Source organism: Erythrolamprus reginae, chromosome 1 (assembly GCF_031021105.1).
Source record: "Erythrolamprus reginae isolate rEryReg1 chromosome 1, rEryReg1.hap1, whole genome shotgun sequence".
Classification (NCBI taxonomy): domain Eukaryota; kingdom Metazoa; phylum Chordata; class Lepidosauria; order Squamata; family Dipsadidae; genus Erythrolamprus; species Erythrolamprus reginae.
In genome coordinates, this window is record NC_091950.1 from 229,471,439 (window position 1) to 229,543,293 (window position 71,855).

Below are 71,855 nucleotides of genomic sequence, written 5' to 3' on the forward strand. Positions count from 1 at the left end.
AGTGCGGCAGGAGAATGGGACCTGGCAGCTCCCATTGCTCATGCCGGTGCAGGGGGTGGCATGGCAGTAGCTGGCAGTGTGGTGGGAAAATGGGGGGTGGCCAGCTGGGAGGGCTGTGCGTCAGGGCAGTTCTTACCTTATTGTGCCAGTCATGAGCAAAGTTTCCTCTAAGCTGCGTAGCGCGCCGGAATGCAGGCAAATCTAAGGACAGCCCAGAGTTTTCCAAGCTGGCACGGAGCTGGCGCGGTTTCTCCCCAACCGACAGCTGATCCGCCCCTCCCAAGCTGTCAGCGGGTGAGAAAGCCCTGGCTTCTTCGGCTCTGCCGTTGGCTGCGCCCACCTCCCCTGCTACCTCCCATTTGAAGGCAGAAGATTGGGGGGGTTGATAGAGGCCAGCCCCCTCGCACCAATCAAGGCCGCCCCGCAGGTTTTCTTGAGTGCCCTTCCGCTTCCCCTTAACTGCCGCCACCCTTACCTGCCCTGGCTCTGATACACACCCGCGTGGTGTTGGAGGAGGCGTTGGCCTCCTCCCCTGCTGCCGCGCTGGGGGCTGTCCCCTGGAGCCAGGGGCGACGGGCCTGGGCTTGGCCTACTCTGCCCTGAACTCCACCTCCTCCCCCGCCGCCATGCTGGCCAGCAAAGCATCAAGGCTTCTGAGGTGAGCTGTGCAGCAGCGGCAGGAGGCAGAGCCAAGGGGAGGGTGTGGAGCCAAGGGGAGGGCACGCCGACCAGCAAAGCCGGCTATCCGGGAAAGTGCCATGCTTTTCAAACATGCTGCTTTCCTGTACCTCTTTCCTGGGCAGGGGGGGGAGCTGGCCACTTTCCCCCCCCCCCCACGGCACCAGGCTCAAGCCCTGTGCCAGCCAGCAAAGCCGGCTGCCCGGGAAAGCCCTGCGCCGGTCAGCAAAGCCGGCTGCCCACCGGAGAAGTGGAGATAAAGAAAGAAAAGAGAAGTGGAGAGGAAGGAAGGAGGGGGGAGGGAGGGAAGGAAGGAAGAGAGAGAAAAGTGAGAAAGAGGGAGAGGGAGAGAGAGGGAGGGAGAGAGGAAGGAAGGAAGAGAGAAATATAAAGGGAGGGAGGGAGGGAGAAAGAGAAGGAGAGGGAGGGGAAGAGGGGAAGGAAGAGAGAGAGAGAAAAAGAGAAAAAAGTGGAAGGAAGAGAGAAGGAAAGAAAGGAAGGGAGTGAGAGAGAGAAAGAAAATCAAAATCTCTTTGAAACTAACTCAACTATTTAAGTGGCATTTTGATACTTAGCAGAGTTGCCCCATTTTGAGGTCACTGTTACAGACACACAGTATTTTATTTTGAAATTCTCTGAGGCAAAATATGGTGGGCTTTTAAAAAACCAAAATATATTTACTGCAGATTAAGATCAGCAAAACAATATCAATCATCCAATTTCTTAATATGCTTTAATTTTCATGTCTCTCAGCTGCGTAAAAACCTTTGGTAACATATAATTAAAAAGAAAAATAACAAATATCAAAAGAAAAACGCAGGCTACTGAAAAACAACATGGTTCCTTCCCTTTGGCAAGAGTGGTAGAAATTTGAGGAGGGATGATTGATTATTAAATATGGATTGACTATGGAATGAGGGTAAAAGATATATTTAGATGTTGTTTAATATTAGGATGTATTAATTTGTAAAATTGGATTAGAATTTTAGAACTATATAGAATTACATAGGTAAAATTAATGAAAGATACATAGGATAAATAACGGGTTTATGATAGGTACTGTATGATTTTATGAGTTTGCGTTATGAATTTAACATATACTTTGAAATGTAGAAGATTGATGAAAGTTAATAATAGTAAATGCTAAGTGCCTGAAAATTAATTGAGCTTGGAAATATTGAATTAAATTATAGAAAAGTAAATATGGAAATATATTAATTGATGCATTGCTGTTCAGATAGATTTTCATAGTATTATTAGATTACTATAATACTATGATAAATATTTAAGAAATGAAGATTTTAAAGCATGGATTTATTAATAGTTGTGTTTTTGGTTTTGCTGGTTGTCTTAGTTTTAATAGTAATAGATTTTGGTTTTGTTTTATTATTAATTTATTTTAATAAAAAAGAAGGAATTTTTTTTATCTATCTATCTATCTATCTATCTATCTATCTATCTATCTATCTATCTATCTATCTATCTATCTATTTAACTTCTATGCCGCCCAGTCGCAAAGGGACTACTGCTCAGACACTATACTTTTCCGCCCACACTGAAAAAAAATTAGAGAGAACACTGGTCTCGAGCGACCGGCAGCTCTTGTCTCCAATTTTCAGGGGGGTTTTGCTTCTGCATATGCACAGAAGTAAAAAAACCTGGAAATCGCACATGCGCATGTCTTTGCACAAGCTTCAGCTTCTGTGCATGCACAGAAGCTGAATCACGTGCTGAGCACAGGTGCACACCATGGGTGTGCTGGCCACATGCACTGGGGCATGCTCCTGGCGCATTCCAGTAGGGCTAAAATTGGTAACCCACCCCTGCAGAGAGGTGAACACCTAGTTGAAGCTGGGTGTGGCAAGAGGTGGCTGGGGGTGAGGGGTGAGGTGGGGGCAGATGGGACAAATAGGGCAAATCTATACCCTAATGACTGCTGGATAGGTGTGGCTTGGGGACATGTGACTGGGTGGGATTGAGTGATGTCAAGTTGGCTATGCCCACCCAGTCATACCAATTGTTAAATTATTGGTTTCCATTATTTTCTCTTCTGTGGGAAATGGGTCCAAGTGTCTTTTTGAGTGTTGAAAGTTGCAGATCCCTGCTGTAAAGTATTCCTCCCAGGCATGAGTTGGTTAACTCATGCCTGGGAGGAAAAATTATCCTCTGAAGTCTGTGTCAGTCTTGGTGGGTTGCAGAACCAAATAAGACAGTTATAGAGGTGCAGATGACAGACTCAGTGATTCCTCTGTAGAAAAGTATCAGCAGCTCCTTGGACAGTTTGAGCTTCCTGAGTCGGTGCAGAAAGAACATTCTTTGTTGTGCTTTTTTGATGACATTTTTTATGTTAGGTGACCATTTCATGTCTTGAGATATGATAGAACCTAGAAATGTAAAGGTCTCTACTGTTGATACTATGTTGTCTAGTATTGTGAGAGGTGGTAGAATGGGAGGGTTTATCATAAAGTCTACCACCATTTCTACGGTTTTGAGTGTGTTCAGTTCCAGATTGTTCTGGTTGCACCACAAGGCTAGTTGTTCAACCTCCCATCTGTATGTGGTTTCATCATTGTCTTGAATGAGACCAATTAACTGTTCTATCATCTGCAAACTTCAGTAGTTTAACAGATGGTTTGTTTGAAATGCAGTCATTGGTATATAGAAAGAAGAGAAGTGATGAGAGTATGCAGCCTTGGTGGGGAGTGGGCTGTGCTAATTGTAGAGTTATCTGATGTGATTTTTGCCTAGCTTCACCTGTTGCTTCCTGTCTGTTAGGAATCTTGTGATCCACTTACAGGTGTATTCATGTACCTCTAGCTGATTGAGTTTAGTTAGAAGAATGTCCAGTATGATGGTGTTGAATGTTGAACTAAAGTCTACAAAAAAGACCCTACTGTAGGTCTTTGGAAATTCAAGATGTTGTAGGATGTAGTGCAGAACCATATTAACAGCATCATCTATCAATCTATTTGCTCAGTATGTAAATTGCAGGGGGTCTAGCAGTGGATCCGTGATGGTTTTCAAGTGGGACATCACTAGCCTTTCAAAGATTTTCATAACTACAGATGTTAGAGCAACTGGTCTGTAGTCATTCAGTTCCTGATGGAGGGTTTTTTCGACGTTGGGATGATAGTAGAGCATTTGAAGCAAGAAGGAACACTAATGATTTGTTGAAGATTTGGGTGAAGATGGGGGTCATGGGTGACTTTGGACTAATCACAAGGAGCCTGTGAGTTCTAATCCTACCTTATCCATGAAAACCTGATAGGATTACTTTTGGCCAGTCTCTCTTCTAAGCGCAAACAGGTTTGGAGGGGAAACGGTTGGGATTGTAAAAATAATAAAGACCGGATAATAATAAATCTAGTGAATATGATATAATATGGAGCAGCTCATTATGACTTTTGTTTTTTTTTGCCAGATCTAGATAATACAGCACAGGTCTTGTAAGGCATGGGATGGGTGGTAAATCCAAGAACCGGAGTCAGGTCCAGATCATCTTTTGATGTTCCTGAAGGTGGCTGGAAGGCAAATCTCTGGAGTAGGTTGGTAAAGAAGAGGAAGAGCTCCATTTTGGCAATGGTTTCACCAGCACATACTCTCTGACCTGGAAGAAAGCATACAGGGAAAAAAAGGTGGGTTTATTGGTTTCTTAAACTATATTTTATGGCTTTCCCTAGTCACATTGCCTCAAAGGAATAATTACAATCTTAAAGAAATAAGCTAGGAGATGCTAGGAGACGCTGCTCCGCCGGACTACGGCATTACATCCAGGATTAAATGGATTAAATGGCAGTTGGAGTCAGCCTATTAGCACTGTTGGCTTGCTGAATATCGGCAGTTGGGTTTCTGTTCTCGGGGGCTTCATTTCGGGCATTCTGAGGCAAGCTCTGATGAGAAAACACAGCAAAAAGAAGATCAGCTGTAGGGCAGAAGATGGCGGCCGTTTCTCTGAGCCACCCCCACCTTTTGTCTCTAATGTGTGGCCCCATTGTAGTGAATTGAGAGAAACTGGACTGGGTATCGAAATCCACTGAGTAAGCGTTGACAACAAAGTGCATGGGAGCCTGAGATGTTGGCAGCTGAGCGAGTGGAAATGAGCCGAGAGGAAGCGTGGCGGGTGAAAGTGGAGCCAGCGGAAATAAGGCGAGTGGAAACTGCTGAACAAGATCGGATGTGGCTTGGTTGTCAGAGGGATCTGGAAGCTGGCCGGTGAGAGCGGGGAGACCTGGGGCGCTGGATAAGAGGAGTAGCCAGCTCCGGAAGATCTGCTGGTTGGAGAGGCTTGGACCAGCCATTGACGAGGAGTCGATGAGGATGATGTTGGCCAGTGGTACTGGGGGCCATTTTGAGAGCATGCAGAGCACCAGGAGGTCAAAGATGTCAGCTGGTGAGAGCAGCCGGCACTGGAGAACCTCCTGCGGGAACCAAAACTGAGACTCAACCAGCGACCAAGCCCGTTGTATGGTGTCAGTGGATGGAAGAGGTTGGAGGGACCGATGCCAAGGAGGAGGAGGTGACAACAATAGGGGGAGACTAGAACTATGGGGTAGAATCTATGGACTCCTATTATGGATAGACAGTCTTTTCCCCTACTCCCTTGAAGAACCTACTACCCCCTGTGTGTGTATGAACATGCGGTCCAGCTGCTTTTAAAGACATGTTGTTAGACTGACTCGAACTGACTGATGCATTTGCACTTTTAAATTGGTATTTTTAGCATAACTTATTTAACTCCATCTATATTCTTGTATTATTTTTATCTGTATTCTTGCTTAATTTTAGTTAAATTATTGGCGGGGTGTATTAATTATGTATATGGGTGATTTTTGGAATGAGTGAGATGGTATGTATGGAATGGATGATTATAGAATGAATGGATATGGTTTAGATGGGATGATCAGGGGCAGGAGGGATGGGGGACACTGTCTCGGGGGTGGTAGAAGGCCAGAAGATTCTGGTATTGCTGGGGAGAGGCAGATATGGCGGGAGCCATGGGGCAAGCCGATCTGGATGAAGAAGGGAACGCTGCTTGAAAGCAATCCCTTGTTCCAGCCCCATAAGCCCACCTCAGGGTACTGGTGATGAGTATAATCTGGGCCCTGGGCTCAAGCTGCTGCTACTCAATGCCAGGTCGTGTGGTTAACAGGGCTCTCCTTATATGGGATTTGATCCTAAAGGAGGAGGGCGACCTGGTATGTGTGACTGAAACCTGGCTGACCACAGAGGGAGGAGTTCCTGTCTCTGAAATTTGCCCAGCCAGGTTTCAGGTATGGCATCCATGACCCCAGGGAAGGGGGGGGGGAGGAGTGGCTATTATAGCCAAGGAGACTTTTTCCCTGCGTAGACTCATTGCTCCTGAGATTGCAGGTTGTAGTCCCTCTTTGTGAAGTTGGACTTAGGTGTTCCCTCCTTCCCCAGGAATGGCTAGCTCCGTGGCTCCCGCCATATCTGCCTCTCCTCAGCAACACTGGAATATTCTGACCTTCTGCCACCCCAGAGATAGGTGCCCCCTCCCTCCAGCCTCTCCAGATAGGACATGGGTAGAATCTAACTAATCTTGATGCCACTTCCTCTCATGCTGCATGGCTGCACATACTTCTCACGGGCACAGTGCCAAAAACTCAGCTTCTGTGCATGTACAGAAACAAAAACAAGCCAAAAATCCCCCTCCAAAATTGGAGGTACAAGAAATAAATTGGAATTACTCTATTATATGTAAATAGATATATTGCTCTTCGGTCAAAGTTGATTATATAAGAAACACCCCCGATTGGTGGTGGGGTATGTGTGTGTGTCGGGGTGGTGGGCACATTTCACTATGCATTGTTTTATGTTGTGTGTATATTAAACTTGTTAAAAATTAATAAAAAAATATTTTTTTAAAAAGGAACTACTCCTCCTGGGAATATTTTAAAAAGAATATAATAAAAGTATGAAATATTTGGCATTACATATTACCACCGCAGCCAGGATAATATTTGCCCAGTTTTGGAAAAACTCAGAAATATATGCATAAACTATAATAATTAATAAAGTTTACAAATGTGCTGAAATGGACAGACTTACAATAGAGTTATGGGACCAAAAAGATTCATATTATTTTAATATATGGGAACAATACTATCAGTGGATTGAACTTAGAAAAAAGAAAAGTAATAGCTAAATTTGAAGAGTGTTCGGAGACTGCAGATAGTACAGAACACAGCTGTGCGAGCAATCATGGACCTCCGTGATATACCAATGTCTGTACAGCATTCCGCAAGTTTCACTGGCTGTCGATTAGTCTTCAAACAAAGTTCAAAGTGACCTATAAAGCCCTACATGGCATGGAACAGATTACGTATGTGACCGTCTTCTGCCTCATACATCCTAGCAGCCAGTCAGGTCCCACAGAGTCGGCCTTCTTCAGATCCCATCAGCCAGATAATGTCATCTGGCAGGGCCTACCATGTTTCCCCGATAGTAAGACACCCCCGATTGTAAGACGTATCGGGGGTTTCAGGGGGGTCGGCTAATATAAGCCGTACCCCGAAAGTAAGACATATGTCTTACTTTCGGGGAAACATGTATTGCCGGGGGGGAGCCGTTCCCTGAGGGCTCTTCTTGCCCGGGGTTTTCTTACGCACCTTGCCCGCCGCCGCGCCCCGGCCTTTGCCCGGGGAGCCCCGCTCACCGCCCGGGCCTTGCGCGGGGCTGTGGCGTGGAGCGGCCAGTGAGCGGCAGCGGTCCATTTTCAGGCTGCCCAGGATCTCCGCCTCGGGGAGGTCTTCGGCATCGCTCAGCGAGCCCGTGGACATGGCCTCGGGACGGCGGGGGCAGGGAAAGGGAGTCGTCCTGCCGCCCGGGGACCCCCACTAAGCCTTCTGCGCCTGACTCGGCGAGGCGAGAGGGAAGAAGGAGAAGCTCAAGTGGATGCGGAGGCATTTATCCACCCGGGAGGCATTTATCCGTCCTTCGCTTTGACGGCGCTGGTCCGAAGCGAGCCGAGCGGGCGGCAGCTTGCAGCGAAGGCACTCATCCCAACAACTGAGTCCTGCCGAGGCTCAGCTGCAAGCGGCCAGCGAGGCCGACCGGCTCCGAGGCGAGCGGCCGGAGCTGCGCCCTCCTTCGCCCGCCTCCTTTCCGGCAGGCAGGTGGGGCGAAGGAGGGCGCAGCTCCGGCCGCTCGCCTCGGAGCCAGTTGGCCTCGCTGGCCGCTTGCAGCCGAGCCTCGACAGGACTCGGTTGCTGGGATGAGCGCCTTTGCTGCAAGCCGCTGCCCACTCGGCTCGCTTCGGACCAGCGCCGTCCTTCGCTTGAGTCTCCCTTACGCAGCGCGCCACCGCCAGCTGGCACCAGGCTGCGTAAGGGAGATTCTCCTGGGCGTGCAGCTCCCTCGCCAGTGCCGCGAACTGCTCCGCCGCTTCGGCCAGGGCCGCCACCTCGCCTGCCGGGTGGCCCAAGCTGGCGGTGGCGCGCTGCGCCCAGAGCTTGGGCCACCTGGCGGGCGAGGCGGCAGCCCTGGCCGAAGCGGCGGAGCAGTTTGCGGCACTGGCGAGGGAGCTGCGTGCCCAGGAGAGTCTCCCTTATGCAGCGCGCCACCGCCAGCTGGCACCAGGCTGCGTAAGGGAGATTCTCCTGGGCGCGCAGCTCCCTTGCCAGCGCTGCAAACTGCTCCGCCGCTTCGGCCAGGGCTGCCGCCTCGCCCGCCGGGTGGCCCAAGCTCTGGGCACAGCGCGCCACCGCCAGCTGGCACCAGGCTGCGTAAGGGAGACTCTCCTGGGCGCGCAGCTCCCTCGCCAGCGCCGCAAACTGCTCCGACGCTTCGGCCAGGGCCGCCGCCTCGCCTGCCGGGTGGCCCAAGCTCTGGGCGCAGCCGAGCTTAGACGACACCAGCCGGTAGCGCGTCAGGAAGTCGCCGCCGGCTCCGGCGCCCGAAGAGGCCTCGCCCGGGCCGAAGCCCGAAGACGAGCCGGCCCCGGTGCCTGGGACAATATAAGACATACCCCGAAAGTAAGACATAGTGGGGCTTTTGGGGATAAAAAGAAAGTAAGACACTGTCTTACTTCCGGGGAAACACAGTAGGAGAAGAGACTTATCTGTGCTGGCCTGGCCTTGTGGAATGAGCTCCCCCAAGAGATCCATACTGCCTCCACTCTCCCTGCCATAAAGTTTTAATGACCCACCTCTGCCAGCAGGCTTGGGGCCATTTAAATTTTAATATCTTGCTCTGCCCAATGAATGAAAGTATGATGCATGATGTATGAATCTACTTGTTTAACTTTTACTGTAGGGATTTTTAGTTTGTAATTTTAATCTAGATTTCTAACATGTTTATATTATCTTGTAAGCCTCCCTGAGTCCCAGGAGAAGAGCGGCTTGGAAATCCAAATTAATAAAGAATTAAATAAATAAATAAATAAATAAATAAATAAATAAAAAGTATCATAATAAATAAATATGTAAACACGAGGAACCCACCCACGATACAGAGTGATGTTACCTGCAGAGAAAGGCATGAATGCATCCCTCTTCACAAATTTTCCTTCAGAGTCAAGAAAATGCTCAGGATAGAATTCATGAGATTTCTCCCACTGAGATTCATCATGGAGCACAGAGGTCAGCAAGGGAAGTATGTACACTCCCTAAAAATTAAAATTATATAAAGAAGAGTATTTTCCATTTAACAGATTGTTGTAAAAAATATTATATTGACATTTTATGCCATTATTTAAAAAGTAAATCAGTTGACAAACTGCACCAGTGTAGTCTGAAATAAAAATAACATCCTGTAAAAGACATTCATCTTGATAACTAAAATTCTACCCAATAACAACGATTTGTCCCACTTCATCAAATGCTTTTAAACATCATTCTATGTTTTAGAATAGTTTTTGTAAAACAGCATGCAAATCATATTGGTCTGTGTGACCCCTAAGTATTCAACCTTCTTCTCTATTTTCCCTCTTTTGGTCTTGCTATTTTAGTCCACATCTTTTTGTTCTTTTAATTAATTTTAAAAACAGCTAATATGTCCAAATGCTTCAGTTCCTTCTTTTGATGTTCTATACCATTCTGGGATTCCTGTTGATTCAAAATTAGTAATATGTGCTTTCTAGGATGCATAAATCAACTTAATTTCTATCCCCAAAGGCCATATCTTCCACAATGCTAAACGTAAAATCCCAATTATGGAAGGCTTTCTCAGCATCCAAAAAGATCAGAGCAACTTGTTTCTTATTTGGTATTAGACATACTCCATTATATCTAAAACAGTTCTCATATTGTCCCTTAGTTGTCCTCTAGATAGAAATCCACATTGACCATTATGAATAAAATACTGTAAGATCTTTTTTATTCTATAAATATTATTGTTAATATATTTTATAATCATTATTCAACAATAAAATCAATCTATGACTCTTATTTGAGATTCAATCCAGTGTTCCCTCTAACATGAGTTGTGCGCTATAGCACAGGAGATTTGAGATGTCTGCCCACGAGTTTCCAATTCCAGCACGGAGGTCTGACCTCTGCGCTGGAATTGGCAATTAGAATAAGGTGACCAGACCTTGATCATTTGTCCCGACTCCAAAATGCGGCATGACTTTAAAACTGACTGGATTGGATTTCCATCCTCCAGAGAAAGAGAGAAAAGCCCAGACAGCTAATTTCCCCCCTCCCCCCGACTCCAAAATGCGGCGTGACTTTAAAACTGACTGGATTGGATTTCCACTGTGGGGAAGGAGCGGGGAAGAAAGAAGGAGAGAAAAGTATGGCTTTTTCTAATTGGATATTGTATTTTTTAAATTCTCATTGAAGGCATTTGTAATTGCTTCTAAATGATGTTGGTTTTCTTTTGAAAAAAAAAATCAAAACAACCTCCTTAGGTGCAAGTCAGCTGAAAGTCCTAGAGAGACTGAAGGTAGATAATTCATAAACAATCAAGGCATGTCAAACTGATCTGTGTTTCCTGAACTAGATACTGGATATTGGATACTAGATGTAGAAGTTGTTTATGGTTATTCCCAGTTTCTGGAAGTATTGTCTACAAGGTGGGAAGATGTTCCTCTAAAGAGATGTCTCTTGTGGCTTGTACAGATATTTTAAAATGTGAAACATTTTCTAACAACTAAGATGGAAGGGACCTTGGAGGTCTTCTAGTCCAAACCCCTGCTTAGGCAGAAAACCCTACAGACAAGTGGGTATCCAACATCTTCTTTAAAACTTCCAGTGGTTCCATGGATTAATTGTAAATAAGCTGTCTCAGACCGTTCTCTTAAAACAGAACTCTTATAAAATTGAACATTAAGTAATATCCTAATATACATTTTGAAACTTTGAACTAGAGGAATCAGCAAATGTATGATACTTTAGTGACTGGACAGATATTTAGCAAGATATTTAATAAATTCCACTGCTGGTTGGCATTTATAGCCAAAGAAACATGCAAACAATTGTAGCCTTCTGTTAAAATGAAGCCTTCTGTGAACATAATATACTAGTTGGGAGCAAATATACCTTTGTATTTCCACTCATAAATTAGTTTGATTAACAAAGAAGATAAAAACAAGGTTTTATCATGGTTAACATGGTTTCTTGATGGTAAAAGATATATTTAGGCACATGTTGATTCCGGGATGAAGTTCTTAAGGTGAAAAGTTTGTAAAACGAAACAATGTTTCCCATAGGAATCAATGGAAAAGCGATTAATGCATGCAAGCCCAAAATTCACCCCTTTTGCCATCCAAAGTGCCTGTTTTTGCGCTGCTGGGATTCCCTCCATGGGAAACCCAGCCTCCGGACCTCTGTGTTTTTGCAATGCTGCAGGGGAACCCCAGCAAGGAAAACCCAGCATCGCAAAAATGAGAAGTCCGGAGGTGGGGTTTCCCAGCAAAGGGAGCATCAGTGAAATTGCAGCATCACAAAAACACCAAAGTCCTCGAAACCCCATCTCTGGACCTCTGTGTTTTTGCAATGCTGCGATTTCACTGAGACTCCCTTCACTGGGAAATCCCACCTCCGGACTTCCGTTGCCAGCGAAGCACCCATTTTTGCACTGCTGGGATTCCTCTGCTGGCATTCCCCTGCAGCATCACAAAAACACGGAAGTCCGGAGGTGGGGTTTCCCATGGAGGGGAGCCTCAGGGGAATCCCAGCAGCACAAAAACGGGTGCTTCGCTGGCAACGGAAGTCCAGAGGTGGGGCATTCCAGCAGTGGTGGTGGGTTTGTATGGTGAAAATAGTTTGTAAAACAGGCAAAAAAATCTTAAAACCTGGGTTTGTATCTCAAAAAGTTTGTATGATGAGGTGTTTGTAAGACAAGGTATCACTGTATTTATTTATTTATTTATTTATTTATTTGTTTGTTTCTTTGTTTGTTTATACTTCTATGCCACCCAGTCCCAAAGGGACTGCTGCTCAGACACTATACTTTTCTGCCCATACCAAAAAAAAATTAGAGGGAACATTGCCTATATTGTTTAGTCGACGGGACCTAGAGAGGCCAACTCTGTGAGCTCTTATTGGTCTCTGGGAGGTATGCAGCAGGAGACGGTCCCATAAATAGTCTGGCCCTGAGCCACGTAGGGCTTTATAGGTAATAACCAACACCTTGAATTATGTTGGAGACTAATAGGAAGCTAGTGCAGCTTACGGAGCAAAGTTGTTATATGGGTGTACCGAGGTACACCCATAAAAGCTCTCATGGTTGCATTCTGGACTATTTGCAGTTTCCGAACACTTTTCAGGGGTAGGCCCATGTAGAGCGCATTGCAATGATCAAGACAAGAGGTGATGAGGGCCTGAGTGACTGTGTGGAGAGACTCCTGGTCCAAGTAGGGCTGCAACTAGTGTACCAGGTGAACCTGGGCAAAGGTCCCCCTGACCACAGCTGAAATGTGATGATCAAAACCCAGTCGTGGGTCCAGAAGGACACCCAAGTTGCAGACCCTATCTGAGGGGACAATATCATTCCCTCCAGAGCAATGGATGGATGAATTGAAAAGTCTTTAGGAGGGAAAACCCACAGCCACTTGGTCTTGTCTGGGTTGAGTCTGAACCTGTTGGCCCCCATCCAGATCCTCACAGCTTCCAGGCATCGGCACATCACATCCACCGCTTCACTGAATTGGCATGGGGTGGAGATGTATAACTGGGTATCATCAGCGTACTGATGATACCTCACCCCATGTCCTGAGATGATCTCACCCAGTGGCTTCATGTAGATATTGAATAACAGGGGGGAGAGGACAGACTCCTGCAGCACCCCACAATGTCCCCTATCCTGAACTCTCCAGAGATCATCCATCATCCACATGACCATGAAACCACTCCCACCCAATCACATGATACTCAAGCCACTCCCACCCAGTCGCATGACTGCCAAGCTACTCCTACCTGATCACATGACCATCAAGCCACTCCCACAAAATTAAGCCATGCCCACAAAAATAAATTATGCCCACAGAGTGATAGTAAAACATTTTGGGACCTTCCCCTGCAACAAGCTCACATTTATGGTTGTTTGCTGCCTCCCATGATCATATGTTTGCAATTTATGTTTTTGCTAGAAACTGGCCTTACTTTCAATTTTTGGCCAAAAACATGCTACAGTGAATACTGTGTTCACTTAATGGCTACACTTTATGACCACAATGTTATAAATTCACTTTATGACCACAATGTTTGCCTAATGAGTGCCACAAAAAGGTAATAAAATTGGGCGTGATCACATGGTGATGCACTTTATGTCCATCATGACTGATGATTAAAATTGTGGGCTCAATTATGGTGATAAAGTGTTTATAGAGTAAAAAGAAAGATTGAAACATTAACAATTTCACAGCAATCACCTTGGGAATGAAGAAGCCTTTGAAAGTTATGTCCTTGGTAGTTGCACGGGGCACGTTGGTTGGAACAAACTCCAACCTCTCTTGCAATTTCTTCTTGGACTTTCCCTGGGAGAATAGAGTCACATCAAGATGATTCCATAATTTGAATTTTGTTTTAAATGGGAATTTAAGCAAAAATTCCAAGTAGAGTAGATAAATTCCAATTCATAGTAGAGATTCAAAGATAACTGTTTGTGATCTGTGCTTGTAATCAGTAATGGGCAGGCAAATTTATTACTGCCACACTGTGGGTGTGGCTTATTTTGTGGGTGTGGCCTGATGGTCATTGACTGGGTGGGAGTGGCTTGCTAGCCATGTGTCCAGGTGGGAGTGGCTTGATTGATCATTATCATTCAAGTGAACTGTTAAGCCCTCAACTTACAACCTCACCAGTGTCGCTTCCTGGGGTGACAATTTGCTTCACGTTTCCCACCCTCTACTTCCTGGGTCGCCCTCGCCTCAGGCTGGGTAGCTAGGCTAACAGGTGATGATCAGCTGTTGAGAAAAGATGGGGGAGGAAAAGAACCCCCTGCAACTCCTTCCGGTGCTTGTCTCCCTGCTGCTTTCTGAGGAGGAGGAGGAGAACGGGGGGGGGGGGGTTGTTAAAAATATTGGAAAGCTGAGGGAGAGTCACAAGGTTATTATTGTTGCACGATGCCTTTTCATCTCAGCTGCAGGCGGAGTGAGGGCTTTGCAAGGGGAAAGACTGCAGCCCAGACTGCTTTGGTGCAGCGCGGGTCAACTCTCTTTTTCCCCCTACTGCTGCTGCTGCTGCATGCTCCTCGCTTTTTTACTCTTTCCTCCTTCCTCACCTCAGGAGATGGCCACATGAGGCTGGAGGGGAGCTAGGCAGGAGAGAGGAAAGCTCGTCTGAGACCAGGAAGGAGGAAAGAGGAAAAAAACGAGGTGCATGCAGCAGCAGCAAGAGGGGGAAAAAAAGAGAGACGAGCCAAGACTGGTTATCCAGGAAGTGACTGCCACTGGTCAGCTGGAGCTGACACAGCTTCATTTCCGCTGGTGGAACTGTGTTCCACCCTTTCCTGCCTGCTGCCCACCCCTGCTTGTCATTCTTCTTTCTGTGCTTTCCCTTCTTTCATTCACTATATGACTTATTCTATGAAATGCTTACTGAAGCAGAACAAATCAATTAAGTTAGCATTATGATTGGAATATATAACTCATAGAAAAAAGTTGTCTTCAGTCTTAGTTCCTATTCAGCAGTAATGGGAAGTGATAGGTGCACAATGCCCATTCTGTGGTATTCCTTTCAGCAATCTGTGAAAATATATGTGCGAGCCTTTCTTATAGTGACATCTTATATTCACTCTCACACCACATTAATTCTTTCTAATATAAGTAGGTAAGGCAATTTATTTTTGCTTCTTATTCTCCCACCCTCTTGTTATTTGTCAAGTAATTATATATTTAAATTGAAATCCAGTCAAATGAAAACTGCTTACTTTGAACCTCTGGATACTTCATCATTAGGAGTATGGCCCAACACAAAGTGCTTGAGGTTGTATCCATGCCAGCAACAAATAAATTATCCACAAGAGCTTTAAGGTTATCATTATGGAAATAATTATCTGTTGACTTCTTATTCTCCTGAAGAGTATAAAAAAGAGGCATCAAGGAAATTTGATGCATTTCTATAATCTACATGCATGGAATTTATGTTCCAGTGAATGGTGACAATGGAAGAACTAGCAATGAGTTTGAAGAAAAATGTGATTAACTCAGTGATAAAATCCCTACTGGTTTGGAAGCGTGCACTTCCCACCCCATCAAGCACAACTTTTCATCCTCTGTGCATGTGGAGAAGGCTTTTCTCATGTGTAGAGTGTAAAAAACAAGAAAATGGTGACATCTGGGAGAGTGGGGGGGGGGGCTTGTGCTACTGCTGTCACTGGTTCTCCAAACCACCAGTGGCTGCCACTACTGGTACACCCAAACTGGAGCATACTGGTAGCATTTCAACACTCGATTAACTTCCCTTACATCTCTTTGCCTGTTCTTCTCCATACATGCCAGGTCAATGTTTTCTTTCATGAAGAGTGATTTTATTTTAATTCACATGAATAAGAAAGAGTTCAGGTTTCAGAGCTCACCTTCACTTCTCCATAGATTTCCTTTGACTACAACTTCTTAAAAAAGGGAGAATGGCTTTCTTCTTCTCCTGCACTGACCAGTTTCTGGATCAATAGGAAGAGCATTCGCCACATATTGGTGAATGTTAGTAATTTTTAATTAAGATTATACATGCATGTAGACGCCTCCACAAAGAGTTCTGAAATATGGGGTTGAAAAGTTGGAAAATAACTTCAAAATCCCCCTTGGATTCCTTAAAATACAGTTTGATCTGAAGAGCAATTAAAGCAGATCAAAGGGGTCTGAAGATAAATGTTGAAAAGGGAGGACATTTTCTAGCTTTCCCTATTGGCAAAAGTGAGTACAAAATATTACAACAAAGGGAAGATGGCAGAAGGAGGAGCTCTAAGCCCCAGGGGAGCACCGAAGCAACATTGGATAAACTGCTTCAGATATTTGGATCTCTCCCAGGAAACCTTGAAACAGAGGGCTGCTTTACGCCCAATTACAAGCCACCTCTTTCAAAGTGGAGTAAAGTTCACCTGGGCCTTTCCTGCAGCTGTTTTGGTGTTTCAAAGAAACGAGATGCTTAAAGCATGTTCATTGGAGGAGGGGAAAGCGTTACTGCAACAGCTGGGTATTGAGTTCGGAGAAGCTGGAAAAGTTGCAGAGCTACCAGGAGCAGAGGAAGGAGAAGAAGTAGCCTCTGATTCTAGTGGCAGACTGCAACCTTAGAGGAAAGCAAAGAAGTGAAGAGTCAAATCTGATTCTGTCTCTTCTCTTTGGAAATGCTTCTGAAAATTTTCTGAAAAAAACTATTGTTTTTTTAATTCTACTCTCTTTTATGGGGGAAGGGATGAGTATAAAGTAAGAGGAGGTTTATCTCAATGGGTAAATAATGGAGGTCATAGGGTGATTTTCTGGGGAAAATGTGGTTGTAAAGGGATCTCAGTGATTTGGGAACGTAATCACAATGGGTGCCTTCATGGAAGGACAAGGAAAACTCTTGTCCTCCCCCTCTCCTGGAGGGGAGCATGGGGAGGCATCTTGGGGGGGGGTGAGAAGGGTGAGGAAGGGGAAAATAAGTAAACTAAGAGCAAAACAAAAGGGGGGAAGGATTAAATTTATATATCATGAGTGATTGTATTATAATGGTTTTAAATGTGAATGGTCTGGGATCGGATTTGAAATGCCATAAAGTATTAAAGATGGCTAAGCAAAACAAGGTGGATGTTATGGTTTTGACAGAAAAGACGTGTAGGAAGGGACAAACTGGTCAATAATAAAAATTGGAATTGGATATATGAATCTTGTGGCACCCAAAATAATAGAGGTCCTGCAATTCGTATTCACCAGACGGTCTCATTTGTGGAGATGGGAGTTCAGAAAGATAGAGAAGGGAGGTGGTTGTTCGTTAAAGGGAAAATGAATCAAAAGAAATTGACATTGGTAGCAATTTCTGCCCCAAATACAACAACAAAACAATTTATAATAAACACAAAGAAGACGTTGGATAATTTTATGGAGGGCACAATGTTTTTCGCAGGAGGTTTTAACATGCAACTAACAAATGTTATTGGAAATAGTAGGATGTAACATTTAAACAGGCTCAATATGGTGGATCTTCATGCAGACCTACCAAATAGAAGCACTTACTATTCAGCAAGACATCATACATTTAGCTGCATCGATTACATATTAATGAATAGGGTGGGCAGAAAAGTAGATATTAAAAGTATTTGGCTGTCAGATCATGCCCCACTGTTGGCAGAATTGGAAATGGGTCAGAAATGCAATCAAAGAATCTGGAGATGTAATCCGGTGGTAACCTCCAATGATCAAGATAAAGATAAACTGCAGATAGAGTTAAGTGAATATTTTAAAATTAATGATGTAAGTGATATACAACAATCAATTGTTTGGGATGCATGCAAGGATTATATGAGGGGACAATGTATACGTACGGAAGTAGACATAAGAAAGGGGTAGGTAGAGAAAGGGAGAGTAAGATAAGGGAGATAGATTTGATACAAGAGCAATTGAGAATAACCAAGAGTAGGGAATGGAATATCCTACTGAAATTGAAAAGGAAACAATTGAAACTGTTTGATAAGATCCAATGGAATGGAATGAGAATGACAATGAGACAAAAAATAATGAGTTGGGGGACAAAACCAATGAAACAAATGGCAAGATATTTGAAGAAGAGGAAAGAAAAATCATGCATGTTAGCTTTAAGAGACCCTAGTGGAGTGGCTAGATACAGTAAACAGCAGCTGGAGAAGTTAATGAGAATATATTATGAGGATTTGTATAAAGAAGAATAGGTAAATGTAGGAGCTCTTAATGTTGGGAAAATAGTAAGCGAAGGAGTTTTATGTTGTGTGAATGTTTCACCAATAATTCCAGGAATACTTAAAATGCTTTATTACCTCTTTTTGACGAACAAGAAATGCATCAATAAAAGTCCTCTGGTTATTTTCATCAGACTGTTTGAGATTTTCAAGGAATGTGGCCCATATAAAATCATGGAACTCTTTTTGGTTATTCATTATTTTCCTACGAGCACCCAAAAGGAATCCCAACTTGGGAAATACATTATACACCTGAAACAGTATACAATAATAAGAGAGATAGAAAATTAGCAGAGCTGACTACTATGAATATATTTTCTGGTAGGCATTTCAAACCATTTTTATTCAAATGGGTTTGTTCCATAGTCTATAAAATCACTGCCGCCATCATCAACCACTATTTATTTATTAGATTTGTATGCTGCCCCTCTCCATCCCTCTCTATGAAATATGTGGATGCTAAATATATGATAAATCAAGTTTACTAATTAATTAAGATCCAAATCTCACAAAATAAACCTTAATAAACTGTACGGATGAAGTGTTTCTTCATATGAAAGATTACATTACCAACACAGCAGGGGTTCCTGCAAGGTGTACATTTTCTTCAATTAATTCCACTAGTCTCAGAAGTGTAGCATCTTCATATTCAAATCTCTTGCCAAGTAAAAAAGAAACTATGATATTGGCGGCTGCAGCTCTCAGAATTGTTGCTGGGTCAAATGGCTTTCCTGGTCATGAGCAATAAATGTAAAATAGAATTGTGAAACAATCCTAGATTTAGACTTGTTCTTCCTTACCTTAAGATTGGCGATAAGATTGCTTATACATATCATTTATCATAGAAACAAGTTTGTACTCTGCATAGAAGATAGCAAGAGAACACAGGTTTATGAGCTAAAATTTACAGACAGTAACACAAAGAATAATTCTGTAACCCATCCTATTAAAACCAGAAATAGTTACACATTAATGTAGTACTACAGATATGCATCCAGATATGCAATTACATTTCTGATGATAGGCAAAATGGCACAGCAGAAGAGGTGGTATTCAGCAGATTCTGACCAGTTCTGGAGAACCAGTATTGGAAAGTTTGAATAGTTTGGAGAAACGGTAAATAACACTTGGCCCCACCCACCCCCATCTATTCTCTGCCTCCTGAGTCCCAGATGATCAGGAAGAAATTGAGATTTTGCAGTAACATTTCAGAAGAAGGCTTAAGACAGAGAAGGCTCTCAAGAGACTTGAACATTAGGCGCTATCTAACAAAATGAAATTCAATGATGAAAAAAGTAAAGTTCTACATTTAGGCAAGAAAAACAAAATGCACAGGTACAGTACATGTGGTACTTCACTCAACAGTAGTTATTCTGAGAGGGATCTTGGAGACCTAGTGAACAGTCACTTAAATATCAGCCAGCAGTGTGTTTCAATTGCCAAAAAAGCCAACACAGTTCTAGGCTGCATAAACTGAGGGATAGAATCAAGATAAGTTGTTAATACCACCTTATAAAGGCTTGGTAAGGTCACATTTAAAATACTGCATCCAGTTTTGGTAGCCACAATGTAAAAAAGATGTTGAGAAAGAGTGCAGAGAAAAGCAACAAAGATGATTAGGGGACTGGAAAGTCATATGAAAAGATAGCAGTGTTCCGATATCTTCCGATAGCTGCCAAAAAGAAGAGGGAGTCAAGCAATTCTCCAAAGCAACTGAGGGCAGGGCAAGAAGCAATGAGTGAAAACTAATCAAGGAGAGAAGCAATGTAAAACTAAGGAGAAATTTCTTGACAGTTAGAACAATCAACGAGTGGAACAACTTGCCTCCATAAATTGTGAATTTCAGGGGGTTGGACTATAAGACTTCAAGATCCCCTCCAATTATGTTATTCTATTCTATTCAATGTGGAAGTGGAAGAACAGCTAAGGATAAATCATGTTGCTGGTAGTATTTATCTGGATAAAAAGGGAAATTGTTCAACAATCCAATATGATATTGTGGTGATGGGGATAATTTTACAAGACAAGAATGTATGGTTGGGAATCAATGAAAAAGAAGTGATTGGATCATTTGGATAATGTATATCACAGGCAGGGGTGGGCTACCAATTTTAGCCCTACTGGAAGGCGCCGGGAGTGCACCCCTGTGTGTGTGCCCGTGCTTGGTGCATGATTCAGCTTCTGTGCATGTGCAGAAGCCAAATTTCATGTGAAGACACACGTGCGCACGATTGCCAGGTTTTTTTTACTTCTGCGCATGCACGGAAGCAAAACACCCTGGAAATTGAATACAAGAGCTGCCAGTCACTTGCAACTGGCAAAATAAGGTAAGAGCCGCCCCGCCGCGTTGCTCCCCGGTCCACCAGACTGCCCCCGGTCCGCAAGGCTGCACCGCCATCCCCCTTGGCCCCGCCATCCCCCTCCATTAGCCCCTGCGGCCCTGCCAGGCCACGCCAATCAACCTCACTCCTTTTGACACTCGCCCTGCCATGCCAACCACCCTCACTCCCCCTGCCGCTCGCCTTGCCACGGTCCTCACCCCTGCTTACCTGGATCTCCTCCTACAGGAGCCACACCACAGGGAGCAGGCCAGGTCGCCCCAATTCTGCCCACGTGGCCTGTTCTGTGCTCTCCCACACTTCAGGCATCTCTCCTGTGACCAGGGAGATCAAGCTGCAGGCCACATAGCCAGAAGTGGGGCAGGCCACTTTTGCTGCTGGCCCCAGCTGCCGCTCTAAGCAAGGCAGTGAGATTCAGCTGCTGCACATGCAGCATCTCTTTCCGGCAGCAAAAATTGCCGGTTTCTTTGCTTCTGCACATGTGCAGAAGCAAAAACCCAGTAATTTTTACTGAAATCACGCCGGCCATGCGTGCACGCACAATGGGCTTATGTGCTCCGTTGCCACTACCGGAATGGCATTCCCGACCTTTCCGGCTGCTGCCCACCGCTGATCACAGGTCACCAACCTGTGCTCCATGGATCACTGGTGGTCTGTGAGAATAGTTTGGTGATCTATGGAGAAACCTTGGCCCCTGGGCCAGATATGGCCAAGAGCAATTAATTCAGTCCAGGAAGAAGAAAGGAAAGGAAAGGGAAGAGAGGGGAGGGGAGGGACTGCAGCTGCAGCTCTGAAATATAGGACAAATTTTCCCAGTGACATCAACAAGCCATCTCCAAATAAGCTTCAATTATTTTGTAATAATTACACTATCTTTAATAATTTAGTTACAATTAAAAATGAACACTACCTTTAATAATTTTGTTACAATTAAAAAAACCTGTAAAAAATTTGTTATGATTAAGCAAGTATTTATGATTTTGTTATAATTAAATAAACATTTATAATTTTGTTATGTTAAATAGGTGCATTTCATATTAATAAAAATGGAAGTTCTGTGATTATTATTCTACAAATGTATTTATCTTTAAAAAATCATATTAATGGTTTGCAGGACTTAAAATTATGGATATGGTAGTTTGCAGGATTTAAAAATATGTCCTTGGTGGTCCCTGAGGTCCCAAAGTTTGGGGACCCCTGATTTAGAATATGCATGAACACTTTATATCAAACCTGCTTCTTATAACATGTTAAACAAATGTGACTTATAAAGTCTCATAAATGTTGTGGCTCCCAGATGTATATGAATGGTATTTGTTTATGGCTTAGGTTTTTTAAAGTTATTAATTGATTCCTATTAATTGGATAATATGAATATCACTGACTTAATGCCTAGAAGTGTAATAAGCTCATTTTTAACGTATTTTCATGTACAGAAATAGTGCTCATATTGAAAACAGTTTATCTTTCAGTTTAGTATAACAAATTACATTAAATCCTCATAAATAATAGTTCTGCACATATTTCTCTGAAAAGGTTCCTCTAGATGTTGAAAGGTACAATGGTAAATCTTCAAGAAGAAATATCAACTCACCTTCATAAGTCTCAAATGCTTTTGTCAAGATACTGCATTCTTCAGGGATTCTGTCTTCAACAATCCTCTTGCCCATTCCAAAATCCTGTAATGCAGAAATTGAAAACCGCTGCATCTGTCTCCAGTTCTCACCATGAGCAAAAGCAATACCTGAAGTGGAGAGGTAAGAGAAATTAGAAAGGAGAGATCAACTTGAATATCTTGTCAAGAAAATTCCACCATTATAATACATGTTTAAAATTATGTATAGCAGTGATGTCGAACCTTTTTTCCCTCAAGTGCTGAAAGCACAGGTGTGTGTGTGCTATTTTGAGAGTGTGAGTGCCCACACCCATAATTCAATACCTGAGGAGGGCAAAAATGGCCTCCCCCACTCCCTGGAGGCTATAAACAATCCATTTCTCAACTTTCGGTGAGCCCAGTAGGACCATTTTTCACCCTACCCAGTCTCCAGAGCAGCGTTCCCCAAACTATGGCCTGCGGCCTGCATGCATCTGCCTCCTGTGCTCCTGGCCACTGTTCCCTCTAACGGCTAGGGGAGCTGGGCATTGGAGTTGGGGCGGGGAGTGGCAAGGAATGTGTGGGGAAGTTTTCCCCATGCGTGAGCTCCCCGTTCCACTGCCAGCCCGCCATGCAGGGCCGCCGATAGACCGATACTACTGGGAGTGGTGTCACGGGCCCGGGGAAATTGAATAATGGGGGCCCCCCGGCGCTTCTCCTGCTGAGCCCAGTCCTCTCCCGTTGGCTTTCGGCTCCTCCCGCCGAGGAGCTGCAAGGCTGGCCTCGGAGCCCCGTGCGGCCAGCGTTCCCTCGTGCCCGGTGGGCTCCCCTTTCTTAAACCCCCGTCAGCCCCCTCCTTCCCTTCCTGCCTTGCCCTCCTTCCCCGAGGCGTCCCTTGCCCATCATCCCCTGCCGGGCAATGGGGCAGCGGGACTGCTAGATGGGCAGCTCTTCCGGCGAGGGTGGGCAAGGCGCGCCCTTCTCAGCTCTCGGCCTCCGCCCGTGCAGAAAGCATCCTTCCTCGCACCCAGCGCCGGCCATGGGGGCTTCCGCCGCCGCCTTCCGCAAGGCCCCCCGAGGAGCCGCGTGGGTCTCCAGCCTTCTCCTGGTGAGTCACCGCAGCAAGGATGTGGGTGAGGGAGAAAGGGAAGAACCCGGCGCCTCGGGCGCTTCCCTCTTGCGGTAGAGGGGTAGGTGGTTTGTGGGGAGCCGCGAGCGGGGGAGGGAAGGAGCCGGCATAGTCAAAATTACAATTTCTTTCGTTTCTTTTTCTTTCTTTCTCTATTTCTCTCTTGCTCTTTCATTCTTTTTTCTTTTTTTTTTCTTTTCCCCCCCAATCTTTTTATTGTTTTATAGATACATATATCACAATTTGTTTATACAGTTTACAGGTCTTATCCAACTTTTTTACCGGTTACAGTTGTTATATAGATAATATTAACTTGATACTATGCAATGCATAACAGAGTAAGAACATTCAAATGGTATTTTCATTTTTTTTTTAAGTTTGTACTGCTATTTTGTATAAGATTATACAATTTTTTTCCTTTGAATCCATTCGTGCCAATTGCTCCACATGCTTTTAGATTCATTGATTCTGTTTCCCTTAAGTAGGTTTGTCATCTCGTCCATTTCTGCACATGTGTATATCTTGTCAATTATTAAATTTACATTGGGAGTCTGTTCGTTCTTCCATGTTTGCGCTATTGCAATTCTTGTGGCTGTGTTTATGTGGGTCAATAAAAAAAGGGTTTGTTTAGAGTAAGATCTTTTCCAAATTCCGAGGAGCATGCCCTCCGGTGAGTACTCTATTTCCTCCTTCATAATTTCCTTTAACCATTTGTAAATTGTTTCCCAAATTTTTTGAATTTTGGAGCAAGACCACCACATATGGAAGAAAGTTCCTTTTTCTTTATTGCGTTTCCAGCATATGTTTTGTAGTGCTGGGTAAATTTTGGCAAGTCTTGCCGGTGGTAAATACCACCTGTAGAATAGTTTGTAATAATTTCCTTTATAGGCTGATGATAGGGTGATTTTAGTTATTGTGTTCCATGTTTTTTCCCATTCTGCTATATGGATTTCCCTTTATATATTTTTCTCCCTGGCTACCATTGGATTTTTAATCATCTCTTTTTCTTTCTCCTGTTCTAGTAGAATCTGGTACAGTTTGGCTATCTGTTTTTCCACATTTCCTGTTAAGATCTTGTCCAGGGTTTGGGTGGAATTTGCTATCCCTGGTGTTTGTTTATCCTTATTATATCTGGATTTTATTTGTATATACGTCCACCCGTCCATCCTATAGTTTTGTGATTCCAATTGTTGTTTAGTTTTAAGTTCTCCATTTGGGTGTAGAATATCTTTATATTTTATGGTCTTGGTTGGGTCTATCAAATTCGGATATACTATGGCTTCCATAGTAGATAGCCATCTAGGAATTTTATTGTAGAATTTTCTTTTAGTCTCATACCAGGTTTTGAGGAGAGATTTTCTTATCATGTGTTTATTGAAGGCGGTTTGTTTTTATTTATCGTCTCTTCATAAATAGGCATGCCACCCCATCTGTAGATCATGGCCCTCCAGTACCAGTATTCTTTTATTTGTGAGATTGATCCACTCTTTTATCCATGTTAGGCACGCTGCAGTGTAATACTGTTTCAAATCGGGGAGTCCTAATCCTCCTCTGTTTTTGGTGTCTTGAAGGTATTTAAATTGGATTCTGGGTTTTTTATTTTGCCAAATGAATTTTGAAAAAGTTTTATTAATCTCTTTGAAAAGTGTTTGTTCAATATTAATAGGGGCAGTTTGAAAAAGGTAGAGAAATTTGGGTAAGATGTCCATTTTTATCACAGCGATTCTACCTAACATGGATAGTTGCAAATCCTTCCATTTTTCTAAATTTTTATTGGTTTCTTGTAAGAGTTTGTTATAGTTATCTTTTTTGAGAGATGTAATTTTATTTGATAATATTAGTCCTAAGTATTTAGTTTTTTTTGTAGTTTGTAGATTTGTAATTTCTTCCAATTTTTAAATTTGTTTTGTAATCATATTTTTTGTCATAAGCATCGTTTTTTGCTTATTAATTTTTAGTCCTGAGAGTTCCCCACAAATTTCTATTTCTCTAATTAGTTCTGGGCCAGATCTTATAGGGTCTTCTAAAAAAAATACAATGTCATCTGCGTATGCCTGTAGTTTGTACTCTTCATCTTTTATCTTAATTCCTTTTATTTCTTTATTTAGTCGAATTTTGTTTAGTAGTATTTCTTGGGTTAATATGTATAACAAAGAGGACATTGGGCATCCCTGTCTTACCCCTTTTTCTATTGAAATTAGTTCGGTCATGTCATTATTGATTATCGCTCTGGCTGATTGTGTTGTATAAGTATTTCTAATGATATTTTCAAATTTGGTTCCCAGATTTAGTTCTTTAATTACAGCTATTAAGTATTGCCAGTTGACGCTATCAAAAGCTTTTTGTGCATCCAGGAAGGCAAGGGCTACTTGTTCTGGATGAGCTTCGCAGTATTCTATAATATCTAAAACTGTCCTTGTGCAATTTGAGATTTGTCTATTAGGTAGAAAGCCGTTTTGATCTGGGCTAATTATTTTATTTAATATATTTTTTAATCTTTCTGAGAGAATTGCCATAAAGATCTTGTAATCCGCGTTTAGTAAGGATATTGGTCTATAGTTTCTAATTTTTTGTTTATCCAGGCCTTCCTTAGGTATCATGACTCCCTCCAAGTATTCGGGATTTTAGCTTGTTCCAGGATTTTGTTGTAAGTTTCTAGTAATATGGGTTCGAATAATTCTTTATTATGTTTATAAAATTCTCCTGGAAGTCCGTCCGGTCCTGGTGTTTTATTATTTTTTTGTTTTTTTAAAGCCAATTGAATTTTCTGTAAAGTTATTTTCATGTTTAAAAATTGTTTGTCTGGTTCTTCTATCTTTAGTATGTTATTCTCATTTATATGTTGGGCAATTTTTGTACTTTCTACTAATTCCTCTTTGTATAAATTTTGGTAATACTCTTTCACTATTTCTTTTTTCTGCTGTTCATCGTATTGTGATATTCCATTTTTATCTTCTAAGTGATAGATTAGTTTATCGCTTCTCGCTTTTTAAATTTTTTGCGAAAGCCATCTCCCCGGTTTATTGGCTGATTCAAAGTGTTTTTGTTTTAAATATTTTATGTTTTTGGCAAGTTCTTGTTGTTCTATAGTATTTATTTTATATTTAGCTTCTCTTAGTAAATTTATTATTTGGTTATTTGTGGGGTCTTGTTGGAGACTTTTTTCCAAGTTCACTATTCTGTTTGTGTGATAGTTGTGTTCTGCTTTTTCTTCCTTTGATTTTTTAGCTGAATATGATATTGTTATTCCTCTCGTGTATGCCTTTAGTGTGTCCCACAATATTTGTGTTGTAGTGGGTTGTTTCCTATTTTCCTCTAGGAATAGTTTTATTTCTCTATTAATCATCTTTATATATTTCTCGTCGTGTAGTAAGTTGGTGTTCAATGACCATCTCCTATATTCTTTTTTTGTTCCTTGCCAGGTTATTGTAAGCGGATTATGGTCTGCCCACGTATTCGGTTCTATTTCTAGGGATTTTATTGATTTATGTAATCTTTTGCTTAACCAAGCCATATCTATTCTTGATAATGAGTTATGTAGTCCAGAGTGGAAAGTGAATTGTTTGTCTTTTGGATGTCTCAGTCTTCACATATCTGTTAGATCTAATTCTTCAGTCATTTTTTTAAACGTATTTGGTAATGTAGGTCTTTTCAGTTTGCTTTTTTCTCCTGCTTTGTGGTCCATTTTTGGGTCTACAATTCCATTGTAATCTCCTACCATGCAAATGTTTATATAGTTAGTTTGAAGCAAAATTTGATGTATATTTTTAGGCTGTATGGGGCCCCAAAATTCCTGATGGTGCCCCTGCTGCCATGTGCCTGGGGGGGGTGGGGAGACGAACTTCAAAAAGGCTTGGCACTGGCCCATCCACGGTGGGTGGTGCTGGGGCGGCAGCGGCTTCCTCTCCTTCCCCACCGCCTGTGTCTATTGCTGGCACCTCCCGCCAAGGCGGGGATTGCGCCTGGTGGAGGTGGTGAGTCTCTGTGCCCGCTCGCTGAGGCACCTCCACATCTGAAGCCGGAGCGACAGCAGCAAGAATGTCTCCCTCGATCTCATTTCACCCGAGGTAAAGGAAGGCCTGCCAAAAGCCAAGCCGGGCACAACACACACACAAACACACACACACATGCCTCCTTCTCCTCTTTGAGTTGCCAGCTCCCGTTGCCAGCTCTCGCAGGGTGAAGGCTTGTCGGGCGAGCCCTCCGCGGGGAGAGAAGAGGGAGAGGAAAAGAGGGAAAAGAAAGAGAGAGGAGAGAAAGAAAGAAAAGGGAAAGAGAAGGGAAAAAGAGGGAAGGAAAGAGAAGTGGAAAGGAGGGAGGGAGGGAAGGAAGTAAGGGAGAGAAAGGGGGAAGGGAGGAAGAGAGATAGCAAAAGAGAGAGAGAAAGAGAGAGAGAGAAAGAGAGAAAGAAAGCAAGAGAGAGAGAGCAAGAGAGAGAGAGAAAGAGAGAGAGAGAAAGAAAGAGGGAGAAAGAGAGTAAGAGAGACAGAAAGCAAGCAAGAGAGAGAGAGTGAGTGAGAGAGAAAGAAAGCAAGAGAGAGAGAGAAGGAGAGGAAGGAAGGAGGGAGGGAAGGAAGGAAGGAGAAATGGAGGGAAAAGGAAGGAAGGAAAGAAAGAAAGAAGAAAGTTAGAAGAAATGGAGGGAACGAGGAAGGAAGGAAGAATGAAATGAATGTAGGGACGGAAGAAGGAAGGAATTTTTGAGGGGGGGGGTAAATTTTTTTTAAAATTTCTCTCAACATGCATTCAAACAATACAGTGTACCATCTAATTTTCCATGAATAAAATCTGGTATTTAATCTCAATGACCAAAAAAGTTGCAAAAGTTTTTTTTCTAATGTTGTCATCCAGATATATACTTTTCTTTTAGTTAAATTCCCACCTTAATGTTCCTTCAAAAAGTACAACACCAAATATATTCCTAACATTAACCATTATGCCAAAGTGCTTCCTTATTTCTTTATACATCTTTCTACAAACCAAGAAAACTTTGTATAGCCAATCAGATGTTAACAAAAGAAAACTAAAAACAAAACAAACATATATGAATTTCAGACTTCATCCCCCCCTCTAAATAGTACATTCTCATTTTGTTTTTTACTTTAAAATAAGGTTTGTGCACTGTGCATAGGGATTTCTTCATAGTTTTTTTTAATAGTCCGGTGCTCCAACAGTCCGAGGGACAGTGAACTGGCCCCCTGTATAAAAAGTTTGGGGACTCCTGCTCCAGAGGCTTCCCTGGAACCTGAGGAGGGCAAAAATGTCCTTCCCTGGGTCCTGGACGGCCTCTGGAAGCTGAAAAGGCCTTCCCAGAGCCTCTACACAAGCCAAAAATCAGCTGGTCAGCATGCATCTGTGTGCTGGAGCTGAGCTAGGGCAACAGCCCATGTGCCAGAAGATATGTCTCCACGTGTCACCTGTGGCATGTGTGCCATAGATTTGCCATCACTGACTTATAGTATAGAAAGTATATTATAGTTACAGTATCAAAAATGAAGGAAAAACAAACATGTATTTACTTTAGCCTAGCAAATGCCATAGGGATGCTCTGATCAATTGGTTGCATGTGTGAAGGTTAGCAAAAAGAAGTTTAAAGTTTAAGCTGCCTATGATGTATGAGGACCCCTCGGAGAGGGTCCGCAACTTGGGCATCCTCCTCGATCCACAGCTAACATTAGAGCACCATCATTCAGCTTTGGCGAAGAGGGCGTTCGCCCAGGTTTGCCTGGTGCAGCCCTATTTGGACAGGGAGTCACTGCTGATAGTCACTCATGCCCTCATCATCTCAAGGTTCGACTACTGCAATGCTCTCTACATGGGGCTACCTTTGAAAAGTGTTCGGAAACTTCAGATCATACAGAATGCGGCTGCAAGAGCAATCATGGGATTTCCCAGATATGCCTATGTCTTGTCAACACTCTGGGGCTTGCACTGGCTGCCGATCAGTTTCCGGTCACAATTCAAAGTGTTGGTTATGACCTATAAAGCCCTATATGGCATTGGACCAGAATATCTTCAGGACCGTCTTCTGCCACATGAATCCTAGCGACCGATCAGGTCCCATAGAGTTGGCCTTCTCTGGGTCCCGTCGACTAAACAGTGCCATCTGGCAGGACCCAGGGGAAGAGCCTTCTCTGTGGCAGCCCCGGCCCTCTGGAATCAACTCCCCCCAGAGATTAGGACTGTCCCCACCCCCCTTGCCTTTCGAAAACTCCTAAAAAACCACCTATGTCACCAGGCATGGGGAAACTGATACACCCCTTAGCTACTATGTTTTTTTAATGTAAGGTTCATTAGGTTGTGTGATTGTTTTTTATAAGACGGGTTTTAAATTGCTTTTAACATTAGATTTGTACATTGTGTATTGTTGTCGTAAGCTGCTCCGAGTCTTCAGGGAGGGGCGGCATACAAATCTAATAAATAAATAAATAAAATAAATTACTGTAACTCCAGTGAACAGAAATTTGCAAGTGTGTGCATTGGTTGAAAAAGTTTGTCTTTTTACTATGTTTGCTACCATTTATTACCATTGCATTAGTCACTATCTGAGGCAGTTGCTAAATGAGGACCACATGTACATAATATTGATTAGATTTTTGCAAGGATTTTCAACTATGATCTACAGTGAAATAACTTACCAAAGCCCTTTGCATAATCCTCAAAAACGGGGACGATGGGCCGCTCTGCAAATGCCTCTGCCTTGTTCACTAGAGCCTCTTTGACTGTCTCATAGCCAGTCAGCACCACCATTTCCTGGCATCCCATTTGAAGATGGAAGACAGGACCATATTCTTTTGACAACTGGAATTCAGCAAATAAAAAAGGAGAGGCAATTTTGATCAACATTGGACTCAGGCAAGGACAAAAAATTGTTGAAAAAATAATATCTCACAAATCCAAGGTCGAAATAATTTTTTCTTTCTTTTATGCTATAAGATATATATAGAAATGACAGACATCATAATCTCAGGAACTTTTAAAAATTTGTGTCTTAAGCTTTCGTTAGCCCCTCTTGACATTGTCTTCTTTTAGAAAATAGTTTTTATTAAAGTTTAGAATTGAAAAAGAATATAGACATACAAACAATAACAACAAAGAAAAAAGAAAAAAGAAAAAAAACGTACTCATAACAATATAAATACATTTACAAAAACATCAAACACCTTTCTTGTATTCTTTTGTTTTCTTGTTTTGGCAAAGAAAGTCACGGTAAAGAAAGTCATTTTGGTTATTAAATTCTCTATATCTATACATCTGTCATCATTCCTACCACCTCATCTTAATCATTAATACAAAATTTTATGTAAATAAAATAATCAAATTCAGTATATAATTTGAAAAAATATTGTTGTTTTAATATCCTTAAATTTCTGGATATTTGTAATTCATACATTTTTATATTATGCTTTTAGTTTTCCTTCCTTTTTTTTAACCAATCATAAAATACGTTCCAAATTTTATAGTACAGTCTTCTTTATTTCTCAATTTTGATGTTAACATGTCCGCCTCTGCCCAGTCCATGATTTTCTTGATCACTATTTTTCATCCCAAAGGAAAGCATGCCACCCTACCAATAAATCATGTCCCACTAATAAAAGTAATATTTTATTGTTTAGTTTAATCCAATCTCTTAACCAATTTATTATGGATGCATAATCATATAATTCAAAATCCGGAAGTCCAAAAACCCCTTGTTTCCTATTGTCTTGAAGATATTGTAGTCTACTTCTAGATTTTTTCCCTTCCCATATAAATTTTGTTACCATCCTATTCAGTTTTTGAAAAAAAGGTGGTTTTTTTAATGTACCATATATACTCAAGTATACGTCGACCCGATTATAAGCCGAGGCACCTACTTTTGCCACAAAAACTGGGGAAATTTATTGACTTGAGTATAAGTCGAGGGTGGAAAATGCAGTGGCTACTGGTAACTTATAAAAATGGAAACCAATAAAATTACATCAATTGAGGCATCACTAGATTAAATGTTTTAGAATATTTATTTCAAGGAAAACCAGTAAACTAGCTCTATAAGTTTAAAAGAGGGTAAACAGGTATATGTCTCCCCAAAGCAGGTATAGGCAAAAATACAATTACTTACCTCAATCCCCCGCTGCTCCCGCTTGTTTGGGTTAGGGTACCTGGCCTCTCCTTGCCTCAAAGAGATACAATTTCCCTCTCTATTTACTATTACTGGACATCCAAAATATACTATTTAATTCTATGTATATATGCCATATGTGTACATACATATTACACACAGGCACACAAAAATATACCGTACATTATCTACTATATAAGCTGCATGTGTATATACACACACACACACGCACAGAGAGCGAGAGAGAGAGAGAGCGCTCTTGTAAAATTATATACATTCCTATCACTTACTGTGATAGGAAAAACAAACCCAGAGTCCTCTTTCTGCCACACATTTAACCATAACTAGAACATTATAAATGCCTTCATCACTGTTAGAGCTAGGAAATGTCATGGATTGAGTAAAATGTGGTGATTCTCACTTAACAATACTTTTGCTTAATAACCAAAATTTTGGACTCAATTGTGGTCATAGGTCTTTCTTTCTTTCTTTCTTTCTTTCTTTCTTTCTTTCTTTCTTTCTTTCTTTCTGTCTCTCTCCTTCCTTCCTTCCTTCCTTCTTCTTTCCTTCTTCCCTCCCCCTTTCCTTTTCTGTCTGCCTGTCTTCCTTCCTTCCTTTCTTTTTCTTTCCTTCTTCCATCCCTTTCCTCCCTCCTTTCCTTTATTGTCTGTCTTCTTTCCTTCCTACCATCTTTTTCTGTCTGCCTGCCTTCAAACCTACCATCTTTCTTTCTTTTTCTTTCTTTCTTTCTTCCTTCCTTCCTTCCTTCCTTCCTAACATCTTCCTTTCTTTCTTTCTCTCTTCCTTCCTTCTTTCCTTCCTTTCTTTCCTGTCTGTCTGTCTTTCTTTTCTGTCTGTCTCTCTGTCTTCTTTTCTTTTTCCTTCCTAGCATCTTTCTTTCTCCTCCACCCCCCGGGTAAATTACACAATCAATACTGTACTGGTTTTTATTTAAGATTACAAAGCAAATGGAGAATCATTTTGAGTATTCTCTAAAATTTCTTCAGTGGGATCCATAGCTTATCTGGCAAAAGATTTTTCACCTGGCAGGAGGCTTGGTGCGGGGCATGCAGAAAGTGAAGTCCTGGCAGATGGGTGGCTGGCGAGGACCACATGCTCCCATCTGTTGTATATACTTTTGGTCATTGGAGGATGGTGAAGAGTTAGATGACTCTGATACAGATAGTATATATGAATTAGTGCCAGGCCCTCAGTTACAGGTATCAGAACAGGTGCGAGGCCAGCCACAGGATGTTGCTATGAGTCCAGACTCCAGTGAGGAAAAGACAGACAATTGCTGGTTAAACCTCACTTCAGAAGAGTTCAAAAATGCAAGGAGCAAGTGTTAGAGAAAAGATATTAAAGGGAGGAATGGGTTAATTACTGGAGTGATGTATTCGTCACGTCAGGGTGCCAGTGGGAAAGAAGGGCAGAGTTTTTCAATGTTGTAAATCCATCATGGACGTGTGTTGTTTTGGCTCTGGAGTGAGTTAGCTTATTCTTTGTTATTTCACAGCTATTCCTGGTGCTTTTGAACTATACTGTATAGACATAAATCTTAAGATAAGGGAGGAGGCATGGAGGAATGTTTGTGTGCTCTAATTGCTAAAGATAAAGAGAGAGGAATGTGACTCTCTGTAATGCATTTTGAATACAGAGGAGAGGAGAATAAAGATGGAGTTTTTGTTTATGAAATCCTGCATTCAGTAAGCGTTATTCCCAATGTAATTGAAGTTCTACCAGAATCCAGAACACCATCCACCCCTTGCTCCAGCCATTTCAGAGACACCCCCCCCCCAGCCGTTCAGTTTTTTAAAAAGCTGAGTGGCTGGGATTGCAGCAAGGAATCCCAGAGCGGGTGAGGGAGGTGCCTCCACAGACACAATCACCTTCCTTTGCGATTGCTTACTACTTGGAGACTCCATCCCCACCACCGCCAAGTTGCAATGCAGCAGGGGTGGGTGCCTCGGGTGTGGGCATGAAGAGGCTGCGAGAGGGCTTTCTCTGAGAGCTTCGGTAGTGCCTGGCCTGCCCCTCCTGCAGCCCCTTCACTGAGAATGCTTTTGCCGAGTGCTGTCAGCAAAGGGGCTGCAAGAGGGGCAGGGCAGGTGCTCCTGAAGTGATTTGCGTAAAAAAGCTCTCAGCGAAGGGGCTGCAGGACGGCTTTTGCAGAGGCTTCGTTAGCACCTGGCCCACCCCTCCTGTAGCCCCTTCACTGGGAGTGCTTTCACTGAGCACTGTCAGTGAAGGGACTGCAGGAGGGGTGAGGCAGATGTTCCTGAAACGCTCGTTGAAAGCACTCTTAGTGAAGCAGCTGTGGGAGCACTTTCACTGAGGGCTTCGGGAGCACCTGCCTTTGCTTCAGCTGGGGAGAGGCAGCACCTGCCCCACTCCTGCACATCTCGCTCGCCCAAGCCGCCAATACCTGCCAGTCTCCTGCGGGCTCCCGCGGGTTCCCTCTGCTCTAATTTTTTGTTAAGTTTTTTGTTAAATTTTTTGTCTTTTGTTTATTTGTTTTAAAACCTGCTACTTTCCCAAATCTGGTAATTTCATCAAATAATTTTTCTTCTGTTTCTAGGGGTTCTTCAATATTAAAGACTAAGACATCTTGTATTCCTGTACTCCAATCTTAAGTCTCATAATATCATTGTTTAAATGCGTTTGTATTAACATAATTTCTATTGCTAATATGAAAATTAGGGTAGAAAGGGAACATCCTTGATGGACTCCTTTTTCTATATTTATACTATCTGTAGTATCTCCATTTATAATAATCTTCGCTGTTTGTTTTGTGTATATGGTTTGGACAGTCCTTGTAAACTTTTCTTTAAATTTCATTTTTGTTAGTTAGCCCCTGTTGACATTGTCAGTGTGTAAAATCACCATTGAAGAAATGCTTGTTTTTATGTGTTGCTGATCAATCAACGGTGGGAACGCTGTTCTGGTGGCAACAATGGAGCATGTAGGTCTGCTCCATTGCCACCAGGTGTGCATGTGTCTTTCACGCCCAACTGATGCAATTCTGGTAAAAAAAGTTTGCTGCCAGAAGGACGTCTGTATGCGAGATTTCGGCTGCTGCACATGAGCAGCAGCCGAATCTTGCTGTGGTGCCTAGAGTGGCAGCTGGTGCCAGTGGCAAAAGCGGCCTACCTGAACTCTGGCAATGTGGCCTGCTCTCCTGCACCACAGAAGAGAAATGCCTGTGGCACAGGAGAGCACAGCGAGGCCATACAGCCGGAGCTCAGGGCCACCCAGCCTTCTTCCTATGCCATTGCATATCTTCTCCTTGCTCCTGCAGGAGGTCATGCATCAGAGCAAAGTAAGGGCTGGACAGGGTGGCAGAGTGAGCAGTGGATGGGCAGCTCATGGCAGAGTTGCTGCTAATGGTGGGATGAGCAGTGGGGCGAGTGGCAGGGAGCGGTGGGAGCAGCATCGAGTGGCAGGGGCAGCGGGATGAATGGCAGGGGCAGCAGGACAAGCGGCGGTGGTCACCTACTTTATTTTGGCCTATTTCTGGGCCTTTTTGCTTCTGCACATGCGCAGAACATAAAAAAACCCCAGAAATGATTTGGAAATATTGTAACCAGTCCAGGTTGATACCTTTAAGGTGTAGGGCTTCCTTGGAGCTTAGTTGATCTTTTTCATCTAGTAAGTCATCATAGGTTATAGCTTTACCCGTGGGCAAGACATTTGGATAGGTTTCTGCCTCTAAAGGAACGAACCACCTAGGCATTTGTGCATAATGGGATTTTTTTATTTTAGTCCAGGAATTGAATAAACAATTTCTAATGTAATGAATACCAAATATTTTTTGTCCTTATGCAATATCAGGAATGAGTGCCATCCTTGGTGCAAATTGAAGGCTTCTAGGACCAATGTTCTTTTGTCTCCTAAAAGGATCGACTCTCTTATCCACGTTAATGATGCAGCTCTATAATAAATTTCCCAATTTGGGAGGCCCATATCACCCTGGGTTCTGTGATCCTGCATTAACTTAAGTTAAATTCTTGCTTTCCTGTTAAGCCAAATAAATTTATGTATTATTCTATTGAGATTTGTAAAAACTGATTTCTAATGAATATAATTTTGTATTGGCCAAATCTGATTGGACACACAAGGAATTTGTCTTTGGTACATATGCTCTCAGTTTACATTAAAAAAGATACATTTGTCAAGAATAATGACACTTAATGATTGTCATAGGGTACAGGTGTCAGGAGGACTCCAAATAACATCTGAAATTAAATCAGAGTCAGAGATTTCCCAATTTATTAGCAGAGCCATCTTGGCACACCTGTGAGAAACCCAAATCTGAAGTCCTGTGGGTTTCTCCACCCATTTTAAAGTTCATTTCCTTGTTCCCTATGAACAAGTCCATCACATTGACCAGTCTCCTTCATGCCAATGTATCCATTATCCTCATCAACTTCTGGGCAGGTGTTGAACAAAGGATGACATTGAGAATCTAGCAGGAATTTGTTATGGCTACATTTCTACACCCCTCTTGTAGCAACCCCTCCCAAATCCCCACAGCACAATTATAGTCTAATGCAGTGATGGCAAACCTTTTTTCCTTGGGTGCTGAAAGAGCGCAAGTGCCCACACCCATAATTTAATGCCTGGAGAGGGTGAAAACAACTTCCCCTACCCCCCAGAGGCCCTCTGAAGGCATGGGGGAATTAAGACTTCTTCTCCCCCTAGGCTGATACAACTGTATGTATGGTATGTTTATACGTATGCTGGTTTTATATATTAAGGGGTTTTAAGTTAGTTTTTAGTATTGGATTTTTACTGTACATTGTTCATGACTGTTGTTAGCCGCCCCGAGTTTTCGGAGAGGGGCGGCATATAAATCCAATAAATGAAAATGAATGAAATGGCCTATTTCCCAACTTCTGGTGGGCCCAGTAGGGTCCTGTTTTGCTCTCCCCAGGTTTCAAAAGTTTTCCTGGAGCCAGGGCAGGATAAAAATGCCCTCCCCCATCCCCCCAGAGGCTCTCAAGAAGCCAAAAACACCCTCACAAAGCCTCTGTGCAAGCCAAATATCAGCTGGCCGGCATACACATGCACATTGGAGCTGAGCTAGAGCAATGGCTCACGTGCCAGCAAATATGGCTCCATATGCCACCTATGGCACCTGTGCTGTAAGTTTACCATCACTGGTCTAATGTATCACTGGTCTAATGCAGTAATGCAGCCTTAGTAAATAATTTGATAGAGGGAATTATTTGTTTAGTGATGGCATTCGGGGAAATACTGTTCTTGTGTTTAGTTGTCTTGGTGTGCAATACTCTATAGCAGTGATGTCAAACCTTTTTTTCCTCGGGTGCCAAAAGAGTGTGTGTGCACACTATCGTGCATTCACAAGTGCCCACACCCATAATTCAATGCCCGGGGAGGGCGAAAACAGCTTTCTCCGTCCCCCAGAGGCCCTCTGGAGGCTGGGAACAGCCTGTTTCCCAACATCTAGTTGGCACAATAAATTCATGTTTTGCCCTCCTTAGGCTCCAAAGGCTTCCCTGGAACCAAGGGAGGATAAAAACACCATTCCCCACCGCCGGAGGCTCTCTGGAAGCCAAAAATGCCCTCCTAGAGCCTCTGTGCAAGCAAAAGTCAACTTGCCAGGACAAACATGCACATTGGAGCTGAGCTTGTGTGCCAGCAGATATGGCTCCATGTGCCACCAGTGGCACCTGTGTCATAGGTTCGCCATCACTGCTGTATAGTATCATTTTGAGGGTAGTGATAACACAATTGATTACATATTCTCTCATTTTTTCCAGTCTGAAATGTGATAAATTAATGCACATAAAAGGGACAAGCTGATCTGCTCTTATATACATGCAACAACCTTGAATTTAATTTTATAAATAATGTAAAATGGGCATTGGTACTCACTCCTTCTCATAGGGTGGAGGTATCCTCCCAAAATGGGAAGACAATCCCCTTTAGCTAATCAAGACTGAGTCAGAAGTATAAAAGCACCCATCCTCTTTTGATAAGAGCAGTCAAGTGAAAGATAAGGGGGGGACTTGGAGGCTAGCTCCACCTTGTGAGAAGGGGCATATCAGGTGAGTACCAATGCTCATTATCCTTAATGGGTGGAGCTAGCCTCCAAGAATGGGACATACCAAAGGATAGTATCCCTGGGAGGATCAATCCATACTGGCTGAGACCCCCTCAATCTGGACTACCTGGCCAAATGAGGCCTCTTCCGACACAAAAGTGTCAAGTTTATAGTGGCAGACAAATGTTGACAGTGAAGACCAGGTGGCCGCACAGCAAATCTCTTTGATGGAAGTCCGGGCAGACCAGATGGCAGAGGTAGCTGCACTGTGGGTAGAACGGGGTGTTACAGCAGGTGGCCTTGGCAGGGAGAGGCAGTTGCTCCAGGCCCTCCTACAAAGCACTCTCATGAGACTTTGAAGTCTTGGCCTGTTTAGAGGTAGTTCTCCCCTGTGGAGCCTGGTCCTCTGCCCCTTTGGTGGATTTTGACTGGGGTGGGGGAGGAGGTGGCTGGCAGTTATGGGGTAGATCTGTCCCTGGCCGTTTGAGGGGCCAAGGAGGAGGCAGCAATGCCCTGCTGGGATACCTCTCTCCTGAGGATGTGCTGTGATTTGGTCTTTGCCTTCCCCTTGCAGCCTCATTCAGCGAGGCGAGGGGAGACTGAGATGGCCACTTACAGATTTACGGAAGCCCCTTCCATCCCCTGAGGGGTTCCATATGAAAGGCGGGTGCTCGGAGGTCTCTTATTGAAGTCAACGGGAGCCTGGGCGAGCAGCAGTCCGCTACTCAATTTGCTGGCTCCTTTTGTCAGCACGGCTCCAAGAGGTGGGGCTGTTTCATTTTGAGTGCAGTACTGCAGGAGCCTTGGTGGTGCAGTGATCAGAATGCAGTACTGCAAGCTACTTCTGCTGAACACCAGCTGCCAGCAGTTTGGCAGATCGAATCTCAGTAGGCTAAAGGTTGACTCAGCCTTCCATCCTTCCAAGATTGGTAAAATGAGGACCCAGATTATTGGGGGCAATATCCTTACTCTCTGTAAACTACTTTGAGAGGGCTGTAAAGCACTGGGAAGCAGTATATAAATCTAAATGGTAATGCTATTGTAAATATTTCATGGCAGTTCTGATGCAGGCACACACCAAGGGGTGATCACATGGGTTGCCTGCCAGATGGTATGTGGGAGCCAAGGGTGACGGTTGGTGAGCAAACTTTGAAGGCAAAGGCAGCAATGGTGGCAGACCAATGAAAGGCCCAATGACATCAGAGGGCTGAAGAAACGATAAATGGCTTTAAGTGCAAAGTGCTGAAACTAGCCTTCTATCAGTAAGGATATTTGCTCTCTTCCCTCACCTGAAGCAATCAGGGAGCTCACGATGTGCCAAACTGGCTATTGGAGCACATGCTCCAGCTGGAAGGGAGAGGAATGTCGGTTGCTCAAGCACAAGGCTTCTGCGGCAGACTCTCAGTCACCAACAATTTAGAGCCTCTCTCCCTTATGATTTCACTGTGGCTGGCCCTACAACCTGATGTGGTGCCAATCAATGGGCCTAGCCACCTTCCTCAACAGCCAGAATCTGGCCCGATGGTCAAGACAGGCCTTTGCTGGAGGTGCCCCAGGTGGGTATGCCAGGGCCTTCGTCTAAGTTGAGAAGTCCTTCAAGGATGGGAGAACACAAGTCCTTTATGGCTAGGACTGTGTCAAAAGAGGGGGAGCTGATGGTACAGAGGTGCTTTTATACTTCTGACTCAGTCCTGATTGGCTAAAGGGCAATGTCTTCCCATTCTTGGAGCCTAGCTCCACCGACAAGGGAGAATAAAGGAATTTTGTGCAAAATCTCTTGTAGCTATTTTTGAAAATACTTTATAATCATGCCTGATATTTTTATCTTTTTAATTACAAATATTTCACATTCTTTTGTAAAAAGTTTAAAATTTCATAGCACATCTAGAATAAATCCCCATGACTGGGAAACATTTCCAATCCTTCAATACTTTAAATTCTGCTATATTTATAGTGGGTTTATTCATCATGTAAATAAGGTTCAAAATTATTATCACTCAGCATAATAGAAAAATACTATATTTTTGGAGCAGGTAACACAGAAGAAAATGTTAAACAATGCCCATTTTGCCAAGAATATATGCTACAAATCCCTTTGTGTGTGTGTGTGTGTGTGTGTGTGTGTGCATACGCTGCACAAAAAATAAAGGGAACACTTAAACAATATAACTCCAAGTAAATAAATGCAAAATAGATTAGCATTAGATTACTTACTAGCTCAGGAAGGATGTGTGTGTAGAAAATTAAATTTTATTTATTTGTTTGTTTGTTTGTTTGACTTTCTTGCCACCTCTCTCTGAGGACTTGGGGCGGCTTAGAACATATAATAAAACTTCTGTGAAATCAAACTGTCCACTTAGGAAGCAACACTGAGGGCAAAACAGCCTTTCCCAAGGCTGAAAACTATCTGGCCAGCATGTGCATGTGCGCTGGAGCTGAAACACGGAAAAGTGTCATGTGCCCTCCCATATGGCTATGTGTGCCACCTGTGGCACATGTGCCATAGGTTAGCCATCATGGTATTAGTGTAAGGATTTTTACATTTTCCTTCCTTGACATAGACAATTTTAACACACACACTCATTCAAGTTTCAGATAAATAGTTAGATAAATGTACATCCTATTAGCAAAGATTTTTGCTTGCATAATCCTTATGTATATATAAACAAATACAACACCAAGTTAATGTCACTTTTATACATTTCCATAGACTCCCGAGAACCAAAAGGGAGCATATCAGTCTTATTACAGTTGATCACTTGATAAATTGCTAAACCTTTATAGCAGCATCAGTACATTTTGACAAAGAACATTCATAGTTGTTAATCATTAGTAAATACCTTTATCATTGACTTATAAGGCCTCTTCCAATCCATTATGTGCAGATTTCCTAAAATGGGTATGGTCCTGGGTCCAGGTGGAATGTTTTGGGAGTTGTTATTCTTGGAACTACCCATTTTAAAAATTAATAAAACTGTAAAAAATAAATAGTAATAATAATAAAACAAATCCAAGCCAAGGCATTTCCTTTCAGAAAGAGTTTTCAGTAAAAATTAAAACGAAATCTTCAAACTGAAATGATAGAAACATGTATTTCAAATTCTTGTGCTAAGCAGAAACTCAGCTAGTGTTTGTACTGAATCATCTGACTTTCCCTTAGGCTAAATCTCTTTGAACCTTGCTCTATATTATTTACCATTCACTGTGATATTTGCATGGGTGGTGTCTATCCTTAAGTGAAAATATTGTAAAACAAGTTAAAACACATTTGAACTGTGCAACATTCCAATCCTTGGAACATCTTTTAAAGAATAACATTGAATTATGAAATCCTCTTGTTTATTAATAATAATAATTTATAAGATTTGTATGCCGCCCCTCTCCGAAGACTCATGTTAACAACACTTCAGATAAGGAATCCAGGAAATGGAATCTTTTAGTCTATTAATGAACTATTTAGTCTATTAATGAACTAGATTTCAAGAGCAACAGTGATACTCCTGCTTGAGTAATTATTCAGCTGATATTTTCCCATCTCTGTCCAATCAACTAAGAAGGAAGCGAGGATTCCACCCCTCCCTTCTTCTGCTTGATCTGTTACTTCTGCCAGTTAGTTTCCTGAGATGCAATTCCCCTTAGCTTGTACCACTCTAATTTAAAGGGATTTTCTAAGATGTTCTGCTACTCAAATAAAGACCGAGTTTTTGACTTAGTGGTTTATTGGCTTTTTGCATAGGAATGGCCACCAAACAGCGGAGGTGCAGTCTGAACTCTGAAGCATCATAAATGGCCCCTTTAGAGAATTCTCCAAGCGTGTAAGTAAAAGCAATATAACTCTTTGTAGGTTGGCAGAAGCTGGGCAAGTAATGGGAGTTTACACCATTATGTAGCACTAGGAATTTGAACCTCTAAACTGCCGACCTTTCAATCAACAAGCATAGCCACTGAGCCACCCCATCCCTATATACTTGCACTATATAGCAATTAATTATTTTGTGTGAGATTTTCAGTTTCATCTGAGTTTTATGCCAATGAAAATTTGAATTATTTAGAAATCCAACTTTTCACATTTGTTATGAAATGTGACGGCTAGTAGATGTGATGCAGGAAGCAATCAATTAACAAAAGCATAAATGTGATGATTCACTTATCTACAATTTAATCTGTCCCAATATAGTTGAACCAAATGTGATTATTAATGTTTTAAGTAAAAGAAGCCATGGGCTAAATTAGTACACTAGCAAAATACTTAGATTTCAGTAAGGCATTTCACAAAGTAGATCACAACCTACTTCTTGATAATCTAGAAAAATGTGGAATAGATAACATCACCACCAGATGGATTTAGAGCAGGCTGTCAAAGCATATTCAACAAGAGGTCCTTAATGGTACTATTTGTTGAATATGCTTTGTCAGCCAGCTCCAAATCCATCTGGGGGTGATGCTATCTATAGTCTTTATAGTACTATATCCACATGGAGAAAAGTAAGTAGTGGAGTGCCATAAGGTTCTGTCTTAGGCCCAGCATCACCATCATGAATTTTATTTTAGTTTATTTATTTTATTTTGTCAAGTACGTATAGGTCAGTGATGGTGAACCTTTTTTTCCTTGGGTGCCAAAAGAACATGGATGCATGCTATCGCACATGCATGAGTGCCCACACCCATAATTCAATGCCTGGGGAGGGCAAAAACAGCCACCCCCTGGAGGCCCTCTGGGGGTTGGAAAGGGCCTGTTTCCCAACTTCTGGTTGGCCCAATAGACTTGTGTTTTGCCCTCCCCAGACTCCAAAAGCTTCCCTGTAGCCATGGGAGTGTTAAAATACCCTCCCCCATCCCTCCAGAAGTTCTCTGGAAGCAAAAAGTCCCCTCCAAGAGCCTTTGTGCAAGCTAAAAATCAGCTAGCTGGCATACATTTGCATGTTGGAGCTGAGCTAGAGCAATTGCTCACATGCCACCATATATGGTTCCGTGTACCACCTGTGGCACCCATGCCATAGGTTTGCCATCACTGATATAGGTAATATACATAGATATAACACTGTTTATGTACATGAGCTGGGTACTAATAAGAGAGAAACATTAGGACAGGGATAGTAAGCACGCTGGTGCACTTATGCACACCCCTTACTGACCTCTTAGGAATTGGGTGAGGTCAACAGTGAATAGTCTAAGGGTAAAGTTTTGGGGGGTTGGTAACGAAACTACTGAGTCAGGTAGTGAATTCCAGGCATTAACCACTCGGTTGCTGAAGTAATTTTTTCTACAGTCAAGTTTGGAGCATTTTACTTTGAGTTTGTATCTGTTGTGTGCTTGTGTATTGTGGTTGAAGCTGAAGTAGCCATTGACAGGAAGGATGTTGTAGCAGATGATTTTATGAACTATGATTTGGTCGTGTTGAAGTTATAAGCTTTCTAAGCCTAGGATTTCAAGTCTGGTTGTGTAAGACATTCTGTTGTGATTAGAGGAGTAGAAGGCTCTTCTCGTAAAGAGACACTTTCTAATGTATTTATGTCTGAAATGCAGTGTGGGTTTCAGACAAATGAGCTGTATTCAAGGATTGGTCTGGTGAAAGTTTTGTATGCTCATCATATTTGCAGATGATACTAAACTGGTAGGAATAGCCAACACCCCAGAAGACAAGCTCAAAAAGATCTTGACAAACTTGAACAATGGACCCTATCCAACAAAATGAATTTCAATGTGGAAAAAGTTTTACATTTAGGTAGGAAAAATCAAAGTTATAAGTACAAATTAGGAGAGACCTGCTCATCCTTCATATGAAACGAAGGAAGATTACTTTGAGACTGCTTCCCTTCTTTCCTTGCTGAGTTCCCATGAATACAATGTGGGTAAGAGGGGGAAACAACAAGGGAGAAGAGGTGGAGAGAGCAGGTGGAGTGGGTGATGTAGGAGATGACCAGATTGAGCCTAAGGGAGAAGTCAAATGCATCATCAGTCTGAAGTCTCTTCAAGCCCTCAAGAGATCTAAGCCCAGCCCACCTTGAACTCCTTTAACTCTTATCCACCACCAATTTCAGTTGACTGTTAATAGTTCAGATTCTTGTAGAGAGCACAAGCTTGATTAAAAAAAATGAATTGCATGGACTTCTGATTTTTCTGTGTTTCACAGTTCTTCCTGTTACCTATTTTGTCATTAATATAGTATATAGATGAATAACTTGAAAATAAAATTAATATTTTAAAATTTTGGGGACCTGTTTTGCAAGGAGTAGGAAATGAATATTGTTATATTAAGTATACTTCATATAAGTATACCTATAATATATAAGTATACTTATATGAGTATATAAGTATAAAGTATATACGTATAGAGTATATAAGTATAAAGTATATACATATAAAGTATATAAGTACACTATATACTTCATATAATTCATTCAATATACTTAAATACAAAAAAGTATTCAACTGGGGGGGATGATATGTGCATGTGTTAGGTTTTTTAAATACACTTTTAGATGTATTATTTCTTCTGTGATTTTCTTTGTTTCTTTTTAAAAAATTTGTATTTTAACTTTTTTTGAATAAAATAAAAACAAATTAAAATATTTATTTTCATTCTTTTAGGGTTTAACCAATTTCTAGTGTTTACCTCTGATTTTATAATTTTTGGAAAGGGAAAATAGCTTCTCCTTGCCTATTTTATTAACACCAGGAATAATATTATATATCACAATCATTTTTGTCTCATTTTCCTCAAATATGAAGAATTTCATCATAGGAAAGCTGCACCAGTTCCTTGACTATCTTAGTTGACATCCTGCAGCTTCTGTTCCACTGCATACTTTTTGAGATGCATTGATGAATACTTCATATAATATTGCAGATACAATTGCATCATTGATTTGTATACAGGTGGTTCTTGATTTATGACAACTCATTCAGCAACCATTCAAACTAGCAAGGGCACTAAATAAGAGGGACTTATAAAGATCCTTTGGAGTTCAGGCTATTGTAGTGTTCCTGTAGTCATGTGATTACAATTGCAAACTATTATGTTGTTGCAATGAATATGGTCACATGATAATGATGTCCTGTATTCACTGTAAGTTTCCTAAGCAGGACTTCAGAGAGAAAGAAGACGGACAACAATATGATTCATGAAAGACTTCCTTTACTGAACCATGTTGTCATTGTTTAATTGGGACTGCTGGAATTACCATTACTAAGTGATGTGATCATGTGATAATGTACTTTATGACTATGTTACTAAGCAATGGCAATTCCTGCACCAATTGCCATTGTACCGCATAGTGAAATTATTATATAAAGATCTCTATTTTTAATACTTTTTAAAATTACCTCCAACAGGCTATTGGCCTTTTCAAAATACAGATGCACATTGTTATGTTCTAATGCTGAGCTCCTCAGGAATCAAATGCACACCACCGAGTGTAGATAATAAAAGGTTTACTTTGTATAAGTAATATATATTTACAAGGAAAGTCTTTCAAATAAAGTAAAAGTCTCTAAAATGTCTTTGCCATAATGAGCAAGGAGAGTACTATCAGCTGGGAAGAGTCCCAGAAAGAGAGATAAGAACAAATTTAATTATCCAGCTGAAAATAGTCAGAAGCAGAGATGCCCTGGAATGATCTTGAAGCTTGAAGTTTCTCTGAAAGCCAAGAATGTTCTTTCAAACACAAAACGGAAGATTACAAAACTAAAAGCCCAAATGAAACATGTTGTTCTCTGCAATGGGGTGTGGCTCTGCTCTGTCCACAGCACTACTCCTTAGTGACTCTCCTATAGTCTATTCATGTCTCTTAAATGCCTTGCGTACCCGGGCATCCAGAAAAGGCTCCTCCTCTTCTCCTGAGTCACTCAGCACAGGAAATGCAAAGTCATTCCTCACAAAAGTACTGATTCACTCATCCCATGAAATGCAGAAGGCCCTGGCTGTTGTTCTGACCCAGACCCCTCATCATTTTCACTGTCAATCTCAGGTGCCAAGAACATAGGAAAACCTGTGCCACATCTCCACATTCTCTGCATCCTCAGGGTACATGGTTATTTGTGCAGGACGTGAGTGAACCACAACACACTTTGTGTCAAATGTTTATTGAACTTTTATCATTAAACCAAGATATCTTTCTTTACCAGTCACTGCTAGCTCCAATCCCACTAGTTTGTATCAATAATTAGGATTTTGGGCTTGATGCATAACACTTTATCACATTAAATGATATTTCCCATTCTGAATCAGATTTCCCATTCTGTTAATGTAAGATTTTTTTTGAAAATCTGAAAAAATGATGGCGTTCACTCACCCACATTCATATGTTTATTAATATTCCCTAAAACTCTAGAAGGCTAATTAGATAGAACCTTCGCCTAGTGAAGTCACATTCAATTTTGTGGAAAGTCTACTTCTTCTCTTGCCTTATACATATTTAACAGATTAACAGAGTTGGAAGGGACCTTGCAGATCATCTAGTCCAACCCCCTGCCCAAGCAGAAGTCCCTACATCTGCTTCTACCTAGAATTGAGCTCATGATAGTGAGGTAAAAATTCCATCTCTATGCTTCAGCACTATCAGAATGATGGCCTAGTTAATCTGAGTGCACTTCAGAAAATGGGCTCCAGGAGCTCAGGCAGGCAGGTTGCTATGCAGTAGGGAGGCTGGTAGAGTAACAACCCTCCCAACTGAACCCTTGAGCCCAGCTGCAGAAACAAGGTCTCACAACCATAAAGTTGGGGAGCAGGGGTAGGTTCCTCCCAGTTTGAATCAGTTTCCCTGAACCAGTAGGGACCTGCTGGTGATGACATGATGATCTGGTTTGGTTGGTGCCAGTCCGTGGGTGCTGACATCTTTTTAATTTTTTTTTTACTTTAAAGAAAAAATCCATTTTTTTGTTCTTGAAATTCTCTTTCATTTAAGATCTCTTGGTTTAATGTCCATCTAGTTCTTTTCCTTTTCCCTTTCCATATTAACATAATTGGCTTGTGGTCAGTCCAAATACCTGTTTCAATGTTTATATTCTGTATATTTATTATCATTTCTAAAGACATCCACATCATATCTATTCTTGATCAAGACATTTGTCTAGTGGAATAGAAAGTATAGCCTTTTTCATTTGGAAATTTCTGTCTCCAGGCATGAATTATATTCAGCTCTTCCATCATGGTGAAAAAGGATTTGGGTAGTTTTTTCCTTATTCTTTTTTGAGGATTTATAGTCCATGTCTACCTGAGCTATTGTATTAAAATCACAAAGTATACATATATTTTCATAGTCTAATTCAATTATTTTCTGATGTAAATCATCGTAAAACTTCTCTTGGTTTTCATTAGGTGCATAGATCATGACTAATAATATCTTGTAGTTATTCATCAATATCTCTACTATTAGTGTCCACTCTCATCTTTGTAAATATTTTTTTCAGTTATTTTATTTTGTATATACAATACAACTCCTCTCTTACTTTGATCTGTTAAACTCCACTATAATTCTCCTAATCTCTCACATTCTAAGAATTTCTTATGTCATTTTCTAATATGTACTTCTATAATCCAGTAAATATTTCCACAGTCCTTTATGTGTGTTCCCAGACTTGTGTATTTTCCTTTCATCAGCAAGTGGCACTCTCAACTTAAATTTCAGTATTGCCACTAGTCAGTCTAATTTTAGTTATATTGATCATAATTTTAATTGTAATTCGATTATAGAAGCAGGATCAGTTTTTTAAGTAAATAATTGCAGTGTTTTAAATTACCATGTCTTTCCATTTTAAGAGTCCAATTTTCTATATTTTTAGAGATGTATTGTTCCTTCCAATCTGGTATTTTTCTCAGAATGCTTAATTGCCACTTTAACAAATAATTCTGAGCAAATAGGTCTAAATTATTCATTGGGGCTATACTTTAAGTAAAAAGGAATTCTCTCCCACAGTTCCAGTCATTGTTCACCTATTTCACTCCAGCATCAGTCTTAGTTGTTCCTCAATTGTCCCAGCTTCATGGCAGCCATCTTTAGGCTGCTTCTTAATAATAATAATAATTTATTAGATTTGTATGCCGCCCCTCTCCGAAGACTCAGGGTGGCTCACAACAGTAATAAAAACAGTATACAATGGAACAAATCTAACAATAAATAAAAATTATATAAAAACCTCCAACTGTTAAAAACCATACAACACATACATACCAAACATAAAATATAAGAAAGCCTGAGGGAGATGTCTTAGTTCCCCCATTCCTGGCGATATAGGTGGGTCTTGAGTAACTTGCGAAAGACAAGGAGGGTGGGGGCTGTTCTAATCTCCGGGGGGAGTTGATTTCAGAGGGCCGGGGCCGCCACAGAGATGGCTCTTCCCCTGGGGCCCGCCAAACGTCATTGTTTGGTCGAAGGGACCCGGAGAAGGCCAACTCTATGGGACCTTATCGGCTGCTGGGATTTGTGCGGTAGAAGGCGGTTCATTGCCATGGCTGAGAGGAAAAAATACCTGGGGGCAGACAGAAGAGTTGCGACTGTCCATGATTTCTCAGGACACCCCTCTTTGCTTTACTGCCCCTACAGGGCAGCTTTGGCTCCTTTCAGAGCCTACCAATGGGGAGAACTCCACATGGGAATAGGGAGACCCACTCTTCATGTCTGATCTTGCCATGATGTCAACTGGAAGCTTCCAGGGGAGGTCTTGCTAAAAATGGATGACATTGACCCCAGTTAAGAACACTGTCAACTTCAAAGCAGATTGGGCCTGTTGCAGCCATTTTCTCCATTTCTCAGATTGATACACTTTGGGGGGAGGAGAGAGCTTTGGAATTGTTAGACCAAACATCAACAACTTATTGTAAGAACCAAGGTCATCCTACCATGTGTTGGCTAGAGACTGTACGAGGTTACCAAGGAGAACACCTAATTGGACAAAGTGTACTGTGACAAGGAGGGAGGGAACTATCTAATCTTTACTCATATTGAAAGTGTGTGAAATAGCCAGAGATGGTTTGTTTTTTATGCTATGTTTGGTTCTGAGCCCCTGTTAGTACTATGTACAAGACAATTGGGTTTGTAATATATAAACAAGCTAATAAGGAATGTTTGTTTGTATTGAAGTATGTTCTGTCGGGCTCTCTGGTAGAATCCTCCCAAAAATTTCAGACACACACACGTTTGAAAATTCAAAACAATGTTCTTTATAATGAAAATTCACTTAAACCAAGCCCTCTTTTGGTATAGCAAAGAGCACTCGTCTCCAAACAAACTGGTAATTTATACAAGTCCCTTATCAGTTCTTTGATACTTAGCTTGCAGCTGTGAGGCAATTCACAGTCCTTCTTCTTTCACAAAGTGAAACACACTTTGCTCTGGTTTAGTTTCAAAGCAGGGAAAAATCAGCACAGAAAAAGTCAAAGTCAGTAAAGCAGTCATGAAACACAACGATCAGGTAATCCTCCACAATGGCCAAACCCACAGGCTGCTATTTATAGCAGCCTCACTAATTACCACAGCCCACCCAACCTTAGGTGGCCTCATTTTCTTTGATAATAATCTCTCAGTTGTTGTTGCCTATGCATCACTGTATCATTAACTCTTGTTCTGAATCCAAGGAGGAGCTAGATAATTGATCTCCTTCTGAGCTGTCTGCCACACTCTCCTCCCCCCTGTCACTCATGTCTTCTTGGTCAGAGGAGCCTTCATCATCAGATTCCACCGGGGACAAAGCAGGCCTGCAGCACATCCACAGTCCTTGGGGTAGGAGCTGGGCCAGAGCTAATCACAACAGAAGTACTATAGTTTTAAGAATAAATTGCCATAAGATGGAGCCAGAAAGCATGATTCTTTCTCTCTGCTCTCTGTTCTTTCTGCTGTTTCACTGTGACTGATGTAGTAAGCTGTGTGTTAGTTTGATGTACAGTATTTGATATATCAGACAATGACATGCTTGTAATATTATTATTGTATTGAGAGATATTGACTGATATGAATGTATATGACTGGACTGTTTAACTTGACTGTGCTATTTCTAAAAGTAAATACTATTTTATACACTTGTATCTGTTTTTGTATGACTGAATAATTACTCATATCTCCTATATATCTGGTGAAATCTCATGTTTCCTCTGTGAATGTCCTTGATGTCCTTGATAACTCATTCTGCACACTTTTAACACCCCCCCCAAATACCCTGATTTGTTGCTGGAGGTCCCATGGGATTTTCTGATGTAGATAATAATATTTCTTCAATTGCTGAGACTGCTGCTGCTAATAATATTATTTTATTGGTTTTTAGAGATATAATAGAATTGACAACTAGGTTTACAAAGCAAATATATACATTTACAATTATGATTAAGACAAACATTTCTAAACAGAAACATAAAGGAGAAAAAAAAGTAAAAGCCAAAGGAAACAAACTGCTCCCAAGAAAAATTCAGTAATAATTACACAAAATACTTTGCTTTTCATGATTTCCTACTATTTTTCCATAACAAAATTTATATTTTATGTGTCTATGGATCATTGCTATTCAGCTTTTAGACAACAACAGACCCCTAAACAATAGAGAGTCAGTTTGGTATACTGGTTAAGATACCAGGCTAAAAAGGAGATTGTGAGTTCAAGCCACATTTAGCAATGAATTTCAGATGAGTGACTTTGGGCTAATCACCAGGAGACTGTGAGTTCTAGTCCCACCATATCTATGAAAATCTGCTGGGGTTACTTTGGGCCAGTCTCTCTTCAAAACCCAAAAATGTGTGGGGAAAAAGGGGGTAGGATGTGTGGGACATATGGACTGCCTTGAGTTAGTTGTAAAAGTAATAAAAGACAGGATAGAAATGAATATAATATAATATGGAATCAGGATGTCAGATTTTACCTCTCTGTCAAAGTAAAGCCAATTAAATGTTGGGGAAAAAAGATTATTATGAGTTTTGTTCCTGTCAGATCAAGATAACACAGCACACGTCTTGTAAGGCGTGGGAGGGGTGGTTATTCCAATAGCAGGAGTCAGGTCCAGATCATCTTTTGATGTTCCTGAAGGTGGCTGGAAGGTAAATCTCTGGAGGAGGTTGGTAAAGAAAAGGAAGAGCTCCATTTTGGCAAGGGTCTCACCAGCACATACTCTCTGACCTGGAAAAAAACATAGATGGCAAAAAGGTGGGGTGTTGGTTTTTTTGGCTTCTTAAACTAATTTACATGGCTTTCCATAATCACCTCAAAGGAATAATTCTAATCTTAAAGGAAATAAAGAATCTTCCTAACTATCCGGTTGCACTGAAATATTTTCCAGGATAGCTTTTCACACATACAGAGTGATTTTACCTGCAGAGAAAGGCATGAATGCATCCCTCTTCACAAATTTTCCTTCAGAGTCAAGAAAATGCTCAGGGTAGAATTCATGGGGTTTCTCCCACTGAGATTCATCATGGAGAACAGAGGTCAGCAATGGAATGATGTACATACCCTAAACATTGAAATTACATAATGAAGAGTGTTTTCCATTTAACCCATTGTTGTAGAAAATATTATAATGACATTTTATGAAATTGTTTAAAAAGTAAATAATTTGACATCAGTATAGTCTGAAGTAAAAATAACATCCTGTATAAGACATTCATCTTAATAACCAAAATTCTACCCAATAACAACAATAATATGTCCCACCTCTCTAAGTCTTTTTAAACATTATTCTATGTCTTAGAATAGTTTTTTATAAAACAACATGCAAATCATATTGGTCAGTGTGAACCCTAGATAGTTAACTTCTTCTCTATCTTTTCATCCTTTTGTCTCATATTTTAGTCAATACTTATTTATTTACTTATTTACTTATTTACTTATTTACTTATTTACTTATTTACTTATTTACTTATTTACTTATTTACTTATTTACTTATTTACTTATTTACTTATTTACTTATTTACTTATTTACTTATTTACTTATTTACTTATTTACTTATTTACTTATTTACTTATTTACTTATTTACTTATTTACTTATTTACTTATTTACTTATTTACTTATTTACTTATTTACTTATTTACTTATTTACTTACTTATTTCAATTTCTGTGCTGCCCAATCCTGGAGGACTTTTTGTTGTTTAATTTTAAAATCAGTTAATATGCCAAATGCTTCCATTTCTTCATTAAATGTTCTACACCCATAATGGTGAACCTATGGCACATGTGACACAGGTGGCATGCAGAGCCCTCTCATTCTGCTGCTCTTCTGATTTCTGGCACCACCTAGTTGATCTTTGCAACAGTGAAGGGCTGCTCATCTTACCTACAGTGAAAGGCTACCAAAATTTTTACTACCACATTGTGGGCATGGCTTATGCAGGATGCCCTGCTTTTTCTTTCAACATTTTTCTATGCAAATTGGGTGCTCGGGGTGGAGCTCCATTTTCGCTACCCCACTGCGTCACCCCCCTGTCCAGGCAGCAGCCCACCCCTGCTTACCTCCTATTAGTGTGCCCTCTGAGGCCTTCTCAGGCATGCACATGCCCTTTGGCACAAGATTTGGCTTCTGTGTATGCACAGCAAGTGAATTCTTGCATGAGGACGAGTGCACGAATGAACTTTCAGCAATTTTCCCTGATATTTTTGTTTCCGCGCATTGCTGAAATCTTGCTTGCGTGAGTGTTCTCACACAACATTTTGCTTGCTGTACACATGCAGAAGCCAAATCTTGCATAGGGGTGTGTTGGGGTGTGCAGCTGTGCACCCACCCTAGAAATTCCTATTGGGATGGAGCACCTGACCACAACAGCTGCTGCCCAGCACTGCTTTGCGGGCACCGTGGCACTGGAAAATGACACTTAAAGCAGCCAAAAAACAGCCTGTTTCCTGGGTCATTTTTAAGTCTGTTTGGGGACCATTTTCAGGCTGTGTTTGGCCACAAAACAGCCTGAATATTAAAAAAAAACCAGCTTAAAGATGGCCCAGAAAACACCCTGGGAAATGGCTTGAAAATGCACAAAAAACAGGTGTGTGCATGCTGGCCAGCAGTTGGGATTTTGGTGCTCTGGTGCACATGTGCATGTGCCAGAAACCCAAAGAACAGCTGGCTGGTACACGCATGTTCTCCAGCAAGCTGGTCTTTGGGTTTCCGGAGCTCCGCTACACACACATGCACGCACATTCCCATTTGGTCACTCAGTGCCCAAAATATTCACCATCACTGTTCTATACCATTATTTTCCATATCTTATCTGTAGGATTATTATTATTATTTATAAAATGTGTATGCCGCCCCTCTCCACAGACTCAGGGCGGCTCACAGCAATAAGGATGCCAGCTGCATATTATATAATGAAATGAAAGTAAAGAAAATATATAAATATCTGCCTTGCACTATACTCTAGGTTCTTTCCTCTTTTGGGGGGGGGGCTCCATTTTGTTCAGCTGAGTAAATACGTTGGCTTATCATCATGCAAAAACGTGGATTTTATCTTTTATTTTACAGAGCCCCACTTATATATGCCACACCTGTACCAGGATAACGCTGCTTTCTCAATTTATAAGGCAGCAATTTCCCTGAATTTTTAGCAAATTCAATTTTTTTCTGCGACCCTTAATTTAATTTAGTTTCTATTTCTCTCAGAGTTAACATAGATAATTGTTATAAAATCTGAATTTGATATAAAATAGTGGAGTCTGCTGGGGCTTTCTGTAATTCATATTTTTTTAAAATTTCTTCTAATCTGCATTTTCTCTTGTGAATTATAGTGAATAAAATACCCGCTCTGTAGCCTTACTGATGGCATAGTCTTTACCTCTGTATCTTTATACAAATTATTATAAAAAACCTTTTACAGTACTCCCCAATCCATTCTTTTTGAAATACTTCCATCTAAAAGAAACTGGATTATTAATAACTAGCACTAATTTTGTTAGGCATTTTAAGGAAAGACAGTTGAAACAACAAAGAGATAAAATCAATAGATTAGGGAAGATTATCACAGAGTTTGATAGTGGAAGATATTTAGAATTAGGGATAATATATAGATTAGGGAAATATATAGATTAGGGAAGATTATGGCATTGCATTTAGAAGTGAAAATAATTAGAATAGGGAAGATTATTGCACTGATATGACAGTGACACACAGATTAAGGACATTGGGATTGGCAGCGGGCTTTACACATTAGGGAAGTTTTTCACACTAAGAATGACAGTGGAAAATATCTAGATTAGAGAAGAATATTTATACTTTGGTCTTTTTTAATGGAAGATACTTTTAGCATAAAATAATGGAATAATAATGATTTATATTTATTTTGATCTGTTAAAGTAGAAATGATATACTGATATAATGAAAGAAGTGAAATAAATGAATTGAGTAGCAAATGTATTTTAAAATTTCTAACAACAACCCTTCCTCCTATGTATAGATTAAGATACGATATGAATAGTGGTTTTCTTTTTCTTTTCTGCTCTTCTGTCTTCTTTCATTTTTTTCTTTTTTTCTTTTTTAATTTTTTTCTTTCCTTCCTGGGTTTTTAAAGAGATGTAAATTTGGATATTTTTTATTATTAAGGGCAGTTACGATAAAATGAGTGTTTTTTCTTAAAGGAAAGTTGGAATCTGTTTTCTAAGAATGCTAGAAAGGGATTGAAGCACAATGGAATAGTTAGGAAAAATAGCAAATAGCCAAGAGAAATTTAGATAGCTATAGCTCTTTAAATATAAAGGAAAGCGAAGAACATTATATAAAATCTAGATGATAACACCTGGAAAAGAGGTAGCACAGGATGAATGATATATACCAAAATAATTGGATAAATAATTAGAAAATTTGATTAATTTGATTAGGAATTTGGCATTTGATATTGTATTGTATTATATTTAAATTTGAAGTATGCAAATTGGAATCTCTGTAAGGTGTGAAAAACAATAAAAAATTTATACCCCATAAAAGAAACTGGATTGTGGTCAGAAAAAGTGTTGGTAAAATGTCCATCTAATTTATCTTATTGGCCATTTGAAATAACAATATTTTGCTAAAAGATATTTTGCTTCTCATCCAAGACACTTCATTTTATGACTGCAATGTCTGCTTAATGAATGCCACAAAAAACCTCATAAAATTGGTGTGATCACATGGTGACGCAGTTTATGTCCATCATGACTGGTGATTAAAATTGTGGGCTCAATTATGGTCATAAATTGTTTACAAGGTACAAAGAAAGATTGCAATATTATCAATTGGATTATTTCACAGCAATCACCTTGGGAATGAAGAAGCCTTTGAAAGTGATGTCCTTGGTGGTTGCATGGGGCAAATTGGTTGGAACAATGTCAGCAAACCTTTGAATTTCATGAATTACTGCATTGGTATAAGGCATTTTGAATCGGTCTTCTGTTCTTGGCTGACGAACCCCAACCTCTTTTGCAATTTCTTCTTGGACTTTCCCTAGGAAAATAGAATCATATCAAGATAATTCCATAACATTCCAAATCCCTGCATAAGTGTATAGCTGCATTCCTGTCAAACAGGTAACAAGTAGTCAAAATGGGGAGCACCCTATCAACTTACTTCTGTTAATAGCGATGTCCCACAAGGCAACATTTTAGGACCCACTCTCATTATACTTTACAAAAATGACTTTTGCGATTATATTTTAAGCAATGCTATTCTCTTTGCTGATGATGTAAAACTATTCAACACTATTCAACACCACCAACAATGCCACTTCCTTACAAAAAATCTAGACTATGTGTCAGAATGATCAAACAATTGGCAACTCCAAAGCTCAACCAACAAATGCTCTGACTTATACATTGGCAAAAAAAATATAAATAAATCAGAACACAAAATACAGTACAAGATATGCGGATATAACCTCATAGACAAATCTCACTTTGTCAAAGACTTTGGAGTATTAATCTCTAATGATCTAAGTGTACTAATCTAGAATGATCTGTAACAACATTGCCAAAAAGGCATTAAGAATTGTTAATCTAACAATTAATAAGCGTAGCTTCTTCTCTGGTAATAGTGTACTGCTAACTAGAACATAGAAAACATTTGCTAGCCCAATTCTCAAATACAGCTCTTCTGTCTCGAACTTGCTCTGCATATCGGACATTAATACAATTGAGTGAGTCCAGAGATATTTTTCATGAAGAGTCCTCCACTACTCTGCTCGCAACAGAATACCTTATGCCACCAGGCTTGAAATTTTGGGCTTAGACAATTTAGAACTACACTGCCTGAAGTCTGACTCATAGTACTCAAAATTAACTGCTACAACATCCTACCTGTCAATGACTATTTCAGCTTCAACCACAACAATACATTAGCACACAATAGTAAACGTTCAAAACTCGATTGCAGAAAATAAAACGTCAACAACAGAGTGGTCACTGTGGTCTCGTTCCTAAATCCCCATAACTTTAACCTTAGACTGTCTACTGGTGGCCTCATCCCATTCCTAAGAAGTCTGCAAGGGGCATGCATAAACGCACCAATGTGCCTACGTCCTTGTCCTACTGTCCACCATTTATTCATATCTATGTAACCATGTAAAACTATAGTTGTCAACTATTTTAAAAAAATTCTCTGTCTTGGAATGCCCTTGCGTCGGGCCGAGAGGCAAAAGGAAAACAAAGTTGCTTCCTCCCATATTTGGCAAAGTCTGTTGTAATTTTGGATCTGACACAAATTAGAATTACACCACATAATATTATAATTTAGAAAGATTCCACAAAATTCACATTCCTCAATAAAAGCAAAATCAACATTGCTGGGTGTCTTCTCAGCACGGACAGCCTCTGTTCCCATGGGAAAGGTCACTATCTATTCCCTCCTCCCAACTTTAAGAATATGGCGAGCTCTGGGGAAAAAAACCCTATATAAGTAAAAAGAAAGAAAAGGAATAAATGAGTATAATATAGAGCTAAATAAAATGGCTACATATATACCAATTTCAGGTTCAACATATTCTGTGGCTAGGGCATTTCTGAAAGTATGTGTGTGAACACTTTAATTACTTTAAGTATAAATAGAAAGGGCAACTCATTCTTTCTTCTTATTCTCCCAAATATATAATGATATATTTTTATTGAAATCCAGTCAAATGAAAACTGCTTACTTTGAATCTCTGGATACTTCATCATTAGGAGTACAGCCCAGCACAATGTGTTTGAGGTTGTATCCATGCCAGCACCAAATAAATTATCCACAAGAGCTTTAAGATTATCATTATGGAAATAACTATCTGTTGACTTCTTATTCTCCTGAAGAGTATAAAAAAAGGTATCAAGGAAATTCAATGTATTTCTGTAATCTATGTACATGAACAGATATTACAGTGGCCTCCAAGTGGCCAGCATGGATTTAAAAACAGATCATGGCAAATGAATTTTATTTTTTATTGTTTGAGAAAGTGACTAAATTAGTAAACCAGTGAAATGATGAGGACATATTATACTTAGACTTCAGCAAGGCATTCAAAATAGTAGACCACACCCTACTTCTTGTAAACTAGAGAATGTGGGACAGACAGCATCATCACCAGATAGATTTGTAACTGGTTGATATTTTTGTACTCAACAAGTAATTTTTAATGGTACTACATCTACTACATGAAGGGAAGTAAGCAATGCAGTACCATACGGTTCTGTCTTAGGCCCAGTACTCTTCAATATCTTCATAAATGACTTAGATGACTGAATAGAAGGGGGATTCATCAAATTTGTAGATGACACTAAATTGGGAGGAATAGCAAACACCCCAGAAGACAAGTTCAGGATCTAAAAAGACTTGGACAGACTTGAACAATGGGCCCTATCCAACATCATGAAATTTAATGTGGAGCAAGGTTTTACACCTAAGCAGGAAAAACTAAAGGTACAAGTACAGATTAGGTAAAACCTGGCTCAAAAACAGTAATTGTGAGAGGGGTCTTGGAGTCCTAGAGGACAATCACTTAAATATGTGCAAGCAATGTGCAGCTGCCACTAAAAAAACTAATATAAACAGAAGCATAGAATAAAAAATATGAGAAGTATTAGTACCACCTTATAAATCCTTAGTAAGACCACACCTGGAATACTGCATCCTGTTTTGGTCACCACATTACAAAAAAGATGTTCATACCTTGGAAAAAGTGCAAAGGAGGGCAACTGAGAAGAAGGACTAGGGATGATGTGATAGCAATATTCTAATATTTGAGGGGCTGCCACAAAGAAGAGGGGGTCAACTTATTTTGCAAAGCACCAGAGGCCAGGACAACTAATCAAGGAGAGAAGCAACCTGGAATTAAGGAGAAACATCCTGACAGTGAAAACAATTAACCAATGGAACAGCTTGCCTTCAGAAGTTGTAGGTGCTTCATTGTAAGAAGGCACTGGACATGAAATGAAATGACATAGGGTTTCTTGCTTGAGCAGGGGGATGGACTAGAAGACCTCCAAGATCTCTTTCAGCTCTATTCTTATTGATCCTATACATAGCAAAGCAGAGTTTTGGTTGTGGTTGTGGCTCCCTGGCTAAAATGTGCCCATAGTGACAGGTTCTCCATAGTGGGTGGAACTAACCTCCAAGAATGAGGAATGAGTCTGACAATTAATTTATAATTGTCCTTCCCCTCAATTCATTCTCTTCTGACTCAGTCCTTGGGTGAACAGGACACATGCATTTCATCCAGTGATGGGCTCCTATGGGAATAGTCAGGAATGCAGTTCCGGTAGCAAAATTTGGAGCTCAACCCCAGAGCACCCAATTTGCACTGAAAGATGTTGAAACAAAATGCATAAGCCACCCCCACAGTGTGGTAGTAAAAATTTTGGTAGCCCATCACTGCTTTCATCACTCCCTTTCTTTGAGGCCCGCTCTCTATATTCATTAAGCATTCCTAGGTTTTCCAGCTGGCCAGGCCACTGGGTTCTTCAAATATGTATTTATTGTCAAATAAAAAGCCATTAACCACATTCTGGACTATGGACCTGTTTGTCTTGCTCAACCTGGCTTTCCAAAACAAGTGACAGGGACTGCTGTTCCTCACCGCTGGAGCTTATCCACTCACATGGGTGCCCTGCCATCAGCAGCTGGCCCAGGGACTTGCACCTTACTGCCAGCTTACCTGCCCTGTTTGCCCTGATACCTCCTGGCCTTCTTCTCGCTCTCACAGCTTGCCTGCCTGGCATTGGAGCTTTTTGCTCATGCACTAAGCCATTTTGCTCCAGCTGATTCCGAAGTGACTGTGGCCTTGAAGTGAAGTGCCCCAAGTGATTTCGAAGTGAGGTGCTATTGGAGCTCTATTCACTTTTGCAGCTCGCCTTTTATCAATAAAATGCTGTCTGGCCTCAGGTCTTCCCTCCTCGAGTGACAACTTATCTTTACTGCCCAGATTTACTGCCCTGCTGCCCTGTTGCTCTGCTGCACAGCTGCCCTACTAAAGAGCTGCTCTGTAGCTATCCTTCCTCAGAGAGTTGCTTGCTTACCCCTGGAGCATTTCACCCATGTGCTGCCTCAATCCAGAAGGACTCCAAGTCTGCAGAAGTGGCCTCTGTAGCTGCATCAGAAGTCTTGTTTTTAGACAACCACAATCTGCAGATTGCTGACCATGACCTGTGTGTGGGATCTCTCCCAGTCTTTGGGTGTCTGAGGCATCTACCTTTAAAGCCCTATAACAACCTTGGAACGTGTCTGTCCAAAATGCAAAAGCCATCACTATCAGGCAGGGAATAGCTGCAAGACTTAAGAACTGGCCAGACCAGCTGCTCCTGCCATTGACCTCATTGGCCTCCATGAACTATTCCATTGACTAGGCTGACTCCAGCTACCAAGAGTATGCTCAATGGGGTCCTATTCTGATCTGGAGGAGGGTGAGTTGGAATCTGACCCTTCCAAGGACAAGGGGCTGTTTCCCGAACTTCCTCAAGGGTTTTTTTCTATCAGTTTCTTTAAATCTCCTTTATTTAAGGCCAACAATGCAGCTAATTTCCAGTCTCAGTCCTCTGTGGCTTCTGATGAGTTCTCCTACAGAGATCCTCTGTTTGAGGAGACCAGAGGCGGAGGTGATCCCTGACCCCACTCATTTTTATGGAAGCCGTAAAATGATAATGGGTCTCCCCTGCTTCAGGTGCTGTGCTCAAGAATTTAGCATAGCTCTGGCCTTGGTCCAGTTTCTACCACCATCTTCTGTGGATGCTCCAGGGTCTGCCTTATACACACCCAGCAAGTTGCCCAGTGACTCTGCAGAGCTTCTGCAGCTGAGGATTGGAGGACAGAGCAGGTGCCTCCAAAGAAAGGCCACAAGGGCGGGCTTCCACTATTGCTTCTTTCTTCTTGCACATCCCCTTGAAATGGCTGTGACAGTTGTAAGACCAACTACCAGCATGTGTCCTCTGAGCCATCAGGGCCTTAATAAGTTGGTGGCCACTGCACAATTCACATCCGATGCCACCTTATAGTCAGCTCTATTTGCAGCATGGTTCATGGGTGCTTCTATTGTGGCCAGGCAGATGCACTGGCGCTACAACTGACAGACTAAGACTCATCGTAATTGGCATTTGGCATTAGTGCCTTATCATGGGCAGCAGCCATTGGGGAGGTGTGAAACCCCATTGTCATTGAGACACATGATGTGACAAGCGAAAGATATTCTCTACCTTCCATCATTTTGCTCCTCCTCCTTCCCAAAACACCCCTTTATGCCCCTGATCAGGGGTCAGGGTTCAACAGATCTCAGGGCACTTATGGAAACAGGCAGAGACAGGCCCCTGACAGGGCAATACAAATGGGCCTTTTGAGGTGCAGGAACTCACCCCTTCAGTCATGCAAAATAATTCACCTCATGATCCTTCCATTGGTGACTGGCTGGTCCGCTTCACTAAACAGGTAGGAGGAAACTACCACAGATGCGTGGATCAGGGAGACTGTGTCTGCAGGCTCTCCCTAAAGTTCCTCTCCATCCCTGAGTGAAATATAATTTACAAGCGGTTCAAGACGTACTTGCTCCATTTGATTCTGAAAGGCATACAGAAGGGGGGCTTCCTCCCTTCAATTATTCTCAATGAGGTTTATTTGCATATCCCAGTTTGGCTTACTTACAAAAAATATTTGAGATTTGGCTATAACTGGGTCCACTATGAATTCACAGCCCTTCCATTTTGCCTCTTGTCTATATCATGGGTCTTCACCACATTTGTCCCTAAAGTAAACTCATACTTTCATAGTGCTTAGGACATTGTATTGCCCAACATTGGTGCCAATCCCTCACCCTCCATAGAGATGAAGTGGCAGAAACCTGATGTCAGGTGGGTGCTGGAAATATATCTCGAGTGCACCTCCAGCTTTTGCAGGTCGGAGGCATTGTTCGTCTCCTTCCAGCCTATGTCCTTGGGACAAAAGGCATCTTCCTCCACAGTTGTGCGCTGGTTGCACAGTGTCATCACCATGGCCTATGTCTGTCAGTCCCTGCCTCAGTCCTGCAGAATGACAATGCACTCAACCCACAGCACAGCTACACAAGCCTCGATAGGGACGATTTTCCAAGCCTTGCCTACACCGTTCATCCACCACTATGAAATTAACAGTTAGTTATGCTTCGGCAGATGCTGCATTTGGGTGCAGGGTTTTACAACAAGTGGAGTCTAGCTCTGTAGAGGCCAGGCAGACTTAGACCCCCCCCCAATGGACAGACTTTGGTTTATCCCATTCTTGGTGGTCAGTTCCACCCTCTATGGAGAATGGACATTGGCACCTACCTCGTGAGGTGGAATTATCCTCCAAGTCCCACCCAAAGTTAGTCTAGTCTGACATTTGTGGCATAGTTTATGGTTTATTAGCTTGTGTAATCTTGGGAGCTACACACAGAGTCTGACCATTGTCCTTCATCAGAAGAGGAGAAACAGAGGGAGGGATGACCATATATTAATTGTTAAACTCAGTCTTTATTGACTGAAGGGATGGGATCATTCCATTCTTGGAGGTTAGCTCCATCCTACGAGAAGGAATGTATCAGTTAGGTATCAATGCCCATTTTGTGTTCTACGATTAGCAGGGAGCCCTAACACTTGTGTCTTGCCATAAAAAATTACACCAAGGTCTTGATTGAACCACAAGCTGATGGATATTAGGATTTATTGGTGCAATTGTTTATGGCCAGGACTAAAGAAGACTGTGATTTCTAATAATGAGAAACATATGGTAAAGAATGAATTGAAATAAAGAAAAATTATTGAATGAGTTAAAATGTTTCCTGCTTTGAAATTTAAGAGAAAATGGAAAAGGAATTTCATCTACATGAAGACAGCTTGACCTTGTAGATTGACATTTATCAATGCAGGGGAATTAAAATTAGGATTAATTAGCACAGAAATGGTAGAATACATGAAATCAGGACATTCTTTTGCTGCAGCCATGAAGAGAAGTGCATATGTCGAGTGACTATTGCACATTATATTACAGTGAATGGTGACAATGGAAGAATCAAGAATGAGTTTGGAGAAAAAATGTGATTAACTTCCCCCAACAGTGTCTGCCAGTTGTTCCCAATGCAGGTCAGTGCTTTCTTTCATAAAGAGTGGTTTTATTTTAACTAACATGAAGAAGAAAGACTTCAGGTTTCACTTTTCCATTGATTTCCTTAGACTACAACATCTAAAAAAAGGGAGAATGGCTTCCCTCTTCTCCTGCACTGATTAGTTTCTGAACCAATAGGAAGAACATTCACCACATATCCCAACACATATCACAATAATTGATATTCCAATGTTTATAAATAAAGATAAAAAGATTGTTTCCCAAGGGCCCATCAAACCATCTCCCTAGTAGAATTATCCCTCCATGAGAGACAATAGAAGTGGTACTACAGATAAGTTTTGACTTATGTCCACAATTGGGCATTGAGAAAAGTGGTTGTTAAGCAAGACATGACTGTTTCACTGGACTGCTAGAAAAAAAAACAGTGTTGCTTTTTACAGGGAAAAATTCCAGTTAGAGGTGTATAAACATTGTAGTAGCTTTAATATTTATGCTGTTCCCACAAACAGTGAATCTGTTGACCACTCACATATTCACAACTTGCTTTCATTCCAGAAAATTGTTTTCCCTGACATTTCCAAATTTTCCCCAATTGCAATTATTCTGGCACTAGCCAGAATATTTGTAAAACATGTGAAAGAAATAAAACTATCCATAATTCCTGGCTTAAAGTGCTTTATTACCTCTTTCTGCCGAACAAGAAATGCATCAATAAAAGTCCTCTGGTTATTTTCATCAAACTCTTTGATATTTTCAAGGAATGTGGCTTGTATGAAATCATGGTACTTTTTTCGGTTATTCAGTACTATTTTACGAGCACCCAAAAGGAATCCCAACTTGGGAAACACATTATACACCTGAAATGGTATAGAGATATTATAAGAGAGATAGCATATTAACAGAGCTGAATACTATGAATATATACTCTGGTAGACATCTCAAAGCATTTGTATTCATTTGTTTCATAGTCTGCAAAAGAGGTGTCACACTCACGATGTCATATTGCAATCATGTGACATATCACAACGTTTCCCCCCTTTGCACCCCTTTGCAGAGCTGGGGGTGGGCATGGCCTGTATGTGAAGCCTATGGCCTATAGGCACCAAGTTGATACCCCTAGTCTACAAAATCACCATCATTATCATCAGCTATGAAATATGTGGATGCTAAATATATGTTTTCTAATTAATTAGGATCCAAATCTCACAAATTGAACCTTAATAAACTGTAGGGATGAAGTGTTTCTTCATATGAAAGATTACATTACCAATAAAGCAGGGGTTCCTGCAAGATGTATATTTTCTTCAACTAATTCCAGTAGGCTTAGAAGTGTAGCATCTTTGTATTCAAATCTCTTGCCAAGTAAAAAAAAAACTATGATATTGGCGGCTGCAGCTCTCAGAATTATTGCTGGGTCGAATGGCTTTCCTGGTTGTGAGTAATAAATGCAAAACAGAATTGTGAAAGAATCCTAGAATTAAACCTGTTCTTCACAGTTTAAGATTTAGGATAAAATTGCTTATACATAGCATTTATTTTAGAAACTAGATTGCACTATGCATTGAAGATAGCAGAAGAATGCTGGTTTGTGAACTAAAATTTAATGACAGTAATGTGAAGAATAATTCTGTAACTCATCCTTTTAAAAACATAAATAGTTACACATTATTTGTTTGTTTGTTTGTTTGTTTGTTTGACTTATATACCGCCTAATCCCTTGGGACTCAGGGCAGTTTACAACAATATAAAAATATCGCCGGCTGACTTACCGGCCCCACGGCGCTTTTGCGGAAGGGCCGGGCAGACTTGGACCCTTCCGATGGCGGCCGCCATCTTGTTTTCGGCCGAAATCTCGCGAGGCGAGATTTCGGCCGGGAAGGCTTCGCCCACGTGGCTGGGCATGACGTCGGGTCCGGGCGGGGCCTGCTGGCCCTATTTAAGGGCAGCAGGCCTGGAAGCAGGCCTTTTCGCCCCGGACCCAGCCGATGAGCAGACACTCGGCTGAGTGCTGCTCCGACGCCATTTTGGGTTGCCCTCGTGTCGCGGCCGCCATTTTGTGGCCGCCCGAGGGAGCGAAAAAGTTTTCTTTGTCTCTTCACCGAATCTGCTGATTGAGGCTCCAAGCCTTAGGACTCGTGGAGCTTCCTTCCAGAGGATCCCCCTCGGGCCCGAGGGGGACTGGTAACCTCCTCCCGGCCGGGAGGAGGGCGCGGTGGGGGGCGGTTTGGTGGAGGCCGGAGTTCAGGCCTTTCAGGCCTACCTGTGGAGGGAGGCTTTCTCTGTGGCGCCTAAGGGAAGGGGCCTAAGGGTTGTCAAGGGCTTCTCCCCTTCCAGTATTTGGCTAAGTAGGGCCCAGTGGTGGGGGACCTTTGCTTGCCACTCAGTCAGTGGGGAGTTCAATCCTAGGCAGTAGTTTAGGTTGCCCCCTGCATTCTAGAATTAAGAAGTTGGATGGCTCCGAAAAAGAGGCCTGCCACTGCCCCTACGGCTCCGCCGGCTGCGCGGCCCAGGAGGGCCCTTAGGCCTTCTGCCCGGGCTCGGGCCAGTAGGGAGGTGCCTACGGGGGTGGTCCCCGAGCAAGGGGGGGTGGTTTCGTTGCCTCCTGCCCCTCAACCTGTTCTTTCTCCTGCCGTGTCTTGGGCCAGGGTGTTGGAGAGGCTCGACGAGCTCGAGCAGTGGAGAAGCGGCGCGGGCTCCGGAGGGTCCCTTGATCAAGTTCCTGCGGCGTTGGGGAGAGATCCTGCGGCGGCCCAGGCTGGGCAGATGGCTCCGGTTGGACGACAGGCCCCGGCAGGGCCGATGGCGGCTTTCCCGGGCCCTGCAACAATGGGCCACCCGTGGATGTCATCAACCCCGTACAGGGCAGGTGAGGCTGCACCACACACTACACCGCTGTCCTTTCTTCCTTCCCCCACCCCGGGTTTTCCCCCGGCGGGGGTTGGGAGCGGGTCTAGTTTTTTGGGGTCCTCCACGGGCACCTGCGGGCAGGTCTGGGCACAGCCGGTTCCTCCTTCGGGGCCGCCGGCGGCCGGCCCTGCTCCGCTGCCCGGGCCAGGTCCTACGGGGATACCTGCGGTACCCGGGGCAGGGGGGTGGGTTCCTCCGGCCCCTGCTGTCATGCCCCCGCTCCCCGTCTTGCCCTACCCCCACGGTGCGGGAGTTTTTGGTGTGGCGGCCAACTCGGTATGGGACCCGTTCGCTTGCATTAAAGCGGGGGCTATCCCGTGCGGGTTGCCGTCCACCCCTTTAGGATGCCACCTTCACCCTTCGGTGAAGGAGGCTATATGGCGGGGAGAATACGTGGATCTTTTTTCGCTTTTGAACCGAGAGGTTCCTAAGCAGGAGAAAGAGATTGTCCCGGGGGAGAAAACGAAGAAAACCAAAGTAACGAAATGCTTCAGCTCCTGGCTGTATGCCTTTCTTACTTATGGGTCTGTGGTGATTCAAAGGCAGCCGGCTATGGCCTCTGCCATGTTTAAGTATATAGATTTGATTGCCAGGGCCCACTTCGAATACAAGGGCACCATATGGCGCCATTATGATAAGGGCTTTCGTATGAGGATGGCGGTAGAGCCTAACTTGCCATGGGATATGGTGGTTCCGGACCTTTGGTTCCGGGCCACGCATATGTCTGGAAAGGAAGGGTGTGAGCGTACTGATAGTGGGCACTTCATGGAGGAGGAGCCTGGCGCGGCTTCACCGGCCAAGGCGACTCCTGGTGTGGCTGGCAAGGGGGCCTCGCCCGCTTGTCATGAGTTTGCTGCAAAAGGGGCGTGTTTTCGTCCCTTTTGTAAGTACAAGCATGCCTGTGGGAATTGTGGGGGGTCCCATGCAGCTTCAGTCTGTCCCCGCCCCAAGAAAGGGGCGGAGAAGAAGGGTGGGGGTCCAGGAAAACCTCCCCCACCAGCTGGGGGAAAAGGGGCCCAGCCCAATTAATGTGTCTGTGCTCGAGGGTTGGTTGGTCGACTACCACCCTCGCCCGAGAGCCGAGCTGCTCTTGAGGGGCTTCTCAGAGGGATTTAGGATCCCTTATGTGGGTGTTAGGAAGGCTTTCATGTCGGACAACCTCAGGTCGGTTGTCGGACATGAGGACATTGTGCGGGCTAAGATTCGAAAGGAGGTTGCTGAGGGCAGGGTCCTTGGGCCTTTCCCGGAGCCGCCCTTTTCGAATCTTAGAGTGTCCCCCCTGGGGGTGGTCCCCAAAAAGGCGAGTGGTGAATTTCGGTTGATTCACCATTTGTCTTTTCCAAAAGGGGAGTCAGTGAATGACTTCATTCCTGACGAGCTTTGTTCAGTCCGGTACGCATCCTTTGATGCGGCCGTGGCCATGGTTAGGGAGTGTGGGGTGGGAGCCCTTATGGGTAAATGCGACATTAAGTCGGCATTCCGGCTCCTCCCCATTCACCCAGGCGACTTCGAGCTTCTGGGCTTCCATTTCGAAGGTGGGTTTTATGTGGACAGGGCATTGCCTATGGACTGTTCTGTTTCCTGCTCCCTTTTTGAGAGCTTTAGTACCTTCCTGGAATGGGTGCTCAGGAGGCGTAGTGGCCTGGGTTCGGTCGTTCATTACCTTGATGATTTCTTGATGGCCGGGCCTGCGCAATCGGAGCAATGCTTTGCTTTGATGCGGGACTTCGAAGCCCTTTGTGCTCAATTGGGGGTGCCTTTAGCCCCCGAGAAGACCGAAGGCCCTGCCACCAGGATTACCTTCCTCGGTATTGAATTGGATTCAGAGGAGCAATCTTCCAGATTGCCCCTGGACAAATTGATAAAAATTAGGGCCAAGCTTGAGGCGGTCTTGGGCTGCAGGAAGGTTACTCTTCGGCAGCTCCAGGAGTTGGCCGGGATCCTTAATTTCGCCTGTCGGGTAGTGGTGCCTGGTAGGGCCTTTTCTCGCCGGTTGTATGATGCGATGAAGGGGCTACGTTTGCCCCACCATCGTACCCGCTTATGCGCTGGGGTCAAGGCTGACCTCTGCGTGTGGCGGGAGTTTTTGGACCATTTTAACGGGTTGTCTTTTTGGCGGCAGGAGCTTCTTTTGGAAGCGGAGCTGCAGCTGTATTCTGATGCCGCAGGGACTTGCGGTTTCGGGGTAGTGTTAGGTGACCAGTGGTGCTGGTCGGCATGGCCTCCGGAATGGAGTGCCTGTTCCTTGGTTAAGGACTTGACCTTTTTGGAGCTTTTCCCCTTGGTAGTGGCCTTAGAGCTCTGGGGAGAGCAGTTTAGGGACAAGACTGTGCATTTTTGGTGTGACAATCTTGCGGTTGTCCATGTTGTGAATGCCCTGTCCTCCAGGAGTGACAGGGTAATGCGGCTTGTCCGCCATTTTGTGCACAGGTCCTTGTCTCTGAACGCCTTGTTTTTGGCTAGGCACGTCCCGGGGCTAGATAACGGGGTGGCTGACGCCTTGTCCCGTGGTCAGTTGTCCAGGTTTCGGACCCTGGCCCCGTGGGCCCGAGAGTCGCCAGAGGTGTTTCCAGCCCACCTGTGGAGCCTGGGCGGGCTCCCGAGAGCTGGAGGGACGAGGCCTCCAGGGCGATCGCCTTATCTGTAGCTCCTGGCACCCTACGAGCTTACCAGCGTGCAGGTAAGGAGTTTGGGGATTTCAGGCAGGGTAGGGGTTACCCCCATAGCTGGCCTGTCCCGGTTGAGCACCTAGATGAATTCTGTGTCCTGCTGAAGGGGCGTGGCCTTTCAGTCAGGACTATCAGGTCTAGGTTAGCCGGCCTCGCCTTTCTGTCCAAGGCGGGGGGGTTTAGTGATTTTTCAAGTGATTTTCGCATCCGGAGGATGCTGGAAGGCTGGGTGCGGGAGCGACAGGGGTTCCCTTCTGACACTCGTCAGGCCCTGACGGTTCTGCAGCTGTCTTTGATTAATCAAACATTTGACAGTCTGTGTGCCTCTCTGTACGAGGCCCGTCTTTTTAGGGCAGCGACTTGTGTTATGTTTTTTGGGGCCCTCAGAGTCAGCGAGGCGATGGCCTCCTCGTTGTCTGACTTGTCGCTCCGCGCTTTCCAGCTCGCTGATCTTACCTTTAGACAGGGGGGTGTCTCCCTTTTGGTGAGACACTCCAAGACAGATCAGTTACACAGAGGGGTTAGACTTGAACTTAGCGCAGCCACCGATCAGTCTGTTTGTCCGGTGGCTGCTTTGCAGCGTTTTTGTGACTTGCGGGGGTCAGGGCGTGGGTACCTTTTTGTACACCAGGATGGCACCCCCCTGACCCGGTATCAATTCTGGGCGATAGTATCTAAGGCAATGTCTCAGATAGGCATGGATCCCGCCGGCTACGGAACGCATTCGTTCCGTATCGGCGCCGCCACTAGCGCGGCACTTTCTGGTCTCCCGGCCCAACGGATTCAGGAGATCGGCCGCTGGCGGTCAGCGGCATATTTGGGTTATGTTAGGCCCGCTGAGGATTCTGGGCAGGGTTAGGCTAGGTAACCTCTCTGTGTGTGTCCTCTTCCAGGTTCCCAGTCCAGGCAGAAACCGACGGCGCTGCTGTGTGGCCACAGCATGGTCTTTTGGGCCGGCCGCTCAGCAGCCAGAAGCGCCATCGGGACCCAGCTGTCGTTGGGACGGTGGGTCAATGTTGTTTGGATGGGCCGGAGGGGTATGCGGTGGGAGGGGCTCCTACCGACGTTGCTGGGTACTCAGCATCTCAGGGCGGTACCCGGCGCTGCTGGGCGGGCGGCTACCCAGGGTCGCGCCCAGATGGGACTGGGTGGTCGGCAACCCATAGCCGCACCCAGATGGCTGGTCTTGCACCTCGGTGGCAATGACCTGTGCCTGCTTGGCGGTCTACCGTTGATCGTCCAGGCGCGCGAAGACCTGCGGTGGCTTCGCACGGTATGGCCCACCACGCAAGTGGTGTGGTCAGAGATCCTCCCAAGGATCGTTTGGAGGGACGCCATTTCCCTTAGGGCCATACACCGGGTCAGGCGTAGGGTGAATAAGGCCGTGGGAAAAACAGTCAAAGAATTAGGTGGGGTTGTAGTGGCCCATCCCCTCATTACCGTAGATCGGCCGTGGCTTTACCGGGCCGATGGCGTTCACCTGTCAGAACAGGGGAACGCCATTTTCTTACAGGACCTGCAGCGGTCTCTGCGTGAGCTGGCGCAGATAGAGGGGGGAGTCGGGGGGCCAAGATAGAGATCTGACCCCCGCTCCGTGGCAGGTTAGGGGCGGTAATCTGGGTGGTGGTTCAGCAACTGCGCGTTCTCCCTTGGGCATCTTTGGGGATGATTGACAGGTTCTCTCCAAGCCCATGGTGGGTGCTACCTGCGCACTTGGGGGGAACCTGTCTTTGGGTCCCGCTATTGAAGTCCCAGGGTAGGGGTGAGCCGGCGGGACCCCCCTCATGCGAGTGCATGGCAGGGTCTCAGGTGAGGGAGAGGTCCCTCACCTGGACCAGCATTGACTACGCCCTTAGTTGCCCAGGAATGTTGACCTTTTACGTCATTTCCGCCCCGGAAGTGTTTGTTTGACCCTGCAGGTCCACTGTTTCCGGGTCATAGTTGAATATGTTGATTTATGCAAATTTATGCTAATTCATGCTAATTTAATTAATAAATTATGCAAATTTATTATAATAAAAATGGCCCAAGTTTAAATCCAGCTCTGGTGTCCGAGTCGTTACTCCGTCTCTTCTGCAATACAATATGTTAGTGAAAAAAGTCAAATATTAAATTAAAAACTATAAAAAAAACATTATAAAATCCACTAAGCAATTTAATCAAAACAAACATGCTTATCAATCAATTATAATTCGGCCGTGACAGATGTTAGCATTCATGACCTCCAGGGCTGCCGGCAAAGCCAGGTCTTCACAATCTTTTTAGAGGCCAGTATGATGGGAGCAGTATGGACATTGGGGGAAGTTGGTGCCATAGAGCCAGGGCAGCCACAGAGAAGGCCCTCCCCCGTGGTCCTGCCAACCTGCATTGCTTAGTTGATGGGACCTGGAGAAGGCAACCCTGTGTGATCTTATTGGTCTCTGGCAGGAGATGGTCCTGTAAATAGTCTGGTCCTATACCATGAAGGGCTTTATAGGTGATAATCTACATCTTGACTTGTAGATTAATCGGTAGCCAGTGCATCACATTGGTATTTTATGGGGGCGACTACATTCTGGACTATTGGCAGTCTGTGAACACTCAAGGGTAGCCCACTCTTCAAGAGTGCATTGCAATAATCAAGATGGGAGGTGAGGACGGCCAGAGTGACTGTGCACAAGGCCTCCTGGTCCAAATAGGGCCATAACTGGTACACAAGGTGAACCTGGACAAAGGTCACCCTGGCCGCAGCCGAGACATGGTAATCAAGGCTGAGCTGTGGATCCAGGGGGGCACCCAAGTTGTGGACTGTTGTGTATGCTAATACCTTTCCATTTGCATGCCGGCTGTGAATTGGCTAAGACTTGGCCAGCAAAATTCAAGCAACTATAAAGCCACGCCTACACAGGAAAAAAGTTTTTAAAAGGGATTGCAAGCCACTTGCAGCCGCTTTTTGTTCTTGTTATTGTATACTTGCTTTTACAATAGATTGAGGTACATTCCAGCTTAACCCCAATAAGCAGAGTTAAAGCTACAATGCGGTCCTCCATTATTCAACAATCTAACACAGACCTTGTCTGAGGGGGTCAGAGTCCCCCCCCCTCCCACCAGAACAATGGCGGGCAGATGGAATGGTCCTTGGGAGGAAATGCCTAGAGCCATTCAGTCTTGTCTGAGTTGAGCTTGAGCCCATTGGCTCCCATCCAGACCCTTATAGCTTCCAGGCAACAGCACATCACATCAATAACTTCACTGAATTGGCCTGGGGTGGAGATGTATAACTAGGTATGATCAGCATATTGATGATACCTCACCCTATGGTCTCAGATGATTTCACCCAGTGTCTTCATGTAAATGTTAAATAGTAGGGGGGAGAGGGCAGACTCCTGCGGGTCTCTTCTGGTTGCAAGAACTGGGTATGTCTAGTTTAATAAAAAAAAAAGGACTATGTGAGACATGATAGCAGTGTTCCAATATCTCAGGATTTACCACAAAAAAGAGGGAGTCAAATTATTATCCAAACCTCCTGAGAGTAGAACAAGAAGCATTAGGTAGAAACTAATCAAGGAGACAAGCAACTTAGAACTAAGGAGAAATTTCCTGACAGACAGAACAATTAATTAGTGGAACAACTTACCTTCAGAAGTTGTGAATGCTCCAGCATTGGAAGTTTTTAAGAAGGTGTTGGATAACTATTTATCTGAAGTGGTGTAGGGTTTCCTGGTTGGATTAGAAGACCTCCAACTCTGTTATTCTATTCTGTTCTGTTCCGCTCTGTTCTGTTCCATTCTCTTCCATTCCATTCTCCTCTTTCTTTCTCTACCTCTCCCTCTTTCTCTCTGTCTCTGTCTGTCTCTCTCTCACTCTCTCTCTCATACACACACAGTCTTGGCACAAAGTATATGTTGTTACATAAGTTTTCATTTCTTTCTATAATACACCTGATACTAATCAATTCAATACCTATCTCTTAACTATGTAAAGCCTAAGGGAAGGGAAGAAGGGGATTAACCTTTAAAAAGTTTACTTGGCAGTAAGGCTACTCTCTTTCAGTGGGATTTACTCTTAACACATTTGCAGGTACAGAAATAGTGCTCATATTGGAAACAGTGCATTATTCTGTATTCTTCAATAGCTAATTTAGTTAAATAAATTACACTAAATCCTCATAAATAACACCTTTTTGCATATTTTCTGAAATGATTTCTGTAGATGCTGAAAGATACAATGGTAAATCTGCAGGAAAGAAATATCAACTCACCTTCATAAATCTCAAATGCTTTTGTCAAGATGCTGCATTCTTCAGTGATTTTGTCTTCAATAATCGCCTTGCCCATTCCATAATCCCGTAATGCAGAAATTGTAAATTGCCGCATCTGTCTCCAGTTCTCACCATGAGCAAAACCAATACCTGAAGTGGAGAGGTAAAGATAATAAAAGAAATTAGAAAGGAGAGATCAACTTGAAAATTCTGCCAGGAAAATTCCACCATTATAATATATATTAATTTTTAATTTTAATTTATTTATTTTTTCATGTTGTCACATGTTGTATTAGATAGTACATATAAATATAAACATATGTTTGAAATTGTATCCTACTATAG

At 42.6% G+C, this 71,855-nt stretch overlaps 2 protein-coding genes across 4 annotated transcripts in view; both read right to left on the reverse strand.

Annotated features, from left to right (window-relative positions):
• Positions 1-4,040: 4,040 nt before the first annotated feature.
• LOC139156621 (cytochrome P450 2K6-like) lies at positions 4,041-40,304 on the reverse strand. Of its 2 annotated transcripts, XR_011557348.1 has the most exons (9): positions 40,065-40,304; positions 29,695-29,857; positions 21,928-22,077; positions 18,565-18,725; positions 18,073-18,246; positions 15,013-15,157; positions 13,514-13,618; positions 9,163-9,304; positions 4,041-4,285 (listed from the first exon to the last, which is right to left on the reverse strand). XR_011557348.1 is itself a non-coding variant. In XM_070732475.1 (8 exons), exons 1-8 carry the CDS (start codon positions 40,179-40,181, stop codon positions 4,074-4,076), a joined length of 1,224 nt encoding a protein of 407 aa, XP_070588576.1. In that variant the 5' UTR covers positions 40,182-40,247; the 3' UTR covers positions 4,041-4,073. The 2 variants fall into 2 exon arrangements, 1 of the variants encoding a protein (XP_070588576.1); XM_070732475.1 differs by lacking the exon at positions 15,013-15,157 and having other exon boundaries at positions 40,065-40,247.
• A 9,149-nt stretch (positions 40,305-49,453) lies between these two features.
• The window catches only part of LOC139156618 (cytochrome P450 2K1-like), a 32,118-nt gene continuing 9,716 nt past the window's right edge, over positions 49,454-71,855 (reverse strand). For both annotated transcript variants that reach the window (XM_070732472.1, XM_070732471.1), the window contains 7 exons: positions 71,511-71,660; positions 62,962-63,122; positions 62,378-62,551; positions 56,296-56,440; positions 54,430-54,614; positions 50,517-50,658; positions 49,454-50,324 (listed from right to left, as the gene is read on the reverse strand). In XM_070732472.1, coding sequence (XP_070588573.1) covers positions 50,140-50,324; positions 50,517-50,658; positions 54,430-54,614; positions 56,296-56,440; positions 62,378-62,551; positions 62,962-63,122; positions 71,511-71,660 — 1,142 coding nt within the window. In that variant the 3' untranslated portion in view covers positions 49,454-50,139. The remainder of the gene's footprint in view (positions 50,325-50,516; positions 50,659-54,429; positions 54,615-56,295; positions 56,441-62,377; positions 62,552-62,961; positions 63,123-71,510; positions 71,661-71,855) is intronic.

What these genes read in the sequence shown, in the direction of transcription:
- LOC139156621 (XM_070732475.1), bottom strand. Translation starts at nt 40,181, where the DNA reads ATGGGTAGTTCCAAGAATAACAACTCCCAAAACATTCCACCTGGACCC. An exon ending in CAGGAACCCCTGCTGTGTTG is followed by an intron (nt 18,247 to 18,564) that starts GTAATGTAATCT and finishes ATACTGTTTCAG; the next exon opens with GTGTATAATGTATTTCCCAA. An exon ending in AAGGCTTCTTCATTCCCAAG is followed by an intron (nt 9,305 to 13,513) that starts GTGATTGCTGTG and finishes TTTAATTTTTAG; the next exon opens with GGAGTGTACATACTTCCCTT.